This window comes from Coffea arabica, chromosome 3c (assembly GCF_036785885.1).
Source record: "Coffea arabica cultivar ET-39 chromosome 3c, Coffea Arabica ET-39 HiFi, whole genome shotgun sequence".
In the NCBI taxonomy this organism is placed as follows: Eukaryota; Viridiplantae; Streptophyta; class Magnoliopsida; order Gentianales; family Rubiaceae; genus Coffea; species Coffea arabica.
This window is the reverse complement of record NC_092314.1, coordinates 6,879,872-6,935,809: the sequence shown is the minus strand read 5'-3', so window position 1 is coordinate 6,935,809 and position 55,938 is coordinate 6,879,872. Positions and strand designations below refer to the sequence as shown.

General features: G+C 35.4%; 9 protein-coding genes and 1 pseudogene across 10 annotated transcripts in view; 7 read left to right on the top strand and 3 right to left on the bottom strand.

Annotated features, from left to right (window-relative positions):
- The window catches only part of LOC113734914 (F-box/kelch-repeat protein At3g23880-like), a 2,826-nt gene extending 1,072 nt beyond the window's left edge, over positions 1 to 1,754 (top strand). The window contains exons 1-2 of one of the 2 annotated variants that reach the window (XM_072082118.1): positions 1 to 304; positions 1,505 to 1,754. The exon at positions 1 to 304 is cut by the window's left edge and continues 1,072 nt beyond it. In XM_072082118.1, coding sequence (XP_071938219.1) covers positions 1 to 290 — 290 coding nt within the window. In that variant the 3' untranslated portion in view covers positions 291 to 304; positions 1,505 to 1,754. Of the gene's footprint in view, positions 305 to 405; positions 537 to 1,504 lie in introns of those variants that run through there. The other variant, XM_072082119.1, reaches the window with a different exon arrangement.
- Positions 1,755 to 1,862: 108 nt separating this feature from the next.
- Positions 1,863 to 5,623, top strand: LOC113734431 (F-box/kelch-repeat protein At3g06240-like). Its single transcript, XM_027260976.2, has one exon. It carries the CDS (start codon positions 4,259 to 4,261, stop codon positions 5,366 to 5,368), a length of 1,110 nt encoding a protein of 369 aa, XP_027116777.1. The 5' UTR covers positions 1,863 to 4,258; the 3' UTR covers positions 5,369 to 5,623.
- A 1,028-nt stretch (positions 5,624 to 6,651) lies between these two features.
- On the bottom strand, positions 6,652 to 6,740 carry LOC113736164 (U6 spliceosomal RNA; annotated as a pseudogene).
- Positions 6,741 to 7,408: 668 nt separating this feature from the next.
- Positions 7,409 to 8,644, bottom strand: LOC113734430 (F-box/kelch-repeat protein At3g06240-like). Its single transcript, XM_027260975.2, has one exon. The coding sequence runs from the start codon at positions 8,642 to 8,644 to the stop codon at positions 7,409 to 7,411; it is 1,236 nt and encodes a 411-aa protein (XP_027116776.1).
- A 2,350-nt stretch (positions 8,645 to 10,994) lies between these two features.
- Positions 10,995 to 12,937, top strand: LOC113734530 (protein LATERAL BRANCHING OXIDOREDUCTASE 1). Its single transcript, XM_027261118.2, has 4 exons — positions 10,995 to 11,081; positions 11,175 to 11,776; positions 12,116 to 12,443; positions 12,529 to 12,937. Exons 1-4 carry the CDS (start codon positions 11,010 to 11,012, stop codon positions 12,787 to 12,789), a joined length of 1,263 nt encoding a protein of 420 aa, XP_027116919.2. The 5' UTR covers positions 10,995 to 11,009; the 3' UTR covers positions 12,790 to 12,937.
- Positions 12,938 to 19,562: 6,625 nt separating this feature from the next.
- LOC113734429 (F-box protein PP2-B11-like) lies at positions 19,563 to 21,664 on the top strand. The gene is made up of 3 exons (XM_072082117.1): positions 19,563 to 20,110; positions 20,905 to 21,023; positions 21,111 to 21,664. The coding sequence occupies exons 1-3, from the start codon at positions 19,847 to 19,849 to the stop codon at positions 21,532 to 21,534; spliced, it is 807 nt and encodes a 268-aa protein (XP_071938218.1). The 5' UTR covers positions 19,563 to 19,846; the 3' UTR covers positions 21,535 to 21,664.
- An 11,852-nt stretch (positions 21,665 to 33,516) lies between these two features.
- LOC113734427 (F-box/kelch-repeat protein At3g23880-like) lies at positions 33,517 to 37,113 on the top strand. Its single transcript, XM_027260971.2, has 2 exons — positions 33,517 to 35,096; positions 36,741 to 37,113. The coding sequence occupies exon 1, from the start codon at positions 33,719 to 33,721 to the stop codon at positions 34,982 to 34,984; it is 1,266 nt and encodes a 421-aa protein (XP_027116772.1). The 5' UTR covers positions 33,517 to 33,718; the 3' UTR covers positions 34,985 to 35,096; positions 36,741 to 37,113.
- Positions 37,114 to 39,441: 2,328 nt separating this feature from the next.
- On the bottom strand, positions 39,442 to 41,701 carry LOC113734428 (F-box/kelch-repeat protein At3g06240-like). The gene is made up of 2 exons (XM_027260972.2): positions 40,429 to 41,701; positions 39,442 to 39,846 (listed from the first exon to the last, which is right to left on the bottom strand). Exons 1-2 carry the CDS (start codon positions 41,428 to 41,430, stop codon positions 39,793 to 39,795), a joined length of 1,056 nt encoding a protein of 351 aa, XP_027116773.1. The 5' UTR covers positions 41,431 to 41,701; the 3' UTR covers positions 39,442 to 39,792.
- A 1,647-nt stretch (positions 41,702 to 43,348) lies between these two features.
- On the top strand, positions 43,349 to 45,362 carry LOC113735478 (putative F-box protein PP2-B12). The gene is made up of 3 exons (XM_027262482.2): positions 43,349 to 43,766; positions 44,563 to 44,681; positions 44,769 to 45,362. The coding sequence occupies exons 1-3, from the start codon at positions 43,500 to 43,502 to the stop codon at positions 45,187 to 45,189; spliced, it is 807 nt and encodes a 268-aa protein (XP_027118283.2). The 5' UTR covers positions 43,349 to 43,499; the 3' UTR covers positions 45,190 to 45,362.
- A 5,584-nt stretch (positions 45,363 to 50,946) lies between these two features.
- LOC113736294 (putative F-box protein PP2-B12) lies at positions 50,947 to 53,209 on the top strand. Its single transcript, XM_027263195.2, has 3 exons — positions 50,947 to 51,373; positions 52,128 to 52,246; positions 52,391 to 53,209. Exons 1-3 carry the CDS (start codon positions 51,089 to 51,091, stop codon positions 52,908 to 52,910), a joined length of 924 nt encoding a protein of 307 aa, XP_027118996.2. The 5' UTR covers positions 50,947 to 51,088; the 3' UTR covers positions 52,911 to 53,209.
- The last annotated feature ends 2,729 nt before the right edge of the window (positions 53,210 to 55,938 follow it).

The following is a 55,938-nucleotide window of genomic DNA, read 5'->3' as shown; positions in this document are numbered from 1 at the left end:
CCAATACTGTGGATTTGTGGGTGATGAAGGAGTATGGAGTGATGGAATCTTGGACCAAAATTCTTACTTTTCCAAGTTTTGGAATTCGCGGTCCTGTGCCACTGTGCATTTCAAGGAATGATGAAGTTTCAATCCAATTTGGATCTACTTTCAGGCTGTACAGTTTGCAGGATGATTCCATGGGAAATCCTAAGACTATCAACATGGATGGATGCCGTGATGCAACCATCTATGTTGAGAGCCTGGTTTCTGCAAGTGCTACAGAAAAAGAAGAAAGGCGATATGGATAACAAAGGCAAACAATGTAAACATCGCGCACCCGTACTTTTCTTTTGTAATTCTCTTGTCATGTAGTTGGCTGTTCCGTTCTTGATAAGAAATGTGCATGCACTTTGTATTCTGCAGGAAGGGACATGGTAGGAACAACTTTTATGCTTTACGTTTAACGCCCTAAGAGATGATTCCTCTGAGAATTAAAAGAATCCTATGCCTCTGTATTAGTAAATAGTCAATTCTAGCAATCCCTTTGATCTCAATGGAGTTCATGTTTGGCCACTATCCTTGGCACTCGGTTATCTAGATCACCTTGTCGTGTTCCAGTTTAGGGAGTAACAAATGCAGTACTTGGCATTTTCTGCAATTTTGTAGATAAAGCTGAGTTTGAGGAGTTAGGGGAGCATGGGCAAGTACAGTTGTCATATGATGCTGCTGTGTTCGATTAGTGTATTTGTAATTACAATATTTGGTATACGCTCATATAAATTATGCGTAGTATTATATTTTTACACAGCATCAAATAAAACAATTAAAATGACGAGTACAACAACATAATGTAAGTGTATATAAACCAATACATGTAAAAATTACAATAATAGCAGTATAAACCTGTTTAAAGCAGAACCTCCTCGACTTCCTTAGCAAGGGGCTTTTTTTTTTTTTTTTGCGTATCGACATATCTAGTCTAGCTTAATTTGCTCTTAGAGGGGAGGGAAGCCTACTCTATGGGGTGACCCAACCGAGTACATCTAATCTAGTTTAGCCTACTTCTAAGGGGGGGGAGGGGAGCCTATTCTATGGGATGGCCTAACTGAGTCAGGAAACCTGACGAGGATTGAATTACCATCAGACCAAACGGGTGCACCGCACATCCGTATGGATTTAAAACAAACTTCATATAGAGGCGCACATTGATGGAAGATAAGGTTTGAACTCTTGACCTCCCACCCCACAATTAATGTGGCCGGCTGCCTTAAACCTTTCGTTCCTTTCATACTTTTATCAGCCAATAAAGTTTGAGCCATCTAAAATACTGTCTGAAGCAAACACTTAATGCCATTTTGTTTTGAAATTTGATCCTATCCTCCACCTAATTCACAAGGGCACTTTATCTAAACAAATGTGTAGTAGAACAGGCTCATTTCTAATATGCAAAACACATAGTTTGGTGCGAAAATTGAAGAGAATTGATTTATTTGACAGATTGTCTTGATTTTGTTTGATGCAGCTGTTTCATTTCGTGATTTCCAAGACATACTTGTCAGACCCTTGATCGAAAGCCTTGTAGAAGGCATTACTATTCAGTATTCTGGTGAGAAAGATTTAGTAGCAGTTGGTAATATAGTAGTTGACACATCTCATATGTACAAGGATGGATCAACAAATTTTCTTCTCGTGTGAGGACTGCATCCAACCTCTTTGTTTTATTCCTTTCTGCAATAACTTGCAGTTCAATCATAGAAATTTAATGTGGAAAATCTAGATTATGCTTATTTATATCTGATAATTTTAAAGAGTACTCGAAAAGATAACGTCTGAGTTTTTGCAGTAGTTTTACGTTTTCCTCATGGAATTCTTGGGGGGATGGGGTTGGAAAGCAAGAAGTGTTCTGCTTCTGGATATAATTTGCTGCTAAAAGTGTCTATAAATCTTGTCTAAAGCTTAATTATTAGTACAATTAGATATTGCACTTCAATATCTGCAGGATTGAAAGGGAAGAAAATAAGTATGGTTGATTAAGACTTCTTATTTATGAAATTTGAGAAAAAAGATGTAAGGATGTTAACCTTGATATCCTAGTTGATCTTGTATTGTCACCATGGTCATGATATGGACAAGTCTTAGTTTAAACTGTTAAAAATATCACATTACGAAATGATGGGCATTGTCTGTAACATCTTCTTCTATCATAATTTGACATTGTGAGTCTTTGTGACGACTTTCACATGAAGTCTGCAGTAGATTTTTAATCAATACTTCAAAGAAACAATGAAAGTCTTGTCTGATTGTTTCTACTCTTGCGTAGGCTTGACACCCCACTGCTGCACCACTAGCCTAACAAAGTTACAGTCAATCATAAATTTTTTGGGATAAATTACATATAATTCCCTTGTGATTTCATCTATTGCTATATGACCGCTCTAACATTTCAAAATATCGACTTCATCCGCTATGATTTTGTGTAAAGTGGAAACTTGACGTAAGATAACCTATGTAACGCCTTTAATTGAAATACAAATAGTGTCTATACTTATATGCTAAATTAATTGAGAGTTTAACTACCTTCGATAAAAAAGTATAAGGGGATTACGTAGATAAACACAAAAATTATAGGAGGTAAAGTGAATATTTATACAAGCCATAAGGGAATTATATGGAGATCAAGATTTTATCACACACTTTTTTAGAATGTGTTTGATATAAATGTCATAATTGATTGCGTATTTCGTCCATTTTTCACTTTACATAAAATCATAGGAAGGTTATATGGTTATTTTGAAATCTTAAGGAAATCATCTGACATTATGTAAAATCATAGGGAGATTATAAGTAATTTACCCGAAATTTTATCAATCATAAGAATAAGCAAAAATCTAAAATGAGGTCTAATTAGATCTAAAAATCTCAAAGATTTGATTAATTATTGTATCACCCACTCAATGGCTAGTCAGATAGGGGGGGAAAAATGTCAAAGCAACACAATAAGTGCTTTAAAATGATTTGAAAGCATGGCTTGTACATTGAGACTGGTCTAACCCTCTCTCGTATGAACGAAACTTTAAGAAGTAGTGAAATTTTGCCATATCGCTAGTTGAAGATATGATATTCAACAGAAGGGTGCTACTTTGATCTGACCAAATCCATAAGAAGGAGAAAGTCCCTACTCAAATTTGTTATTTTAATGAATGTGAAATTGAGATTACCATTCTGTACTCCGTTACCGTGCTTCTGTTTGTGAACCAAGTGTAAGGCAGGTCACAGGGATGCATGAATACTGAAGTTTTTATGGTGTGTGAATTGTGAAGGAATTTTGGACTAACACTAGATACGACTTCCAAGGAAAAGTTTGCAAGCTAATGATGGTTCGAGGATTCTGCATAGCAGCCTCAGATTTCAATACTCAAGATAGTTTGATCAGATTTGCAAGACTCGTACAAAAAAGTTCTTGGCTTAGAAGTTCCTGTTTTTATTAAGACGCTATTGATACTTTCTAAAGAAGGGGTTGCTCAAGATTTTGCCTCGACTCTTCGGCGGATCAATGCTTTGTCTGATCTCCTTTAGAAATGAAATGCAGACCACTGGAAGCACTTGGGGTCGTCGAATCTGCAGCATTATTGGTGATTGCCAAGTACATAGTGGGTGATAAGTCAAATTGGCAAATTGCTTGAAAGTCAGCCTTAACAGATTAGAAGAATCAACCAGAGCGAGAGGAGAGTGAAAGCTGAAAATAGATCCTTTGCGTGAAAGAACACTGAACATTGACTTTCTTGGTGAAAGTAGGTGCCCAGTAGAGCAAAGGGATGGAAATAATTAAGGTCATCGATTACGGTATTAAATCGCACTAGGATAATTGAGGATAATAGCATAACTTGACGAAGTCAAACAGGAGCACTTGCAATAAATAATTTGCTCGAGTACAAGTTGCCAGACGGAGACAGATGCCGACACAGTTTTGATAGTATCATACAAATGTCCCAAGAATGGATATAAATTTCGTAGCTCATCTCTTCCAAAGTGCAAGTGAAAAATGCATTTAAAAAATGACTAGGTTGATTCGAGAAAGGCCAACGGGCTCTACAGTCTTGTTCCCAGATTCTTCTTGTATGAAACAACCACTTGATTGGCTTTGGATTCATCTCCTACTGTTGGACGAATATTAGAGATTAAAGCAGCATTGGATCAAGAATCTGCTTTCAGCTAACTGATATGCAAGCCCATCAAAGGCCAGAATATTAATATTCTGCAAGAAGATCCAAGGACAATGCCAGATCTTCCCCAAGAACTCATAGTTGACATACTCACAAGGTTACCAGTCAAGTCCATTTTGAGATTCAGGTGTGTTTCAAAATCATGGCTTTGTTTAATCGCAAGTCCTCATTTCATCAAATCCCATCTCACAATATCAACAAAAGTCAACAATCATGCCCGTCATGGCCTTCTTTTAGCTCCCATTGATGCTCCTACTGAGCTTTACACCTGTTCTCTTTATTCTGTTTTGTATCAAAGATCTCCTGTTAGTGCTGAAAAGGTTCAACTCCCCTTGCAAAGTAAATATCCTAGATTATCCTTTGTGGGATGTTGCAATGGGCTGGTTTGTTTATCTGAAGGGTCTCATGATCTCATTTTGTTCAATCCATCCACAAGAAAATCCAATGTTTTACCGAATTCAGGCATTGATGTGGGTAAATTTAAGCATATGACATATGGTTTTGGTTATGATGAAGTACATGATGATTATAAAGTAGTAGCAATAGGCTATTCTTGCCCCTATGGGATGAATTGCCAGACTATAGTCAATGTCTACAGTTTAAGGACCAACTCTTGGAGAAATATTCAAGGCTATGAAGGTGGATTCATTTCTTCTTGTTCAGGTGTGTTTGTTAACGGAGCTCTTCATTGGCTAGTGGTTTCTGAGGATGGTTCTATTTCCTCTTGGCGAATTGTTTCTCTGAATCTGGCAACAGAGACCTATGGAGAGATATTGCAGCCTAACTATGAAAAGGGCAATGTTGCTTTTATGCCCGGGGTTTTAGAAGGAAATCTTTGTGTCTTTTACAACCACTATGAAGTGAAATTCGATGTATGGGTGATGAAGGAATATGGGCTGAAGGAATCTTGGACTAAGTTGGCTTGTATCCCTTACTCTGTGAATTTCAATGGTCGTGCTTCACCATTGTTTGTCTCAGAAGCTGGGGAGATCTTATTGAAGCATGATTACTCTTTGATGCTCTACAATGGGAAAGATGATATTTTTACAAACCGGGATCTGCAAATGCAAGGTGCTAACTATCCAGGAGCAGCTGCTGTCTACATTGAGAGCTTGGTATCCCCTCACATTGATGAGGTTGGGCACAAAACTTGTGCACAGTGAAAGAAAGGTGAAATTGTTCAAGGATAACCTTTTCCAACCTAGAATATTACTTCTGTTAGACATTGCTTTGAAATATTCTAGTTTGCGGAAGACTCCCCCAATGATGGACTAGGCAACCTCACAAAAGTCCTAGCCGCTAAATGGCACAGATCAGAAGATGCTATGATTTTTGGTGTACAACAGTGCTTTTTCTTGAATCTGTATGATAACCTATTTTCTTTGATGCTCTTCTCAGTCTTATTGGCGTTTTACCTATTTGCACATTTTCTTCAATGCTTTTTCAGTTTCAAGTTGAGAAACGTACCTCTTTTAGCTGATATCCCTCAGAATTGCAAACTCATAACTAAACTGGATTCTAATTGCTGATAACTCGCAGCAAATACGATGAGAACTCACTCCTGATAAACCACCAAATGTGCTGCCAAATGATGGTCATAAGGTGCTTAACAAGTTCTGAATCCACTTCTACTTGAACCACAATAATCATTATCTGTAATATCTATATATTTCCTTCATTGTATCAACACTTGAGATCATCTTCTAGGTCCAAGACTCCCAGGTAGTTAATTACCTCTTGACATTCAGATCCACCTAAAATGGTCATCAATATGCCTCCTTACTCTGCATACATATAGATACAAGGTGTCAATCTGTTTCTTCGTGCTTCTTTCTCATTAAGCTTGATTCTGGTTGCTTGTCTGAACAGAGCCAATGGTGCTTGCGTAATGAGAATGAGATGAAGATTGTACAATGAGCCTATCGCGCTTGTATTCCTTCTTGTTAGTGGATTTATTGAGAGAGGCTTTTGGCGAATTATGGGTGAGAGATAAGGGGTTGTCGCGAATTAATATTGGGCTAGAGGCTAACCGAAGTAATGATTCCACAAGACAAGTGAATCTCAGGAAGGATTTTAGTCGAAGCCTGTGTAGAGTTTCAATGATCTAATCATGGGCAATTTATATGATTGGAATATGTTTGTTTACTTCAATTCCCATTGATTTTCCATCATAAAGTTTAGTGTGTTTTGCTTGTCAGAGTTAACTGCTTATAAGGGAGAACTATAAGTGCTGCAGAATGCAAAGCAGGATCCACAAAGAAGCATATAAAGAGGATCTGCCTACCTAACTGAAGTGAAAATTTGTGAACACAATTACGAAGCAAAGAGAATTAAATCATTGGTCATAGAGTTGATGCATCGGAGAAACCAGTTTTTTGAGGTTTATAAGCATCTCATGGATCAGTTCAGAGAATCATTGAACACTTCAGAAGCAGCTTATGCTTGCAGAAACCATGAAGCTGTATCATCCTTGCGCAGGGGCCATGCTAATCTTCTCTGTATCGTTCCAATTTTATCGGATGTCCCCGAAGGGACCTGTATCTAGTCAAATCTATAACAAAATACTAAGTAGAATTTGATCATTTCTTTGACATCATAAGAAACTATATTAGAGCACAGTTCTGATATACTATAACGGATGTTCTGTTACGATAATCGTCAAGTTATTCTATGGCTCTTCGAAGTTCTTAGGTTTCTGCCTTACTAAGCATTACGAGCAAGGAGAGGCTATCAAACAGATCCAAGGTGGCAGCTTAAGTTTCTATTAAGATGAAAACAAGCAAAAGAAACCAAGGTTTTATTTCATATCGACCGATGAAAAGTGACAACAAATTATCTCAAATTTGGTCAGAAATGAAAATCACTGATCTTCATTGTAAATGTTGAGGCATAATTGCTGAACTCAAGAACAACACTCTGGAATAAAATGGTCGCCCTATCTTGCTGTGGAAAACATTAAGTTTCAAGTTCTTAACATTATGTAACATCAAAGTAACAAGCCCAAATTCATCAATAATTGGATTGGAATGGAACGGAGAAATCTCAATGCAAAGTTATTCTAACTACTCAACATAATTAGAAGCACAAAATGGAAAATTGAGCAGTCTTAGGACAAAAAAAAAAGGGGGGCCTTGATTCACTGCAGAAAGGATGACAAAAGAATTTTACTAAACTTTAGAGAGCATGATGAGAATTTACTATCTTTAGTGCTGTACTTGTTGCTCCTGATTCAGTGAAACCAGGCTTTCTACATAAACGCAGGCATCAGACAATGTGAACTGGAGATCCGCAGATGAACTACTCAATCCAACCTTATAACTCCTAAAAGAACCATCTTTTGCATTGTACAATACCAAATCTGGCCCATTTATAAGCAAAATTTTCTCATCTTCTGATGTGCACAGTAGTTTATAACTGGGATACGCCCAGGATTCATGGTGGGGGATGCTAAGCACTTTCATCCAAGATTCTCTAATCCCATATTCCTTCATAATCCACACGTCAGTGTGAGTGTATTCATTACCATGCCTACAAAGCATACATAGACTCCCTTGGAAAATATCTAAATCTGAGTCATTATAATCGTCAAAATTTGGTAGCCCCATCTCTCTATATGTTTCTGATGGTAAATCAACACAACAAATGGACAGATAATCTTCTTTTTTTAAGGGCCAATGGAGATTCCCATTCAGAACTATACCACACTGCTCTTGAGCAATATAACCGCCCTGAAAATTCCCAAGGCTCTTCCAAGATTCATTTCTCATGCTGTAAACGTTAACGTCTCGCCGCCCAGAAGATAGCACAGCACAATCGTCAAAAGTGCAGATAATCTCAACTACTTTATAGTCATCATTGACCTCATCATAACCAAAGCCGAAAATAATGTAATATTGGTCAGAATATTCCGGTACTTCAACGTCTAAATCAGGCAATTCCTTGGATTTTCCAGTAGATGGGTTCCACAGAAATAAACCACTTACATTAGCATCAATGCAAACCAACCCATTATAACTACCAACTATTACGATGGTCCGAGAGGGGACTTCCCAGTTGAGATTATCAAACATGACAACATCAGTAGATATTTCATCACACATTAAGCAGTTGAGAGAACATTGTTTTACGCAATCATCAACGTCAACATACCCCTTGATGAGAATCCTTTGGCTGTCTCTGGAAGTATTGAATTTGAGATGGGCTTTGATGAATTCTGGGCTTGATATTAAGGACAGCCATGATCTCGAAACGCATTTGAATCTCACGAGGGACTTCACCGGGAGTCTTAATAGGATTGCATTTATGACTTCATCCGGAAGGATTGGCAGTGAGGCCGAAGGGATTGCTAAATCTTGGGTGGGAGCTGACGGGAAATCTTGATGTGGGGTGTGTTCAATTTTTGTTGATCGGCCACCAGTAGTTCCACTTGTTCTGTCCATGAGAGGTTTGCTTCTGAGCTGTGCACGAAATTTAGTGGTAACTTTAGGCCACCCGGTGATACCGAGAGCTCATCAAGGGTCAGAAAGAAAAAGAAATAAATGGCAATAGAGTTGGATGCTTTTTTCTTTTTTTGGGTCTTCTTCTTCTTATTCTTGTTCAACTGTTGTAACCTAACATACAGACATAGTGGATAAGACAAGGATGACAGATGAGTGTAAGGACACCAATGGTTCAGCACTAGCGGACGGGCCCCACAATTGGAGATAAATTTGAGTCGAATCGAGCTGTACTGCTCGAGATAAGATAATTGAGTTCGAACTCGTCAAACTTTTGGAAGTCAAACTCAAGTTCGAACTCAACTTCCGATTATCTTACTCAATCTCAAACTCGAATTTGAGTTTAATTAAATCTAGTTGAGTTAAATTAAATTCAATCGAGCCTATTTGAGTTTAACTGAACCTATTTGACTCTAATTAAACTCACGTATTACAAATTAATATTTTATATATAATTTAAATAAAAGATATTATTGATATTTCACAATAATAAATATAAAAACATTAAATATATATATATATTATAAAAATTCGATTAGGCTTGTCGAGCTTTCGAGTACAAAATATTGAAACTCAACCTTGACTCGTGAGCTCAAATAAGTAGCTCGAACTCAAGATTAAACTCGATCAAAATGAGTTCGAGTCGAATTATTTGGTTCAATATCATCCCTACTCACAAGTGCCTTCGATGTAACAAAAATTAAATTGAATGACTATTTAACCGTGAAATGGAATAAAATGAAACTTGTGAAGCCTCAGATTTGTACAAAAAAAAAACCCCAGGTGCCAACTAAAGTTTCTAGGAAGAAGAAAACAAGGAACAAGTGACAGAAAACCAGAATTTATTTTAGTCTATATTTACAAAGTCAAGCAAACACAACAGTTTCATTTGGCTGGAAATCAACTTTCTGATTATACTGCAGAAATATCTATTATGTTGATGCTTACGTACTTGTTCAATAACAATACGTCCACCATTTCAAGGTAGATCAGAAAAGCAATACAGATGTGATAACTAAATGTGCAAAACTTTTTAACTCATTTTTCTCTTGGATTCAACTCAATCTGCATCTAATAGCAAAGTATCCAATATATTTGAAATCATGCACGTCCTCCAAATTCTTTAATTTCAGAAAATCACATCAGAGTAAAAGCAAAGATAAAACGTAACCAAAGTCGTAGAAACTACTAGGCTACGAGATCTTCTATATTCTTCTTTTCCCACATTTGGGTACCTGAGGAATGGGCCATGCTTCAATAGCAACCTTTGTTCTCTAACAGCTCAACTTTTGAACAAGTTTCCAATTATTCAGGAAGAAATCCAAAGCATGAGATATATGCAAAACCTAAGAACACTGGAGAATTGTTAAGACGGGCATCAGATATATCTGAGATCATGCTTTTTTTGGAACTGAAAGCAGGATCCAAATTCTTTGCCAGCCTAAGAAAAGTAAGACGGGGATGACAAGCAAGTCTACCTATTCTGTATTTCAAACTTCTAAACCCTTTCTCTCATTTTTTTTTTTTTCAAATCTTTTTACACTAGGGGTGAAAAAACATTACAACATAAGAGTTTCACCGGATGAATGACAAAAAAAGGGGAAAGAACGAATGTCAGGAAAGCATAACCATGAAGCAACTCAAATTGAGCACTTATATTGTAGTTTACAAACGTTAATCTGTGGACCATAATATTGTACATTTGGCAGATTTATTAGAGGCAGAGAGACCAAATTAAGAAGATCTGAGCATGTAATCTGAATTGCAACTATAGCTGATTACATGTGGAGCCTGTTTTTATAGGGCATATGCCAAGGTGTGATGTGGGATGGTACTTATCTTATCATAGGTGAGTTCTACTGTATTTTCTGGTATCATCCTAATGAGTATCAATTCATCGTTGGATCTGTACAAAAGAAATATTAGTTTTTAGATGATTTTATAAATTTAAATAATTGAATGATGTAACAAAATTCTGACCCTGCCATCTAGATTAGGACAGGTTAAATTATAGAGGTATTATCGTTGCTGTTAAAAAAAAAAAAAAGGAAATCTGACTCTTAGGTTTAGGTCGTACGATGATGTAAAATCTGACTCTTAGCTTGGAATTCCTCGTACTGAGAGTGCTGGCAAGGGTCACCTTCATTTCAATTTGGTGTGAAAGTTTTGAGAATTAATAATGAATCAAGATTTTAGGGATTTCTATATTTGTACCTATACTTAATAATGCCGTGATTTTTAATTGATTTTTGTAGGCGCACTCTTGTTAAATTTTTGTTTCAAGGTGCTTCTCTTTTGTTAAATTTATATGGATATGAGCATACTTATGCAAAAGTCCTCAATCATTTGCACCTTAAAAAGATCCGATGATGATTCCAAGGTTTGTTTGTTTCAATATTTGTCAATTCTCTCCATTGCACTAATTACCAAATCTTGCAGTATAAAATTCAAACCTGTTTGTTCATCCACGTAGTTGCCAGGTTCATTGATGGTAACAAAGTCGGTCCAGGTTCAATGTATTATAAATCATTGGAGTCAAAATACAATAGAGCTACCTAGCACAGGCATAAGTCACCAATTTTACCAAATTTCATCCATGGGAGAAGTAGCAATACACCCAGTTTTCATCCAAGATCTTGAACATAGGCCTAAAATCATAAGAACCGAAGTTGAAGGCATCCCATTAATTGATCTTTCTGTTCTGAACTCTCCAGACAGCTCTGTTTCTGATGATAATTTGGCTCGCCTGGTTTCTGAGATAGCTGATGCATCCCAAAAATGGGGTTTCTTCCAAGTTATCAATCATGGGGTTCAATCTGAATATCGCGAAAAATTCTTTTTGGCATCAAGAAAATTCTTTGCCTTGCCTAAAGAGGAGAAGCTCAAGGTTAAGAGAGATGAAGTGAATCCCTTTGGATATTATGATACAGAGCTTACTAAGAATGTTAGAGACTGGAAAGAGGTCTTTGATATCAGTGTGGATGATCCCACTTTTGTTCCTGCTTCCCATCAACCTGATGATAAGGAGCTCAGGCAATTGACTAATCAATGGCCTCAATATTTTCCAGAACTAAGGTATGCACGAACAATTTTGCATTCTTGTGCAGCTTGCATTCATGATGACAAATTTCTTGTACGTTTACTAGCGATTCTGGCTTGATCTAATCTGTGATGTCAAAAGTAGTAGTGTTCTTAACAAGTATATATGCTTATAGAATATCTAATATCGTAGTTTGTGCATAATTTTAAGGAGAAAAAGAAGGGTACTTGCAAAGATGGAGTAGCAGAATGGGAAGGAAAATTAGACTTGCAAGTGACCTATATTACCTAGGGTGTTTTAATAAGAAAAGGTCCCTTGTGCTGTACATATTGTTAGATAAAGTTTTTTGGTTTTTTTTTTCCTTCCTTTTTCAGGGAGGCATATGAATTATATGCTGAAGAAATACTGAAACTGGCATTCAAGTTATTGGAGCTAATAGCTCTGAGTTTGGGGCTGCCAAAGACTAGGTTGAATGGCTTCTTTAAGGATCACACCAGCAGAATTAGGCTCAATCACTATCCACCCTGTCCCACCCCAGACTTAGCACTAGGTGTTGGTAGGCACAAGGATGGTGGTGCCTTGACAATTCTGGCTCAAGATGATGTTGGGGGACTTGAAGTCAGGAGGAAAACAGATGGAGAATGGATTCTTGTCAAACCAACTCCCGATGCCTATATCATCAACGTCGGCGACATTGTCCAGGTGACCACAAATATCATGGTTCGAGGGATTTCTTTAGAGGCAAATGAACCATAAGTAAACCTGATTATGTGTAAAAATCTGGCAGGTATGGAGCAATGACAAATATGAGAGTGTAGAGCACAGGGTGATGGTGAATTCTGAGAAGGAAAGGTTTTCGATTCCACTTTTCTTCAATCCAGCATATTATACTTGGGTTGAACCTCTGGAGGAGCTGATCAATGAGCAAAATCCTCCTCCCAAGTATAAGGCGTATAACTGGGGGAAGTTCTTCTCATCCAGAAGGCGCAGTAATTTCAAGAAACTTGAAGTCGAGAATCTGCAAATTTATCATTTCAGGATTAACTGATGATGCTGGAAGTTGCTTTACCTTTTGCAAGTATATGTTGCTTTCAGCTTTTGGGCTTGCCACTGGAAGGTTGTAAGTAAATAAGGAAATATGTAATAAGAAGAGAACAAAGGATCATAGCTAGCTTTGCTATGCTATGATATTTGAAGGGCCCTGTTCTATTAATAGCTTTGTTTGGAAAGCAATTTTCTAAAGAAAAATTGCTACGTTTTCCGTAAACACATTTTCCCATCACCTTTTTACCTCAAATGTATTAAATCATTACAGTAATTTTTCTAAAAAAAAAAAAAATCCAGAAAAATGCAATCCAAACAAAGCCACCAAGAGGACTTCTAGGATGCAAATATATTTGCAGAGTAAAGTTTAAGGGCATTGTCAATCTATCTGATCCATCACCAAGATATTACAGCGTCTACCTGAGATAGTGGACTACCAAGTACCAATACATATATTTTTAACCTGGTAGAAATGGAAATCAGCCAAGAAAAAGTGAATAGAGGTGGCTTCAGAGAACAGATGCTGTAAGTTGGTGATTATCAAATTTGACTGTGAGATCCTTTGTGTCATTGCAAAGTGATGATCAGTGAGGCCATGATAAATGAGATTCTGTGACATGGAATTGATTGCAAAGTTTGCTCTGCATCCTTTATCAAATTACATTTTTCAACTCGTGCTATGGAACCTTAAGAAGCAAGTCTATTTTCAGCTCTCACCCAATGCAACAGGTCTGTTCAAGAAACAACAAAATAAAATAAAATAAAAATACAACTTTTTCTGTCACATTACTTTGAAAAGACATTTGAAACATGGTCATGCACGAAAATCTCCTCTACAGCCTATGCTAAGGGCCGATACTGTTCCACGTACAGGCTTGTGTGCATGTTCCCCAACTATCCTAAAATATAATAAGACTAATCTACTCCCTAGAGATGTGATAAGGTGCTTTTTAGTAGAATATTTTGGGCATTATTGTATAATTATTTGGTTAAATATTTTATTAATTTGGTGAATTTTTCTCAGATATGATTTTGGTACCTGCAGAGGCCCTGTCCTGGGTCTAGACACGTGGCAGCCCAGGTAGGGCCGAAGCTGGGCCTCGGCCCCAGGCCCCTGCCAGCCATCCTGGGCCGCGCTGATGTTAGGGCTCCAGGAAAACCTGGGAGGCCATCCCGCAGAGGTTGGGGGGAATCCCCCTGAGTGCGGGATATGGACTATTCTGGACAGGTCTCGGAACGTACGGAGGCCGGACTCCCTCAGCAGGTATGAAAGGTAACTCACACCGTGGGAAAAAGAGGTACGCTCACTATTGGCAAACGGCTCTCGACTGCTTACTCTCGTGAACTGGACTCACCGGAAAATTAACTTGACCGTCGGAGTGCCCTCGGGGACAATCCTCGGGCCCCCCATTGCTAGTTCATTCTCATCTGTTTTGCAGGCTTAGAACCAGTTCTTCCATCAGCACGCCGAGTTAGTCGGGTCAGCTCGATCCGGGGAAGTTCAGCGCTTCTTCAGTACCAATTGCAAGATTTGATGCTAAAAAATGCTTAAAATCGAAATTCAGAAGATTCATTGTACGGGAGCATTTCAAGCAGTGGAGTCCGTTTGAGAAGTTGACGAAACTAAATTATAATAGACTTTATTTTATTTCACTTTAGGGAGTCTTGTTTTTATTTTTGAATACCAAAACAACAAGCCCCAATGGCTTAGGTTTCTTCGTCTGGCTTAGGTTTCTTTTCGTTCTTTGTAGCTTTTGAATGGGGTGGCCCGTAGCTCTGTAAAAGAATCAGGGGACACAAGCCCCAATTGTTGACTTGGCAAATTGCTTTTCCAATTGTATTGATCGAATTGAGAAATCAAGCAAAAGCCTTTCTCGTATGTTTGTGAGCAATTAGGAAGCCAGCCGCCATTGTGGACCTTTGGCTTTGCTTTTTCACTCGATTTTGACCGCAATTGGAAGATAACATCAGTGATCAGACCATCTTATTCGTATGCTTTGGAGAACAATTGGAAGCAATCAAATGTCTTGCGTTTCTCTCCTGTTTTTGACTGAAATCGGGAGAATTGATTTGAAAACTTCTCCCAACTCCACATGCGCGGCTTGTTTTCTAAATATGGGGAACTAAACCCCTAAATTTAGTCGTGGGACAACCGACGAATTGGTTCAATAATTACTGTGAGATCTAAACCGTTTTTAATTATTTTTTTCATCTATTAATATTTATATGTTCCCTGCTTTTAATTGCTATAGCCTTGTGTATGATTGGTTAGTGCGTAATAATTAATTATTCATATAGGCTATTTTGCTAAATAGGGATAATTGAATCCATAATTGTTCGTTATCTCTATCTTAGTAGCAACTGGCGTAATTGGATTTATGTCAGGGGAACATATGATCTAACTTAAATAAACCCTCGTAGCGTGTTTATTAGTTAGGGTTGAACCTTTCTAATTATTAATGCAATCTAGAAATTAAATTCTACGGTCGTACCTAGGGTTGTTTCTAGGTTAAAAAAATAGTTAACGGTCGTACCTTAACTATCAAGAAATTAAGGAGAGGTTGGTTGTTTATCGCGTGCATGACAATTATAACTAATCTATCAATGAATGTTGGAATTATCTGTGAATCGATGATCAGTGCATGAACCATTTCTAAAGTGTATCCTTGGCTAGAGCTCTCCTAATTATTTTTTTAATTAATTATTTCTGCATTTAATTTATTTAGTTGGCATTTAATTCTAAAACCCCCTATTTGTCTTGACTTGAAAAGAAACAAATTTCTTGCTAGTCCTTGAAGAGACGACCCTGCTTGCCACTGTCTACTAGTTAGTGAATTCAGTTAAATAATTAATTCAAGTATATCGAATTAAACAAACTCTTCGAGAACAGAATGAATCAAATAACCCATTGCACACCTAGAGTCCCTGCTCCAGTACTAGAATTGATTATTGACTGCTTCAGGTGGTAGTTAGGTTTTATTTATTATTATTGCACAGGTTCGACACCTGTCAAGATGAATTCTACTTCAATGAAATGTCAACATTTATTGTTTTAGTATCTACATCTATTACGTTAACATGTATAATGCACCGTTCAACGGATACTAGAATCTTCTTATCCCTACATTGACAGTAATAATAAGTTTGGCTAGCATTAGCTAGTTATTAATTGGGAAGATTTTGCAGTCTCTTTTGGGTATCATACTCAAAAGTGAAATTTATCGTTAGATAGTAAAAGAAGTGTTATTAACCTTTAGATTAAACATTCTTAAATATTTAAAATTTAAATTTATTATCTCAAGTCAGATACAAGTAGAGGGAATGTACAAATGAAATTCATTGTGGAATGGTGAAAGAAGTGTTATTGAATCTTAAATTAAACATCATTAAAATTAAAAATTAAAAATTTAAATTATTATCCCCAGAGGGATACAAGTAAAGAGAATGGCACTTAAATGGACCATAGAATTTTCCTATTAGTTGTGGGGCGTAGCTTTCTCCATGCTTTTGGGAACTATCATTATGTGTGTACTTATATTTCTTTTAGGTGTACACGTCTATTTTATAGCAGCTGAATTAACAGTCCGGTGTTCTTAATAATTTTTAGCTTTTACTATCAAAAGCATATGGCAAAAATTTAAAAGCCCAAGAGTATTATGTAGAAATGTAAAAAAAAAAAAATGAATTTATTAATAAAGGATTCTAAGAACTAACTCAAACATAACTTTAGTTATTTATAATATTGAACCATTTTTATCATTCTTTCTTTTGTTTCTTTTTTTTTTTGTTTCCATGGACTGTCAAAACATGTTTTGGGTTTTATGCAATGTTCTTGGTACATTGATGCTTATTATGATGTTCGATAGGGAGCATAGGCTGCTTTAGGCTGTAGGACAAGAAAAACAAAACTAATTATTTTCTTTTTTCCTTCTGAAGAGTTGTGGAATTGCAAATAATTGGCAAAAAGAAAGATATGATTTGATGTTTTTTTGGAAATTGTGTGAACAATTATCATGTGAGAAGCTATGGTGGTTTTCATTAGTGAATGGGTCCATATGGAGGAATTCTTTGACAAGGCAGAATTAACAAGAATATTATATGTGAAGTACAAGTTTAATCTACTCTCATTGGTGAAGGCGAAGACGGTGAGTAATCAAAAGTTGGAGTTATACGTGTGAAATTTGTGACAGGTATCAAACTTGTGTAATAATAATAAATAAAACCTAACTACCACCTGAAGCAGTCAATAATCAATTCTAGTACTTCGAGCAGGGATTTTAGGTGTGTAATGGGTTACTTGATTCACCCTGTTCTCGAAGAGTTTGTTTAATCCGATATACCTGAATTAATTATTTAACTGAATTCACTAACTAGTAGACAGTGGTAAGCAGGGTCGTCTCCTCAGGGATTGGAGAAAAATTTGTTTCCTTTCGAATCAAGACAAATGGGGGTTTTCACGATTAAATGCTAACTAAATAAATTAACTGTAGAAAATAATTACTTAAGAGAAATAATTAAGAGAACTCTAGTTAAGGGTACACTTCAGAAATGGTTCATGCACTGATCATCGATTCACAGATAATTCCACATTTATTAATAGATTGGTTATAGTTGTCATACACGCGATAAACAACCAACCTTTCCTTAATTTCTCGATAGTTAAGGTACGACCGTTAACTATTTCTCTAACCCAAAAATAACTCTAGGTATGACCGTGGGATTTAATTTCTAGATTGCATTAATAATTAGAAATGTCCAATCCTAACTAACAAACACACTACGAGGGTTTGTTTAAATTAGATTGTATATTCTCCTAACATAAATTTAATTACGCCAGTTGCTACTGAGATAGAGATAACGAATAATTACGGATTTAATTACCCTATTCAGCAAAATAGCCTATATGAATAATTAATTATTACGCACTAACCAATCATACACAAGGACTATAACAATTAAAAGCAGGGAATATATAAATATCAATAAATAAAGAAAATAATTAAAAATGATTTAAATCTCACAGTAATTATTGAATCAATTCGTTAGTCATCCTCTGACTAGAATAAGGAGTTTAGTTTCCCATAATTAGAGAACAAGCCGCGCGTGTGGAGTTGGAAACGTTTTCAAATCACCTCTCCCAGTTTCGGTCAACAACAAGAGAAAAACGCAAGAAATTTGATTGCTTCCGATTGTTCTCAAAAGCATACGAATAAGATGATATGATGTTGTCTTCCAATTTCGGTCAAGATCAAGTGAAAAGCAAAGTCAAAGGGTCCACATCCACAATGGCGGCTCTCGTTTGCTTCTCCTAGTTGCTAAGCAAAACGTACGAGAAAAAAAAAAAAAGGGTTTTTGCTTGCTTTCTCAATTCCGTCAATACCCAATGGAAAAAAAAACATTCACAAGGTCAACACCGGTGGCTTTTGTCTCCTCATTGTTTTCAAAGCCACGGCCCACGAAATTCAAAAGCAAAACGAAAAAAGAAACCTCAGCCAAACGAAAATCTCCCCAAAAACAAGCAGTTCCCTGGGAATCCTTGTTTGGATTGCTCCTTTCCGTCGAAAAATATTGTCGTTTTCCGTGATCACATTTCCCTATCACCTTTTTCCCTCACATATATCAAATCGCTACAGTAATTTTTCCATGAAAAATGACGAAAAATGCAATCCAAACACAAACCCTTTTGTTTTGGTAGCCCCAAAATTCAAGGAAAAGGCCTCCTCTTACCGGAAATTGGCATTCAAAATAAACAAGATTCTCTAAATGAAATAAAATAAAATTTATTACAATTTAATTTCTTCAACTTCTCAAGCGGATCCCACTGTTTGAAGTGCTCCACGTACGACGAATCTTCTAAATTTTGATTTTAAGCACCTTTTAGTCTTAGTTCCTGCAATTAGCACCAAAATCATATCTGAGTAGAATTCACTCAATTAATGAAATATTTAATCAAACAATTATACAATAATGTCCAAAATATTCCACTAAAATGCACCATATCAATTTGTTTACTACTACTTAAATCTTTTTTAGAAAAGAAAAAGATTGCAACCATGCATGTGAAAGATTGACCAGAAAAGTTTAAGTTAAAAATAAGCTGGCCGGTGAAAGAACAGGAGGACAGTCAAAAGATTGAGAGCTAAGCTTGGCAGCTAGCTTTGCTAAACAGAGAGACTAGGATTCCAATTCCGTCCTCATCAAGCTATTGACATTTGACAAAAACAAAACAGTTTTATTACTTCCAAGGAATCGGATGGCTAAAAACAATAGCCAGTTTGATGACAGCTGGATGCAAAAGCGATGGCATATCATGTTTAGTGACACTTGAATACGAGAATTTTTGCGCCATTGAAAGCAACACTTAACCAAAAACCAGACCTGTCACTGCAAACACAGATTGGCATTGATGCAGAGATGCCAGAAAGATTGGTCCGCGGGATCATGCGCCAATTACTACGTGGGATGGGACAGGGATCAGTATTCAGTAGTAGTGTCATATATATAGTCCATAGATGTGGATGTACACATCTTTATTTCTTTGTTTGTGGCCTTCCATTTTCTAAGGACGTGCCGTGCATGATGATGCAACAACAACCTCTTTGAAATGAACAACAACCTCAGTAGTAGTGTCATATATATAGTCCATAGATGTGGATGTACACATCTTTATTTCTTTGTTTGTGGCCTTCCATTTTCTAAGGACGTGCCGTGCATGATGATGCAACAACAACCTCTTTGAAATGAATTTGTTGTCCCAAAGAGTAGAGTTGTTCCTTGTGAAAGGCCAAATTTGAAGCTATGAGTGGAGAATTGTCATCATCAGAACAAAGAAGGTTAAGGTTTATTAATCAATCGTTAGTAAAGGACAGGACGTGTATATATTTTGTAACCAATAGAGGACGTGAAAAATAAAAATTATTACAGATTATTGAATCAAAACTGCTAAGACTCTATTCTCTATTCCTTTGCTATTTTCTATAAGAATTTGCCTCTGTTCAGTCGGCTAGTCATCACTTCCACGTTAAGCAAGAAGAACAGTGGAATAGCAGCTGTCCTATGAGATGGAAGGCCCTTTTGCCAGATTGCCAGAAGGCTTCATATCTGAGATTCTATCACTCACTTCACCTGTGGATGTGATCAGAGCATCAGTTGTCTCAAAAGGGTTCAAGCCTGCTGCTGATTCTGATACTATTTGGGAGAAATTTCTACCATCTGATTATCAAGATATCATTTCAAGATCAGATTCTGCTGTTGATTGCTCAACCAAAAAGGCCCTCTACTTTTCTCTCTGTGATTCTCCTCTTCTCCTTGATGGAGGCAGAATGGTACCCCTTATCCGTTTCTGTTATCGGATTTTGTAGTTAATAAATTGTTCTCTATGATTTGATTTTGGCTGACTAGTAGGTAAAGTTATGGCAACAGTCCCCGGTATTCTTTGGAAGTATGAATTTGCTCAGAAAATTACAATTTGTGACAATTCAATACATATAGCAAAGTTGTTGGGGTAAGCTTTTAAGGTGAAATGTTAAAAATAAAGCTTAGAGATACCATATTAACTGTTTATTGAGTTCTTATTTTCTTGATTTCTTTGATACTTAAAACTTATTTGCATTGACATTGAAGTAATATCTTGCTCTCAAACTTGACAAGAGTAATCATTGTGTCTAATGTGATGCATTTTTTTTTTTATTTATATGTTTGTACTCTTTCTTGTGCTTGAAACCTTGATCAAATGTTTGTGCTGTTATAGCTAAGACAGAAGTAAAATTAGCCTGATCCAAGTAGGAATTAAGAAAGGCATCCTCCGGTTGTATGAAGAAGTGTTAAAATGAAAGGAGAACCATAGAGGATTCGTCTCTTCCGTAATGCACGCTGCTATTAAGAATATTTAAGGCAACATAAAACAATGTGGTCCGGACTCAAAATTTGTGATCAAATTGCCTCCTGTTCAGAACTCTGCAATTTAATCACACTCATCCAACTTCTATCAGTTCTCTTAGATCCCACAAACCTTACATGCACGGTTAACGCCCCTTTCTGTTACATTTCCGGCTATAACTTGTAATTCTGTGGTTTTCCATTTTCCCTTGGCGACCATTTGGTTTGAACTTTTGAACAGGGCTTTTCAGTTGATAAAAGGAGTGGAAAGAAATGTTATATGGTTGGGGCTAGAGAACTCATCATTGCCTGGGCAAGAGATCCATGGTACTGGCATTGGATATCTCGTCCTGACTCAAGGTTCTTCCTCATCATATCTCCAATCACCCCCACACCCAAACCCCTTTGCTAGTGTGATTATAATGTGCCAATCTTTTGCATTCGCAGATTCAGAGAGGTTGCCAAGCTTAAGGCTGTTTGTTGGCTGGATATCAGAGGCAGGATAGAAAGTCAAATGTTGTCTACTGGTACCACTTATGCAGCTTTCCTAGTGTTCAAGATAGCAGAGGAGTATTATGGGATTGAAAAAGCAACAAGTTTAATCAGATTTGTAAACCATGAGAGTGACGGTGAGGCCAAAAGAAGAGCTGCACCTGTCCATCTTGTATCAAGGGAAGGTATGAATCATCCAGCAGAATTTGGTGGAAAGTTTCCCAAAATGAGAACAGATGGCTGGATGGAATTAGAACTGGGGAAGTTTTATACTGATAGAGGAGATGATGGTCAGGTGGAGGCTCGACTGATAGAGATTATTAGCCTTCATGGGAAGTCGGGCCTTATTGTCGAAGGCATTGAATTTCGCCCCGTGTGACACAGCAAGACTATTTTACTGTTTTGTAGGTGTACTACGTTTTTTCACATAGTTTGTGTTTGGATTGAGATAGATTGAAAAAAAATAATTTGCTTCATAAATTTCAATCACATTTTTATCTTTCCAATCACTTTTTTATCTCACATATATCATATCACAACAAATGCTACAGTAATTATCTCAAATAAATCATCCAAATAAACTTTTATCCAAACAAACATTAATTAATGTATTCAATCCTACGTGATATGAAGATACAACAAATTTACTCGTACATTTCCGATTAAAAAGAAAATATCACAAAACTTTCTCCCACGAGTTCCAATGGCAATTGAAATTTAACCACTCCCCCGATATAAAAATGACTAATGAATAAGTCACTAAAAGCTATGACGGAGATGGTATGGTTATGATACAGTACTTTCTCAATTTTTTTTTTTTTTAACTTCGAGTATAATAATAAATTTTTTTATAAAAACTCTTAAAAGTAACTATCAAATGAGACTTTTATTTCATCATTGTCCAAAATTCGGTTGGAGCGACCTAATTGGAATGACCTAATTTCTCAGAATATACCAAAAAAAAAAATTCGATAAAATGTATGTCTGACAAGGGTTATGCACAAAACTAATAGCGACTGAAAATTTTTTTTATAAAACCATCAATCCAATCGCTACCATGCTGACTGCGCACGATAGCGGCCGACAATTAAAATAAGTTGTCAGTCGCTACCGTGCAGATTTAGAATTTGCACCATAGCGACTGACTTAGAATCCGCAATTTTAGACCAAGGGCTTGCACATGGAATGGACCACTTAGCAATGTGCCCTGCCTTTCCCTGGCAACTGGTGGTGGACATCTCCAGCATATGCTCAACTCAACTTTGCCAAACTAGGACAGATGAATTGGATCGGACAAAAATGCATGCCCTATGACTACTGCAAAGATACCAAGCGATTTTTACACAGCCTCTTTCGGCCTCCGCAATTCTTTCAGCCCTCTCCTCCACTTTTAAGTCATTTTATTATTAGAGGTGGCAAATCAATCCACTTAACTAGATTTACCCATACCCATCCATGAATAGATGGGTATGGGTATCTTAAATTTTTGTATATAGGTATAAATGGGTTACCCAATAATACCCATTTAATAAATGGGTATTATTGGATAACCCATCAAACCCAATTAACATATTTAAAATTCTCTTCCCCCCAAGTCTCTTCTTTTCCCCTACCCTTTTTTTTTTCAAATTTTTCATTTTGTCATGATGTTAACATTATTATTATTATTATTATTATTATTATTATTATTTGTTGGTTTTATCTTATTATTTTATTTTTTCTTAGTTTGTTAACTTGTTCATTTTTTAACATTACCAATTTATGATAAATTTTAGCCTATTTTCTTATCTTTATAAAATAAAATTTTAAATTTATATATGAAAAAAATGTTAGGGGTTCAAAATTTTTGGATTAAGTTTTTATATTAATTTTTATAGTACTTAATTCAAATTTTTATATTCATATTATTCAATTATTAAATAATAGGTAATTTTGTGACATAGAGTATAAATGAAAAAAAATTGGTAATTAAGTTTATTGAGCATTATAAATAAATATTTAAAACTAATGATGGGTACAAAGAGTGGTATAAATTGATAACTTAGTTTGCAAAAATGAATTTAAATGAGTTTGCAAAAAATTAAAATAAATGAGCTATAAATGGGTAATTGGGTTACCCAATTCATTTTTTGACTTACCCATTTATACCCATCTAATTAAATGGGTATAAATGAATTGACTCACTTATATCCATTACCCATTTTACCCAACCCCAATCCGTCCAAGTCACCCATTTTGACACCTCTACATTTTATGAACAGTAGTCCAAACCCAAGACGGCCAGCATTGATTTTTTTTTTTAATACGATAAATTCTATTATACAACTATCTTTTATCTAATACTCTCTCCCTCCCATTTTGATAGTCCTGTATTTCTTTTTCATCTGTCCCAAATTATAGTCCACTTTTCAATTGAAGAATATAGCTGTATTTTAATTTTCCTAAAATACTCTTATTCAATGTAAGTAGTTGTTACTATAAATCTATCCCATTTAATGAGAGTTGATTCTTTTGTTACCATCAATTCAAGTTCCCATAAAGTTGTACCATATTTTATATGAGGATATTTTAGAAAAATAGCAATCTAAATTTATTTTTTCAACAAAATTAACTATTTTTTCTTAAACTGTGTGAAAAAAGAAACAGAACTATTAAAGTGGGACGGAGGTAGTACTGTGTTGTTGGAATCCAAAGAGGTTAAGAGAGGAATCGGGTGACTTAATCACTTTTCTGAAAAGTCTGAATTTTGAATGCAGGTCCAAATAAAGCGTTGAGACTCTATTGATAATGATCGCCACTATTTTAATTGTCGTTGGTTGGTCAGCATTGATTAGTGGTACTAAAGTGGTTGTATTGATATATAGTTTCTGTCAAGTGTGAGAAGACGCCCTACGTTAGTTGCGCGCACACACTTTGGATACTTTGCGGCATGGGTTAATGTGAGGAGTTATTTAAAAAGTTAAAAAAGAACTCCCAAATGACTATGAATTACTCTCAATGTGACTATGGATACATAATTAAAAGCTACAAATTACTTTCAATCTATCAATGTTCAATCTAGAAACTAGTAGAGCCTGCAAAAATCTAAAATTTTATAAGTTTGTTTCATATTTAAAAAAAAAAATATTACACTTACGTTTTAGTAACAAAATTACACCTATCTCTCTTGATTTGATAGTTTTAATAACAAAATCTTAAAATAATATTGACTTGGTCAAATTTTTAAATGAATACCCAAAAGTGCCTTTGTGTAATCAGTTTTAATTTATTTTCTTATACAATTATAAGATTATCGTGTATAATTTTAAGGAAAATGTGCCAAATTTTTCATGTCCATACCAACTATTTAATAAAAAAATAATAATAATAATTTTATCACCATGGTAGGATACTTTTGATGATATTTTATTACGGATTTAGATTTAGAAGATGGAAAATAAAATGTTGAAATAATTTATTTAGAGTTTATGAATTTTTCGAGTAGTGAAATTTTCATAATTTAGTAGTAGTTTTGGGCCATTTCTTTTTTATTATTATTAATTTTAATACCAAAAAAAATAGAAAACAAAGATCAGCAAAAATATTAGATTACATATAATTTAACTCATCAAAAAAATCACTAGTTCGATATTTAGATATAATAGAAACTAGAGATAATAGTGATAGCTCTATTGTTTTATTGGCAAAAAAATTTTTTTAAAAAAAATAATAAGAAGGAAAAAGAATGAAAAAATAATTTTAAAAGTCATTATACTTAGTATAAGCATAACAAACAAGGGAATTTTATTAAAATATTTAAGAGCAGTATTATTATTTTAAATGACAAGGAAAGTACGTGTAATTTTTAAAATGTTAAAGGAGCTAAAGGAAATTATTAAAAACCTCAAGGGAGGTTTCTAAAAACCTCATGTGACATAAGTAGTAGAAATTTGGCACCCAGTAGTCTAACTAACTTTAGCCCCCAACAGGGAGCTCGGTTGGTGACCACATGCGGTAGTATCTCGTAAGTCACTAGTTCGAACTTTGCTGCACGAAATTGCTGTACATTCTTGGGCGGGACTCTGTACAGCCCAGGGGATTAGTCCGGCAATGACTCGATACTAGGGATGGCAATGGGGGCGGGTGCCCGCGCGGGGGCTCACGGGGCGGGGGGGGGGAATTTTTTCCCCCCGCTTAGAAACGGGGCGGGGGAGTATACCCCCGCCCCGTCACCCGCAAAACAAAAAATATATATATGTATATAAATATATATAATATGTAAGTTAATTAGTTATAAACTTATAATAATGATATTATTAGTTAGATGTATTATATAATGTATATTAGTTTATGTAATATAATTGATATATGAATAATTATAGATGTCTACTAATAGAATTTATTAATTAGTTGTACTAAATTTACTAATACATTTATACTAAATTTCTAATTACGCTTAATAGAATAACACTTTTTTCTCAAAAAAAAGTACAAACACAATAATGAATTAGTGATTGCATTTGTACTAAAAGTGAAAACTTGATTATTTTAGTTATATTTATTTCATCATATTGGATAGTATTCAAATATCTTCTGTTTGATTATTTTTATGAGTTTCAATTGTAAAATTACAATGAATAATAATTTGGTGATGTGTTGATATTTTAGTACTTGGTTATTTATTAAAATTTAATTATAATAAAATTATATTAACCCCGCGGGAGAAGCGGGGCAAGGCGGGGTGGGGGCGGGGGGAGGCGGGGGACGGGGGGAACTAATAGGCAACGGGGCGGGGGGCGGGGGAGAGGTCCCCCGCCCCAACCCCGCCTCTCCCCAGCCCCAACCCCGCCCCGTTGCCATCTCTACTCGATACCCCTGTGTTGATAACCCAAACATCTGTACGACCATCATTAGCAAGATAAAGTAAACAAAGGAGTTCTTGGAAAACATCCAAGGTTGGCTTAAACAAAGATTTAGAATCTTCATCACAGCCAATTTTTAGGTTTCTCTATCCGTCCATACATCTCTGTTGCTAAATCAAGAGAATCAATAATATATCCACCAGCATCTCCTTCCAGTGACCAATGCAACTTCCCATTCACAAACTTACCACAGTACCCCACCGGAGGGCAACCACCTTGAAAATACTCTATAGTCTTCCAGGTTCCATCCTTGGAACTATAGACCTTAAACTTAACGCCTTCGGGATCCATGTACACCACTAGTACCAATGACGGAGCCAAGGGGGCTGAGGAAGGCTATGGCCCTAAGTTTTGAAAATTTTAATTCATAATATGTAAATATATGTATAAGACAAAGTTGGCCTTCTCTAATTTTTTACGATTTTAGTTTATATTCCGATAGAGTTTATATATATGTGTGTGTGTGTGTATGAATCAGCCATCTTTGATTTAATTTTTTCTTCAAAAAAAGTTATTTATTTTTATTGTGCTAATTATTTAACATTCAAAAAATAAAATATATAATTTGATAATCCATAGTAAATTGACCCAATTTGATATATTATAATAAAAGACTCAATTCATAATTATCAATGAGCTAAAACAAAAATAATTATTTTATTGGTCCATATACAAATATACAACTTAGCCTAATTGATAAAAAATTTAAAATTAGTGATCTATACTCTTGTTGACCCATATACAAATATACAAATAATTACTTGAAGGCTTGGTGAAGACAAGAAATTGAGTGATCTATCCTGTTGTTGACAATTATTTGTTCTCACTCTTCCTATGTCAACTGCAACTATAGAATGGACATTTTCAATTATGAATATAATCAAAACAAAGCTCCAAAACAAGATAAAAGATAATTTCTTGAATGATTGCCTAACAATGTACATAAAAAAAGGAAGTTGTTCAAAAATTTAGCATTGATTCAATTATACATGAATTTAGTTCTATAAAAGAATGTAAATCTCAATTTACTTTTAATAAAAGAGGATGAAATTTCAAGGTATATTAACATAACTTTTATCTTTTTTAAATTGAAAATAGTTATATTTATATTGCATCGTTATATTTTTGTTTTTGCGCAAGTGACATATTGGAACGTCTTTTCATAATGTGCAACTTAGGTGATTTGTGATGTTATAAGATATTTAATCAAATGTTATTTCTTGTCTTAATTTAGTTATGACTATGTTACATATTTATGAAATAGACATACCTTTATACATAAAATTAATGTTTGATATTTTAAGATGTTACATATTTAAATAAATAAAAATTATTTTGAACATAACATATTAAGATAATTTTGTTCGAAAAAATTTTGGCCTCCCAAGTAAAAACTCCTGGCTCCATCACTACCCATTTTACCTTAAAGTTGGCAAGTGAACGAGATTGACACCAATTAAAGGGTCCACCTGTTGCAAAATGTATGCTGATTTAGCTTCAATTTGTGATCATGGAAGTAGCTTCACCATCTCATGCTTTCTTGTATAGATGCTGATACTTTATTTCATGGTTGTACAGGGAATTTGATGGTTAGGCATTCCCCTTATCTGGTGTATGTGATTTTGCCTATACAGAGATAACATAAAATAAACAAGAAAATGAATAAACACACAAAAAATAATTATGGGAAGTTATTTGAAATATTTATTTGAGATGAATCCTGTAACACTTTTTGTGATTTTTTGTGATGTGATACATGTAAAATACAAAGGTGGTTGAAAATTGTGTGTGTGATGCAAGCAAAACAAAATTAAATTTTTTTTTTAAAAAATCTTGTAATCCAAACGCTTTTTTTAATGCAATTTTGAGCTGCTGACTCTTAACATCATCAGTTATCAAATGTGTTAAAAAGAAAGAAAATGCTGCAACAATGAAAATGTGCTATATGTAGTCGAGTGTCACAAAATGCAGAATTATGCTTTGTAGATAACAAGAATTGCATTAGTTGGAAAAGGAGGACAAACCTTTTTTTTTCTATCAAGATGGTAGCTTGATGGTATTCTTTTTTGTCTAGCCAAGCAGCTTGATGGTAGCTTGATGGTATTCATTCGTCTCATATCTGTTTCTTTTGGGGAAAATCGTCCAAAACGTCCCTCACATTTTGTAAAATGACTTTTTTCATCCCTTACTTTTAAAAGTGCAATTTTATGTCCCTTACATATTCACATCGGTCAAATTTAGTCCCTAACTAGGTTTCCGATCATTTTTTGGCCGGAATCCATCACGTGCCTTGCACGTGATCATTTTTGAAGGGTAAATTTGTCAAATTATATTTTACATAATCTGATCTATAGTCATCCACATTTTATAAAACAAATTTTTTCATCCCTCACATTTTATAAAATGATTTTTTCATCCCTCATATTTCACAAAATGAATTTCTCCATCTCTCACATTTCAAAAAATGAATATTTTCATCCCTCACTAATTATGTATGTGAGGGAAACCCTAAAAAAAATGTGTGTGAATACATTTTGTTTAAACACAAGTATATGTCTATTTGATTTTGCTTAATAATCCGAATAGTATAAATATATGTATGTGTCTATTTGATTTCACTTAACAATACGAATACCATATATTATACGTGATCATTTGATTTCATCTGGTATTAGCTAATAAATAATCTTGCATTCATTGTCAAATTAGCCAATAAAGCTATTTTCGGTCAAAATACAATAAGAATATGCAAATTAAGATTCTATTGGTAAATATTAGTCATAATCATACAAAAAAAAAGAAAATAGCCCACAAGTTGAGCCGAATTACATACATGTGTTTATACTATTATTATTAAGCAAAATCAAATAGACATATATGTGTGTTTAAAAAAATGTATTCACACACATAATTAGTGAGAAATGAAAAATTCATTTTGTGAAATGTGAGAGATGAAGAAATTCATTTTGTGAAATGTGAGGGATGAAAAAAATCATTTTATAAAATGTGAGGGACGAAAAAATTTATTTTATAAAATGTGGAGGACTATAGATGAGATTATGTAAAATATAATTTACTCTTCAAAAATGATCATGTGCCTTGCACATGATGGATTCCGGCCAAAAAATGATCGGAAACCTAGTTAGGGACTAAATTTGTCCGATGTGAATATGTAAGGGATATAAAATTACACTTTTAAAAGTGAGGGACGAAAAAAGTTATTTTACAAAATGTGAAGGACGTTTTGGACGATTTTCCCTTTCTTTTGCCCCCTCTTTTGTCTCATGGCCTCCTTCTCCTCCTCAGAGTAAGGCGAAACTAGGCTTTGTGTACAAGGAAAGGCATGATAACCTTTTATGTTTTGATCTTGAAATGGAATATTATTTGGATAGAGTATTATTTGAAATGATTACTGTAACATTTTTTACATTACGGGGACCAACTTTGTCTTATACATATATTTACATATTATGAATTAAAATTTTCACAACTTAGCCCCCCTCAGCCCCCTTGGCTCCGTCATTGAAAATGGGAATACAACGACACAAGAATTAGGGGGACTAATCTCTCTTCTGGCTTCATGTTCACTTTTGTGCGATGTTAAAATTGCATACATTCGAGTGGTTATTCTTTGACAGTTAATTCATGATGCAAAAGTGTAATTTAGCTCCAAATCACTGTAACTTTTGTTGATACTATGACGTCCATAGTAGAAAAAAGAACTTTGTACCAGGAGAACGCCAGTAATTCCCTAGTACTGCTATCTTATTAGGCCTTGAACAATTTGTAGTTCAAGAAAACAGGTAAACTTGTCCAAACTAGAACAAGAAAACAGAGGTACAAAGCCCGTTGAAGCTCAAAGCTCTTTGCCTGGTTGCTGCGAACTCCAGCCAAAGCAGACCTCACCATGGCGAGAGAAAGAACTTCAACCTGCTGTAATCAAACAAACCCAACTTAAGGCACAAATGCCAGACTCTGAGTTTCCTCCACTCCCACCCAAAATCTGAACATTTCCCAGTTTCAGAGCTTCCCTGTAAACTCATCGCTTAAATGCTCTAAAGACTCCCAAGTAAAGTCTCTCTCAAAATTGGAGTGCGCCTAAAAAACTTCGGCGATGTTTCTGATAAACCAATTTTGTCTTTCAAATCTATAGTCATAACTCTAAACAACACAACATCTCAAAATACTACCCACCACCACCCATCTCCCTCCACCGTCGCCGCCGCCACCGCCACCGCCACCTCCCTCCTTCTCCCTCCTCCTCGCTCTCCTTCTCCTTCCTCCTCAAAATTTCCCTAGATAAGCATGATTAGAGCCATCTTAAGCTCATGTTTAGCAATTGCTGACCAATTGTTTGTTTCAAGGACGGTACTTTTCAATCTTTACCAACTGCACCAATCACCAATGTAATTGACATTGACACCCAATGAAACAAATTTCTCGTGTTTTTGCTTTGAGTTGATGTATATATTCAGGATAGGGATGATTTATCTCTCTGGGACCCGTGATTTTAGAAAATTTAAGCAGTCGACCAGGTCTGGTTTTCCAGTTTAGCCTAATTAGGAGTATACTTTTCGATTTATTTATGATGAGTCCGGCGATGATTATGAAGTCTTACGGGGGTTTACAAGAGCTCTGGGTTCGTTTGGACTGCTCAGGCATGTTGTTGCACACGGGAAGGTTTATTGGCTGCTTTGATTTGGCCTTCTGTACATTGATTTCGGGAAGCTACCTAATTATGAAAGGAGGATGGTGGTTGTGGTTTAGCATAAGGAGTTTGGGAGGCATTCTTTGTCTGCTTTAGGACGGTAATGCAAGTAGTGCAGGCAGCATATGGTTGATGAATGAGTATAGGATGAAAGACTATGGAATGAAGCACTTGTTCTGCCTCTATGAAATGGTTCTGGTGTTGAATGCTTGATCACCAGCATTCTGCCTATTAGAGAAGGGCGAAACATTTTGTTGCTTTCTGGATCAGTTTTTTCCCTATAATCCAGATGATGCATCATTCAGGTTTCACGAGATCACAAATTATGACATGTTGAAGGGCCGATTAAAGCACAACGCAAGTACACCATGGATTTCTGGTCAGTAAGTGGTGAGGTTGGCAAGACTAAAAAGCACTCCACAAGAAAATCACGAGAGAAAACAAGAACATAGCCTTCCCCTGGGTTGAAATTGATTGCTGATCTATTATTTCCAAAATTGTTTCCATGATCGCTTGGGCAAAACTAAACATATAATTTGAATCTCAACACAAAAGGGTGGATGCTTGGTGCGACAAAATGAGGTTTTGTATTCAAGCGCTGGAATTGAACACAAGCACTTTATCATAAAAAAACCTTAAGAAAATGTTCTGCTGGCCGCCGTTGTTCCCAAATGGAAAGAAATTTTGCTTCTTGATGTTTGTTGTGCAATGAGCAGGAAGTGTGTGTGTGTGTCCAGTCAGCACTCACCAAATTGCCTCTTAGTCTGCAACATTAAAGACTGAGACGGGAAGATCAGGAAAAAAAAAATCCTGGTTAGGATAGAGACTATATAATTGCTGTAATGGCATATAAATATAGAGAGAACAAAATAATGCAGACTGTGTTCCTTTCCAATTTTATTCATGGAATGAAAAGAATGACTTGGCTCAGGAATCTATTCATGATGGAGGATATATGACAAACAAACTTTAATTATTACAGCCTACAGGTTTCACATCTCATTACTAGAGTATTTTATGTGGTAATCAATCTCCTCTATTGGCTGAATCTACATATAAAATCAAGAACTTATTCCTCATTAGTTTTCTACACTCATTAACCTTAGATATATGAGCTAGTTCAACTGGCTAAGTTTACATAGTTAGATAAAAAACAGTATTCTTGTAATCAGATCTACATGTAGGATTTACTCATACATCGTCAGTGAAAGAAAGATTTACTCTATGAGTGTGTCTAGATTGTCAATTATTTCACTTTATTTATACCTTATTTACACACACTGATTTGCTTATATTATCAACACATTTTCGAATCACCTTTTTATCCCACATACATCATATCAAAAAGTACTACAGTATTTTTTCACAAAATTATCTCAAATAATTTACAATCGAACACACTCATATTAGAGGAATCCAAAGAGGTTAAGAGAGGACGCGGGGTGACTTAATCACTTACTGAAAAGTCTGAATTTGAATGTAGGCCCAAATAGAGCGTTAAGATACTATTGATCACAACTATTTTAAGTGTAGTTGTTTGGTTAGCATTGATTAGTAGTACATACGTACTTGTAGTTGTATATTGTTTCTGTAAGGTAAGAGCAGACGCCGAGACCGGCCTAGATTACGTACACACACTTTGGGTACTTTGCGGGATGGGTTAATGTGAGGAGTTATTTAAAAAGTCAAAAAAGGAACTCCCAAGAAAATGACAGAGATCGTTTACAAATGACTGTGAATTACTATAATTACTCTTAATGTGACAATGGATACATAATTAAAAGCTACAAATTACTCTCAATCTATCAATGTTCAATCTAGAAATTACTAGAGCCTGCGAAAATCTAAATTTTATAAGCGTATTTCATATTTTTAAAAAAAATATTACACTTACGTTTTAGTAACAAAATTACACCTATCTCCTTTGATTGGATAGTTATAATAACAAAATCTTAAAATAATATTGACTTGATCAAATTTTTGAATGAATACCGAAAAATACCTTTGTATAATGAGTTTTAATTTATTTCCTTATACAATTATAAGATTATCTAGTATAATTTTAAGGAAAATGTGCCAAATTTTTTCATGTCCATACCAATTATTTAATAAATAATTATATTAATAAATTTATCACTATGATAGGTCTTTTTGATGATATTTTATTGTGGATTTAGATTTAGAAGATAGAAAATAAAATGTTGAAATAATTTATTTTGAATTTATGAATTTTTCGAGTAGTGAAATTATCATAATTTAGTAGTAGTTTTGGGTCATTTCTTTTTTATTTTTTTATTAATTTTAATACCAAAAAAATAGAAAACAAAGATCAGCAAAAATATTAAATTACATATAAGTTAACTCATCAAAAAAATCACTAGTTCGATATTTGGATACAATAGAAACTAGAGGTAATAGTGGTAGCTCTATAGTTTTAATGGCAAAAAAATTAAAAAAAAAAAAGGAATAAGAAGGAAAAAGAATGAAAAAATAATTTTAAAAGTCATGTATACTTAGTATAAGCATAACAAACAAGGGAATTTCATTAAAATATTTAAGGACAGTGTTATTATTTGAAATGATAAGGGAGGTATGTGTAATTTTTAAAATTTTAAAGGAGCTAAATGAAATTATTAAAAATCTCAAGAAGGTTTCTGAAATTATCCCTTTTTATATTTATACCAACTGTCATATTATTTAAGTTTGCACGTGTTGTTCATTTTAAATTTTCTTGACATCATGTGACATAAGTAGTCGTAAGGACACTGAATTTGGCACTCCCAGTCTCAGTAGTCCAACTGACTTGCCCGGCGGCCTTCAACCCGCTCGGAGTCTTTGCCGGTACCGGGAAAGTCAACAGGTCATATGCATCCTCTGAAACACTAGCCCAGCTATTTCTTCCTTTCTTGGCAGCAAAAAGATCCTCCAACCGAAAAGCAAATCACTTAAAACAGATGGGAAACATACTTGCATTCCCGAAGCGATCCCCTCCTTCCCTTTTCGAGAAGCGATCCCCTCCTGAGAACCTTTTCGACCTTCCCTTTGACGTCCAGTGTAAGATCCTCTCCGGGCTGCCATTGAAATACCTCGTGCAATTCAGTTGCGCTTCAAAGCAAGCGAGGGAATTAATTGACGACCCGATATTCATCAGAGCCCATCTAAAATTGATCAATAGCTTAACAGACAGCCGAAGGGTGCTTATTTTGTGGTGGGATCCTAACTTATGCCGTCTCAAACAGTGTTCTCTTAGCTCGTTATTGTGTGCACCAACTACTGAAACTGTTGACATTAATTATCCACCATTTAAAAATCCCTTTACTGGTGTCAGAGTTGTGGGCTGCTGTAATGGATTAGTTTGTATTGTCTTTGACGGAACTAAAATAATTTTGTGGAACCCATCTACTCGAAAATCAAAGATCGTACCGGATTTAGGCATTAGGGTAGAGGAAGATAAAGGTTTACCGGTTGTGACGTACTTAATATTTTCATGGGGTTTTGGATATGACAAGATTGAGGATGATCACAAAGTAGTAGCGGTGGCGTACGAGGCTGACCAAGGCGCTGCTACGGCCATGGATGGCGAAGTCCCTAAGGTTAAGGTTAAGGTTAAGGTCTACAGCACCAAGAAAGGAATTTGGAAGCGTATAGGGGATTTTCAAGGTGGTTATCCTCCGCTGGGGGTAGATGGTACATTTGTGAATGGGAAGTTGCATTGGTCACTGGAGGCAGAAGCTGGTGGAGATATTGTTTCCCTTGATTTAACAACAGAGACGTATGGACGGATAGAGAAACCTGAACAGATGAAGAAACCTGAAATTAAATGTGATGAAGATTCTGAATCTTTGTTTGAGCCAGTCTTGGAGGTTTACCAAGAAAAGCTTTGTTTACTTTGTTCTGTGGATAATGGTCATACAGATGTTTGGATGATGGAGATATATGGGGTTACAGAATCGTGGAAAATGCAGTTCGCTATCCTGATTAATAATCCTGGCGGGATTTCTAGACCATTGTGCCGGTCAGAGGACGGTGAAGTTTTAGTGTCAACTGGCACCAAGTCGGTACGCTACAACCCAGATAATGCTGCATATGTTGATATTCCATTTCGAGATCAAAACATAGAAGTTTATCATGCCTTTCCTTATACACAAAGCCTAGTTTTGCCTTACTCTAAGGAGGAGAAGGATGCTATAGAACAAAGAAGGAGGAGAAGGATGCTATAGAACAAAGAAGGAGGAGAAGGATGCTATAGAACAAAGAAGGAGGTGTAAGAAACCGAGATGAGACAATTGAATACCATCAAGCTACCATCTTGATTAAAAAAGAAAAAAAACGGTTTGTCCTCCTTTTCCAACTGATGCAATTCTTGTTATCTACACAGCTTAATTCTGCATTTGTGGCACTCGACTATATATAGCACATTTTCATTCTTGCAGCATTTTCTTTCTTTAACACATTTGATAACTGATGATGTTAGAGTCGGCAGCTCAAAATTGCATTATTTTTTGTGTGTTTATTTATCTTCTTATTTATTTTATGTAATCTCTATATCTTTATCGATAGCAAAATCACATACACCAGATAAGGGGAATGCCTAACCATCAACTTCTCTGTACAAGCATGAAATAAAGTAAAGGAGTATCTATACAAGAAAGCATGAGATAGTGAAGCTACTTCCATGATCACAAATTGAAGATAAATCAGTATACATTTAGCAACAGGTGGACCCTGTAATTGGTTTCAATCTCGTCGCTTGCCAACTTTAAGGTAAAATGGGAATACAACAACAGAAGAATTAGGGACTAATCTCTCTTCTGGCTTCATGTTCACTTTTGTACGATGTTAAAATTGCATACATTCGAGTGGTTCTTCTTTGACAGTTTATTCATGATGCAAAAGTGTAATTTAGCTCCAAATCACTGTGACTTTTGTTGATACTATGACGTCCATAGTAGAAAAAAGGACTTTCTACCAGGAGAACGCCAGTAATTCTCTAGTACTGCTAGCTTATTAGGCCTTGAACAATTTGTAGTTCAAGAAAACAGGTAAATTTGTCCAAACTAGAACAAGAAAACAGAGGCACAAAGCCCGTTGAAGCTCAAAGCTCTTTGCCTGGTTGCTGCAAACTCCAGCCAAAGCAGCCCTCGCCCTGGCAAGAAAAAGAACTTCAACCTGCTGTAATCAAACAAACCCAACTTAAGACACAAATGCCAGACTCTTGAGTTTCCTCCACTCCCCCCCCCCCCCCCCCAAATTTGAACATTTCCTAGTTTCAGAGCTTCCCTGTAAACTCATCGCTTAGATTCCATTCATGAAATCCAGTATTTGTCTTGCATAAAATCAAGTATTCCCTGTTAGTCCATTCAAATTTTCAAATTTGGACTTGTTGGTGAAGCAATTTGGAATTATTTATCAAGCGATTTGGGATTTCTGGACTTCTAAGTGCTCAGTGTTATCTCATTCCTTCCTCCAACTAGTATTTTTTTTGCTCTCATTTTGCACTTAATGTAAAGTCTCTCTTGCTACTGTTTAGTTTAGAAAATAAAATCTAGTGTCTCAGTTGCTAGATAGATTTTGCCAACCTAGTATGTAGCTATATGCTATACTTTTCATGCCATCTTGTCACTGATCAATTAGTTTTTCTTTCTTAGTTTTGGGCAAATTGGGAGGTCTAATAAGATCTGGATTTTTTTTATTGTTCTTTGTGAGAACCAAGATTAAGGTTAGCGCTTTGGTTTGGCATACTAGTAAATAAACAGCTTGGAATTGTCTTGCTTGTCCTCAGCTAAAGAAGCCATAAAGTACTCATCAACCTTCTGATGGGGATTTTTAAATAGGAAAAACTGCATTTCATATTAATTTATGGCCCTGAGGTGATTATCTGTTGCTATATGACATGAAGTGCAGTGAATCCTATGCTGTTTCATCCCTTGTACAATGTGTTTCATAGTACTAATATCAATTGCTCTTTGAGAACAGTTTAAATGTGTTGCGGCTCTGCGCTCCCCAAGACTATGTCTCTTGTGTTCCAAACATGAAATGTCTCATGTCCATGGATGGAAGACTGTTGAAGACTGATTCTATACCTGCAGATTGTTAGAAACAATTATGCTTGACCTCCTACTCCTTATATCAGCCTTGGTGTCTATAGTAGTCATTATTTTGGCTGTCCTGCACACTTGTTATGCAGCTTCTTTGAACTTCTCTAAAGGTTTTGGTCCTTCCAAACCTGTCTCTTGAACTTGGAATATTTCTTGGAATATTGATCTTTGGCTTCTTATTGTAAAACAAGAGAATGACTCCTTATTTTCGTGGACGAATTCCAGAATCTCTCCATTTGTGCTTGTGTATATACACCTGGTAGCCTTTGGCTTTATAATCTCTGCAGGTTTGAGAATCCACGTGGTCATTTATGAAAAAGAATTTCATGAGCTGGTTTCTCATGAACAAACTCAGCCATTGCACTTTTCTTGTGAAAAAGAATTACATGAGCTGGTGCCTTTTGACGTAATATTAGTCAGAAGACATCATCCACCAACTATTCTTACATGATCCGCAACGATCCTTAATGTAAAATAAAGGAACATGTGTCACTCTATTACGCAGTGTAAAGAAGTATAACATTAAAAATGTGACAAAATATGTAAATTCCCAAAATACTAATGTATACTTATTTTATGGAATGAAAAATGTAGTATCTGATGAGCAATAAAGAATACATATATGTAACTATACACATATATCTAATTGGTATAGGAAGCTACCATTACGAATTTTCTTTTTCCTTCTGTCTTGCTTTCTTTGTATTTCCTATGTTTACTTTACTAATCAATACCTCCATCCCCAATATTTGTCATTTTTCGGCGACTCAAAATAATAAAGTTCTAAATTTAAAGCCTTGATATGATTAGATAGATGACATTTCAATGCACGCATTAGGAATTTGGCTTGCTATCTATTGTTATCTTTGTGTAATTGATTATTGAGTAGATATGAGTGTGGAGTTTTTTTTAAGTATATATAAAAACCTAAGGTCTTGTGTTGGATTGCTGTTTTCCGTCGAAAAATTACGTTGTTTTTCGTAATCACATTTTCCTATTACCTTTTTCCCTCACATACATCAAATCGCTACAGTAATGTTTCTATGAAAAATGCAATCCAAACATAACCTATGTATTTTGTCCTCTTCTCACCCAAATATGCCTAAAATTCCCAAGTACATAAAAAAGTATCTTCATGTTACAAGAAATGGTATAACAAAAAAAAAAAAAAGGTAACCAAAACATTTAAATAGATTATAAATGAATAATTGATTTTTATTTAATTCATTAAGTGGATTGAATAAATTTCATCCATCATTCATTAAATCAAAACTAATTCTGAACCATTTATCTATATTACCGCGTCTCGTTAGAAAGCAGATGAAGGTGAGTGTTTCATGTGATTTGCCGACGCACACAACTTTGCTTCCTCCAAGAATAGCTAAATTCAATACGATTACGAACGTTTGCACTACTATCATTCCAAAAACTCTCAGCATAAGAATTCTGTAGTCAGGAAGTTTTTTTTTTTTTTTTTTTTTTTCTCAAACGCTGTAGTCAGGAAGTTGATTGGCTGGAATCTGGAATTACATCATCTGATTAGGCATAATTGTATCTAAACTACTATTTTGTTTTCGGGCTCTAAAATATCCAGCAAGAGTTTTCCGTGTAGGAGTTAGTTCATTGTGTTTTGCCCCCATATATTCAGGTGATTTCTCATCTTTTCTTCCCCAGATATCAAGTTCGTGTCACCAATGGTCTGCCTAATAACACCATTCCCTTAATCATTCTTTGCCAATCTTATGAGCTTGAATATCATAACCGAGCTGTAAATGAAGAATTCCAATGGGACTTTCGCCTTAACTTCTGTGGGACGACATTTTTTCTGCCATTTTTGGCGGGCTGGGAAAGATAAAAGCCATTAGACGTTTTCAACAAAGCTTTGGCTGAAGATGTGTGTTGTAAAGATTGCCCTTGGATGGTGAAAGAACTCGAAGGTCTTTACCTCGATTTTTGTTTGAAGGAAGCTTCAATTGGATGCTTGGTGATGTTGAAATTGATTTGAATTTCCTAAATGTAGACTGGAGTGGGTAGCTTTAGGAAAATGAATGATAATCTTTATATGCAGATCACGGATGATAGAGGCCATGCAGTTAGAAAGAAAGCTGGTACAATACCCTACTAGGCATAGGCAGAGGAGGAGAACCAGGCCAGGGATGGATGTAAAATTAAGATTTGAAAAGGATATGATAATAATAATAATAATGTATTTCAACAAGATGGCTTTGTTGGCAATATATATTACATAACATCAAGGATTAAATTTGACAAAATGTCAATACACATAGCCATTAAAAAAAAACAATAAAGTATGAAAAGTACGAACTTGAAGAACAGGAAGGTGTCTAGCAGAGCATTTAAATTAAAGAGTGTGTGGAGTAAAACAAGCAAGATGTCCTCTTTAATCGTAAACCATATTTTGAAACACAAGAAGGTGCCAATTAAAGCACAACGCAAGTAGCAACTGCTTTCTGGCTCGAGTACACCATGGATTTCTGGTCAGTAAGTGGTGAGGTTGACAAGACTAAAAGGCACTCCACAAGAAAATCACGAGAGAAAACAAGAACATAGCCTTCCCCTGGATTGAAATTGATTGCTGATCTATTATTTCCAAAATTGTTTCCATGATCGCTTGGGCAAAACTAAACTATTCATGTAAGTCACAGCTTTCACTTTGTTAAACAATGAGGTTATACATGTCTAAACTTCTGCTGAAACATAATTTGAATCTCAACACAAAAAAGGGTGAATGCTTGGTGCGACAAAATGAGGTTTTGTATTCAAGCTCTGGACTTGAACACAAGCACTTTATCATAAAAAAACCTAAAGAAAATGTTCTGCTGGCCGCCGTTGTTCCCAAATAGAAAGAAATTTTGCTTCTTGATGTTTGTTGTGCAATGAGCAGGAAGTGTGTGTGTGTGTGTGTCCAGTCAGCACTCACCACAGCAGGAAGAGAATTGCCTCTTAGTCTGCAACATTAAAGACTGAGACGGGAAGATCAGAAAAAAAAAATACTGGTTAGGATAGAGACTATATACTTGCTGTAATGGCATATAAATATAGAGAGAACAAAATAATGCAGATTGTGTTCCTTTCCAATTTTATTCATGGAATGAAAAGAATGACTTGGCTCAGGAATCTATTCATGATGGAGGATATATGACAAACAAACATTAATTATTACAGCCTACAGGTTTCACATCTCATTACTAGAGTATTTTATGTGGTAATCAATCTCCTCTATTGGCTGAATCTACATATAAAATCAAGAACTTATTCCTCATTAGTTTTCTACACTCATTAACCTTAGATATATGAGCTAGTTCAACTGGCTAAGTTTACATAGTTAGATAAAAAACAGTATTCTTGTAATCAGATCTACATGTAGGATTTCTATCTTAATCAATAAGCGCCGTCTTTAAAACACAAAAATTCAGTACTACTGAGTAAGAAGATTTGCAACTTATTACTTTTTGATTCAGATAAACTGAACAAAAGTTAACAAACACCAAACAAGATGAAACAAGCAGTTGATCAAACAAATGATAAGGCAGCAAGAAACCAACCTCTTTCATGTCTTCAATTGCTGACGTCCACTCCTCAACCTTGTCCCCATAATCACACGGATGAACTAAACTTTCTGTGTATACCACAGTATTCTTGAAACTGCAGATATGAACATCTGGATTCTCATTCTTGAATACTTGTTGAAATGCCTTCTTTTTCATGTCATATATGAAAAGTTCCCTTTCAGGCTTCGTCCTAACCACAAAATGTCCATTTCGCATCATGCAAATTGGTTCCAGGCCCACCAGTGTTTCCGAACACAGAATAGATATAATCTTAGTCCAATAGCTGCTATTTCCATCATCCATCAATGTCCACACCACAAAATCGTGGTTGGCAGAAGTCCTCCATTGCAGACTAAGCCGTCCTGCCAAAACCTTCAAGATTGGGACAGCTCCCACAACCTCACAAGGAGGAGGCAACATCTCAACAAATCTTTCTTCAGCCAAACTGACAGACAAAACTTTATACTTCTTTCCTTCTTTTTGCACGATAAAGTAGGCGGAATCATTAACACAGACAATAACAGCACGTTTTTCAGCCCCAGTGTAAGCATCATTCAAAACCTGATCGATGTTGCAAGTCCCATAACCATTCAGAACCCGATCATTTAATTTTCTCCAGGTATTTTCTTTCAACGAAAACAACCAACAATCATAGGTACCATTGTCGTAACAAACTCTAAGAATTTTGTAATCATCATGCAGTGAATCATATCCAAACCCATATAACAGATCAAAATGTGATGATGATGACTTCAGTGTTGGAATCCTTCTCAATTTTCCCGTGGAGGGGTTCCACACGAACAAAACCCTTTCATTATCCAAAGCAATAAAGAGCAAACCATTACAAGCACAAACAATTGTAGATAGAAGAATACAACGCCTTCCTACGGGAATTTCAACTTTTTGAGCTCTGGGATTTTCACTACCAGCTAAACTCGATGTGTCCAAGATGTAAAAATCAGGATCATTATAAGCAGAGCAAAATTGAGTTGGCATAAAGATTTTCTCACCGTCACACTTGTGCTGGTGAATCTGAAGGTGCAACTTCACAAATTCACGACTCTGGATTACAGAATGCCATGATTTCGATACGCATTTGAATCGACAGACGGGCCTTGACTGGCAGAAATTTTAGAATGTCACCAAGCAAATCACGGGGCAAGTGGGAAATCATAGCCATGGATGATTCAATCAATTGGGATTCTGCCACTCTCAGTAGGGTTTAAGACGGAGGAGGAGACAACAAATTACGAATCAACATATTCATCGAGGAAAAGAGGTACGGCCGATCGGCAACTCTTAGGAGTTAGGAGTGCCGGTAAAACGGGCCTGCGGGCTTTATTTACCAATGTTTTAAAAATCGGACCCTTAATTGAATCGATGACGTGAAAGGGTCGAGATTCAGCCGATCGGACCGGTTCAACCTCGATTCAATGAATTTTTTAAAAAATAATTTATATAAATATTTATGTACAAAATAAGACATGTAATGGACTAATTTAATACATTATATGATGAAAAGTTTACTATTTTTGAATAACTTGATTTTTTAAAAATAAAAATTTTAAATTATAAGTTAAAATAAATAAATTTCATTTCAATTTCAATTATATCTACCAAAAAAATCTTAGATCTAACCAAAAAATATCATAATATTTTAAAATTATACAAAATTCATGTCTATGAGAATTTAGATTTTGTGAACTTAAATTTTAATTTACGTTTTGGGATTTAGAGATTGCAATTTAAAAAAGGAATTTTGGAGTTCGAAAGAAATCAAGAGAATCGAAAATAGAAATGCAAACTTGATAAGAAATAAAAAAATGAGATAAAAGTGAGTAGTTGTGGCATTAAATAATTTGGGTTAAAGAAAAATAATTCTTTTTTAACCTTTTTCAATTTAATGGACAAAAATAAAATTAAAAGATGGAAGAAAACATCAATAAATTAAAAATAAAGTGGTTTGATTAAAAAAAGAGTGACAAAAAAAAAAAGAGGAGAGAGTGAGAGTGTGTGTGTGTGTGTGTGTTGAAGATTAAAAAGAAAGAGCCATGAGAGAATTAGATTTTGTAAAAAAAATGACAAAAAGAAATATGCGTTTTTGTTTTATATAAATAAGTTATCAAAAAAAATTGATAAGATGTGATGGTGCAATGGTTACTATATTGGTCTTTTATTACAAAGGTCTTGAGTTCGAATCTTGATAGCTGCATTTTGCAAAACGTTAAAAAAAAAAAAAAAAAAAAACTCAAAAATCGGAAACCGCCGGTTCAATCTGGTCCGGCGGTTTTCACGGTTTAACTGGTTTTTGACCGATTTTCTAACCTGGTCAATTATAGCATAGAACCGGACCGGAGCCATGACCGGTTCGCAGCCCAACAGGTCGAACCGGCTGGTCCGGTCCGGTTTTCAAAACACTGTTATTTACTTTAGTTTCTTGCGGTAGCCTCAAGCCTCATGGTCTGTCTTTGTTTTTTTTTTTAGGGCAGGCTTTGAATGGTACAAAAATACAAAAGAAGAAATTTAACATGTGAATACTAACAATCACAATTATTGTGCCCTACAATTAGACACAGTCTTTTTTCCAAAAAGGAAAAAAAAAAAAAGTAACATAGATTCCACAAGTGCTTAATGCGCAATTGAACATTCATTACTTAAATTCAAAAGAAAAAAAAAAAAGGAAAATCAATGTACATTGTACGTTTTAAATGACGTAAAATGTCTCTCAAATAATTGAAATGATTATCTATTATTGAAAAATGTATTTCTCCAAGGCGTGATTTGCTGAATGCATCAAACTATACGTCCAGTCAAAGGCGCTATATTGTATCCCACCATAGGCCGCGCTTTCTCAGGACATGGCCAGTGCTTTTGACGATGGTGGACTGATTTACAGATTATTCGAATCAAAAACAGCGACGCTCCTTAATTGCTAAGACTCCATTCTCTGTTCCTTTGTTTTCAATAGTACTCTATTTTCTATAAGAATTTGCCTCTGTTGAGTCCTCTAGCCATCACTTCCACGTTAAGCAAGAAGAACAGTGGAATAGCTGCTGTCCTATGAGATGGAAGGCCCTTTTTTTGCCAGATTGCCAGAAGGCTTCATGTCTGAGATTCTATCACTCACTTCACCTGTGGATGTGATCAGAGCATCAGTTGTCTCAAAAGGGTTCAAGCCTGCTGCTGATTCTGATACTATTTGGGAGAAATTTCTACCATCTGATTATCAAGATATCATTTCAAGATCAGATTCTGCTGTTGATTGCTCAACCAAAAAGGCCCTCTACTTTTCTCTCTGTGATTCTCCTCTTCTCCTTGATGGAGGCAGAATGGTACCCCTTATCCGTTTCTGTTATCGGATTTTGTAGTTAATAAATTGTTCTCTATGATTTGATTTTGGCTGACTAGTAGGTAAAGTTATGGCAATAGTCCCCGGTATTCTTTGGAAGTATGAATTTGCTCAGAAAATTACAATTTGTGACAATTCAATACATATGGCAAAGTTGTTGGGGTAAGCTTTTAAGGTGAAATGTTGAAAATAAAGCTTAGAGATACCATATTAACTGTTTATTGAGTTCTTATTTTCTTGATTTCTTTGATACTTAAAACTTATTTGCATTGACATTGAAGTAATATCTTGCTCTCAAACTTGACAAGAGTAATCATTGTGTCTAATGTGATGCATTTTTTTTTTATTTATATGTTTGTACTCTTTCTTGTGCTTGAAACCTTGATCAAATGTTTGTGCTGTTATAGCTAAGACAGAAGTAAAATTAGCCTGATCCGAGTAGGAATTAAGAAAGGCATCCTCCGGTTGTATGAAGAAGTGTTAAAATGAAAGGAGAACCATAGAGGATTCATCTCTTCCGTAATGCACGCTGCTAATAAGAATATTTAAGGCAACATAAAACAATGTGGTCAGGACTCAAAATTTGTGATCAAATTGCCTCCTGTTCAGAACTCTGCAATTATCTCACACTCATCCAACTTCTATCAGTTCTCTTAGATCCCACAAACCTTACATGCACGGTTAACGCCGCCCCTTTCTGTTACATTTCCGGCTATAACTTGTAATTCTGTGGTTTTCCATTTTCCCTTGGCGACCATTTGGGTTGAACTTTTGAACAGAGCTTTTCCGTTGATAAAAGGAGTGGAAAGAAATGTTATATGGTTGGGGCTAGAGAACGCATCATTGCCTGGGCAAGAGAACCATGGCGCTGGCATTGGATATCTCGTCCTGACTCAAGGTTCTTCCTCATCATATCTCCAATCACCCCCACACCCAAACTCCTTTGCTAGTGTGATTATAATGTGCCAATCTTTTGCATTTGCAGATTCAGAGAGGTTGCCAAGCTTAAGGCTGTTTGTTGGCTGGATATCAGAGGCAGGATAGAAAGTCAAATGTTGTCTACTGGTACTACTTATGCAGCTTTCCTAGTGTTCAAGATAGCAGAGGAGCATTATGGGATTGAAAAAGCAACAAGTTTAATCAGATTTGTAAACCATGAGAGTGACGGTGAGGCCAAAAGAAGAGCTGCACCTGTCCATCTTGTATCAAGGGAAGGTATGAATCATCCAGCAGAATTTGGTGGAAAGTTTCCCAAAATGAGAACAGATGGCTGGATGGAAGTAGAACTGGGGAACTTTTATATTGGTACAGGAGATGAGGGTCAGGTGGAGGCTCGACTGACAGAGATTATCCATGATGGGAAGTCAGGTCTTACTATCGAAGGCATTGAATTTCGCCCTGAGTGACACAAGAAGACTATTTTTCTGTTTTGTAGATGTATTACGTTTTTTCACATAATGTATCCAATCCTACGTGACATTAAGATACATTTTTGCAAAGAACCATTTATTTACTTCTTTTTGTAGATCATTTACTGGATTTTTTGAAAGTTTAAGGAAAAACAGATATTTCAGACCAATCTTTTTCACTTGCCATTCCCTAGTTTTCCTGGAAGTTTTTCAATTGACCATTAGTTGTAAATGAGCTACCTGCATGTTAAGACTGCAGAAACCAAATTGACAATTGCGCCAGTGAAGCTTCAGGTAATACACAGAAAACTTCTTTTCAACATTGTATGCTGCTGAACATGAACATGTGACCACAAATTCAATCTACCATAGCTGAAAAGCTGAGTGCTCTGCCTGTTTTCTGTATCTTTAGGCAATGAACTTTAGAATGTGGTCTAAGGGTCAAAGGCAGGGTGTTTGAGCTTTGAACCGTCTATCTTCAACCAGAAGTACATGTCTTACCTGGCCTGGAACAGCTGAAATGGATCCTGCTAATGATCTTATAGGTGAAACTGGGCATTTTCACTTACATTTCCTCAATTTAGAAATTGCATACAGCTACATATAACCACGTAAACAATTTTGATACAATGTAACATGTCAAATTTTTGTGCCTAGGCGTGTAGGGATGACTGAGAGCACTACTCTATCTGCAGTTTTCGGAATACTAAATCAACATCCATGAAGGGGAAACTATTACAACTGGAAATTGTGCACACCAATCAAGGGAAAGATAGCTCCAACCAAATGGAGCCTTGGAGTAAATACCAACCAAAAGACTTGAGTTTGTGTTTCCTAAATATGAAATTCACTATCTGGTCTTCAAGTGATTTGACACCGTACAAAAGAATTGCTTGAAAAAAAAAAGAGAAAAAAATTGCCTTTGAATATCTCGTGCATCTCCTTTTTTTTTTTTTTTTTTTTTTTTTTTGAAGAGAGAGGCCTCCAGGACGTCTTGTAAAAGAAAGGCTAATGCATTGGTTAAAACCAGAGTGGATCTCATGGTTAATCATTGCTTCAACCGCCCCAGATGTTTCAATAACCAAGGAGGTGGGAACTTTCCAAAGATGATGATGATTAGTGTTTGGAATAAACACCTTGTCCTTTCCAACCAGCGTGATTCCCAAGTTCCAATTTTCCACTAACTTAATACCTGTACTTTTCACTTCTTCCATCAAACAAATTTGTCACATCATCGTAATAGATCAGTTCACTGTATAATTCTCTCAATGCATTGAAAACAAGAAAAATGGATGAGAATCATAATGGGGTATCGTCCCTTTTCTCAATTCTTGCCTGAAGATTGCATGCATTTCAAACATCATCTCTTTGACATCTCCTAAACATGCATCCAGGCATCTGTCATTTCAGTTGGCTTCTAGTCTGCTTCAGAACCTGACACTGTATGGGATAAATTTCTTCCTTCAGATTATAAAGAGATCATATCAAATTCGGCTAGTCCAATGAACCATGCAGCCAAGAAAGAGCTCTACTTTCATCTTTGTCACTCCCCAATCCTGATCAACAATGGCACACAGGTAAGTACCTCAACCCCTCTTTATCTTTTTTCTATATTTATTTTTTTTTGGGGATAATTTGCATTCAAAAAGAAAAGACTGTTAAATCTCTTATCTCAGGTAAGGAGCTCGTTTTGCCTGACGTATAATGCTGTTGCAAATCGAATTTATGCTGTCGAAGGTTCAATACAGCAATTCATGAAGTTTCTTTAGTGTAGACATGCTAAAAATTTGGGTATGTTTGATTTGTTTACTTGTCTTTGTGACAATGGACTTCAAATGAAGAATGCAGGAAACATGTTACATTTTCGGTATGCTATGTGAACTTTATTCTTGTAGGGGGTGACTGCTAAATTCTCTATGCTAATTCAAGATTGGTTTTTCATCAGGTTAACTTTCTTTAATCCTGGATAAACAATCCAGGCCATGTTGTTTGTATCATTTCCAAGTAACGGATTCCACCTTGCAATGTTAGGTTCTTCTCATGATTTTCAGCTTTGTTTTCAACGGTGTTTCTCTTTTCTTGATAATGCATCAGTCGTGTTGATACCCATGCATTAGAAACTGGGATGGTGTTGAAGTAGAAAGCTTTCATGCAAATCTTCCTGCATAAATGAGCTGAAAATCTCTCCTTGGTGATTCTCCGATTCTCCCTGATGAAGAAAAAAGAAGACGTAATACATCTCTTAGCAGTCTACAATCTTGACGTTGATAGGTTGAAATTAGGGGTGGCAAAATAAAAACTGGATCATTAATGGTCCCATGTTAATGGTTCATGGATCAAATTGATTCAATCCACTGAGATCCATTTAGTAAATGGCTGTAAATAGACTGGGCCTAAAATGGATAATGGTTGTCCAAATTTCCAGTAACAATCCATTTAAGTTAACACATTTCTGTTCCTTTATTTTTCTCTTATGTTGTTCTTTTCTTCTTCTTTTTTTTCAGATGAAACGGCATCGCCGGCCACCTAACTCCGCTGCTCCTGGCGTCTCTCCCTCCACAAAAAGTGACGAAACCCATGTAATACCACCCAACTAGGAAGAGTCGAGCAGCTTGCGAGTGGCTCGAGTCAAAACTCGAATCGATTTCAAATTGATCAAGTCGAATTCGATCTCAAAAATACTTAACTCGTTAGCTCGCGAGCCGACTTGATTTTTTTTTCATTTTAATAGTGAAATTATATATTTGTATATATTCCTAACATTTTATCATTTGTTAAAAAAATAAATTTTTTATTTTTTATTTTTTTAAACTCGTGCTCTGCGTTGAGAGTTCGTCAAGTTCGAACTCGAGCTCGAATTTAATAAAATTAAATAGAAACTCGACTCGATAAGATTAAAACTCGACTTAACTCGGTTTATTTGCAACCCTACACTCAGCTAAGCTATGTGATTTTAATTGAGCACCATTATTATTCAATAAATATTTTTTGGTCGGTCCAAAACCATTTAAGGGAAGTGAATGCGAATGGTTAGGTAAAACTCCATGAAAATTGTCACCTCCGGTTGGAATGGAATTACCGTTCCATCATCTGTTATATCTAACTCTACCTCTATATATATCTACTGTCTTAAAGAGAAAACAGTCACAGGATAGCCAAGAAGTAAGATCAAGAACACCATACCAAATCTTTTACTACGTGATTGTGAGCAAGTCGGCAAATTCCACCATTATGCAAATTTATGGAATCTAGTCCCAAGAAGACAAAAGAGAAAACAAAAGTAGTAAAGAAAATCGAGGAAGATAGCAAGATGTGACATTTTTCCTAACAAGTCGTATGCATAGCTTCCCCAATGGCAACATGCCTCGTGCCTTTCAATTGGTAGGGTCAAGATGAAGTGATATTATTGTTTCTTTTGCCTTTCTAAATAGAGCCGTGCCTTTATTTTTCTGGTTGAGATTAAATTTTTTTTTTCCATTTGTTTTTATCGACTTCCGAGCCATGACCCTACCAAACCGTGACCACATCGTTGCGTATTGTAATTGGAAAAGTTATGCATGTGATAGCTCATAGCTGCCACATTCTTTTTTTTTTTTTTTTAATGGCCGCTATAAATTTTATGTTACACCTACTCTTACTCTATAATTAATGAAGGAAATTTAAAAAAAAAAAGTTAAGAGGAATCCGGTGAATTGCCATCAATCCAAACAAGTGTCTACGCATCCGCTGACAAAATATTCTCAAAAAAGCTTGAATATTAGAAGGTAGATTAAGGGATTTGATGCTTCACCTATATTTAAATAATGGGTAAAAAACAAAAAAACCCCCTATGATAAATCTAGTACATAAAAAAACCTCTCATGATTTCAAAATATACAACACGATCCCTCATGTTTTGAATTAAATCGTAAAGGTGACCGAATCCGTTAAACTTAACGGAAATGGACGAAATGACAAAAATGTCTTGATATAATTAAGCAAAAGACAGCTCAAAAAATCATTTGTTTTATTCTCTAAATAGAGAGAATTGAGGATTAAGGGGTAGAATAGGTATATTTGATAAAAATTAGGTATAAATTTTTTTTTTACCTAATTTTTATCAAATATACCTATTCTACCCCTTAATACCTAAAATGAGGTATCGTGTTGTATATTTTGAAATCATAGGGAGTTTTTCTGTATATTAAACTTATCACAGGGGACTTTTTTGTTTTTTACCCTTCAATAGTAGAAGTTAAAACTCTCAAATTGTAGTTAGTTGGGTCATAGCTCCCACATTCAAATGATTGAATTTGAGCTAGGGCAGTAGTGTCATTCTCCTCTACTTTTGTTGGGTAAACTATCTATATGCCCTTACAAGTGTCTCAATTGTCTCAAATTTACCCATTATATATTTAATGTGTCAAATTGGGCCATCGATGATGGAGTGTCTCAGATTTTTGCACTTCAGTCTATTTCCATCGTTAGATCGATCCGATTTTACCCTTGGATCCGTGAGTTTTAATGGTGGAAGTCCTGTGGAGAATCAATTTTGACATTTTTCTAACTGTTGACGGGCCAATTTCAGAATTACAATAGATAAGCGGCCATTATTAGATGATTACAATAGCTTAAGTACACTCTGATTAGCTTACAAATATTTTTGAAAAAAAAATTGCAACACCTATCCTATCATACTTTAAAAAAAAAAAAAAGGAAAATTTGCCAATTTGGTCATTTACATTTTCAAAAAAAACTTTTCTAATCCCTCACATTTAAAATCAAACATAAAAATGTCCGTCTATTTAGTCTCAACGCTCATTTCTCCAGCCAAAAAACTCACGCCTCCCTCACTTGCCAATAACTTGAAGGGCAAAAAAAGAATTTTACTTTATGTCTCAGAAATGGATTCTTGTAGGAAATTGGCACTTTCTAGGTTCTTTGATTTGCAGGAAAATGGGCCTTGTTTGGTAGATAAATTTTTTTGCCAAGTTTGTCTGCTACAAATTTTTACAATAAATTATAGTAAAATTTTAGATAAATACCTAAAAAATTCACTTGACAAATAGGGTCATGGATTCTTGCAGGAAATTCGCTATTCTTCCGGCAAGAAAACTCATTTAATCTCTAACTTTGATTTGGGACTCTTGAGAGAAATATTTGGCTGTTAGGCTATTCATAGACATTATTGAGAGAAAAATAGGGAACTTTTTTTTTTTTTTTGTTGCCCTTTTATTCAACACAAAGTTGTCTTTCTTGATTCACTTTATGGTAAAGCCAAGCTCTAAAGTTTCAGTCAACCGCAAATTGCAACACTTTCCGGTGACTCGTCCCAACAAAACGTCTTTTAACCGATTCATCAACTGAAAAAAAAAAAAAAGAAAAAGCAATCACTAGTCAACGGTGCTACTGGTTCCAATAATAAAAGAAAATTTATATTTTAAATTTAAATTATGTATCATACATTCAATAATAAAAATGTATATATTATAAGTGTAAGTGTATAGAAGATTAATCCATAGTTCGTACACTTCTACGTGCTCTTTAACCGATATCAACATTCAACGGTGCTACTGGTTCCAGAATAAATCTGTGGGCAGCCAATCTTAACAATTAAGCAAGTTTATCGTTTTTTTCAATGACAAGAAAAAAATAATTGACTCCAAAATTTGCGTGTATCTTAATTGTTAAGCATCGATTCAATCGCTACCCCGTCAGAGTTTGTAGGAAAATTGGGAAGCTTCCAAAGAGGATGATTAGAGTTTGGGATCTATACATCTCTTCACCTTGTCCTATTCACCTTTGCTTAGTTACCATGTCCCAGACTTCCACTGACTTAATACTGGGCACTTTCTTTCTTCCAATACAATAATAATACAAAATCCCAAATCCCAGCTTCAGTCAAGAAACAAGAAAAATGGATGAAATTCATAATGGGAAGTCATCTCCTTTCCAATTCTTGCCTGAAGATTGCGTGTCAAACATCATCTCTTTGACATCTCCTCAAGATGCATGCGGTGCATCAGTCATTTCTGTGGGCTTCAAGTCTGCTTCTGAGTCTGATACTGTTTGGGAAAAATTTCTTCCTTCTGATTATAAAGAGATCATCTCAAATTCACTTAGCCCCCTGAATTATGCAACCAAGAAACACCTCTACTTTCATCTCTGTCACTCCCCAATCCTGATCAACAATGGTAAACTGGTAATCTCACACCTCCTCTTCTTCCCTTTTCTTTTTTTTTTTTTTTTTTGTTTGGTTCTAATGCGGAGAAAATTTTTTATTTTTATTTTTTTAATTTTGTTTCTTCCTTTTACTTATTTTCATTTTTTTTTCTTTTCTGGACAATTTGGATTCAGTATATAGTGGCCGTGTGTCTCGTGTTAGAAAGAGAGTTATCTTTTGTCTGACCAATTCTTCCTCCCCTTTCTGTCCCTTTCTGGTCTAGTCTTCCCCCCCCTTTCTGTCCCCTTCTGTTTTAATGGAAATATGATGTTGTGAAAGATTAAAGACTTGGCAAATTACTGTTGATGTAACAAAAATCATGGAGCTGGTTAAAATCATATGAATGTTATTGTGCCAAGTTTGAGTCCCTTTGCCTATAAATGGGCTGGAAATTGAATCCATACTGTTGAAGATTTAATTTGAGAACTCATGGAGGATTTTTGGCCTGGATATATTGAATTGTGGGCATGGTTAATTTTTCAAATTGTCTTTGAGTGGTGGTGGACTTTGGATGAAGAAATACATCTTTGGTATGCTAAGTGAATCTTATAGTAATAGCAAAGACTGGAGATTGACTACTACTATTTTCATTCCGCTTTTCTAGTTCAAGAACATTTATTTACCTTAATGCTGGCCTGACAATTCAAACCACTTTGTTAAAATCCATCAAATTTTCCGCTTTGATCTCAAGCATATTGGTTAACATGAAAGAGATGTGTCTGCTGTTGGACAGAGCTTCTGGATAAGTAAATCAACCGGGAAAAAATGTTATATGCTGCCTGCAAGGGAGCTCTGTATTGCCTGGAAGGATACTCCAAGGTACTGGAGTTGGACATCGCTGCCTGAATCAAGGTGTGCATAAAGGCTAATACGCTCTCTCTACCTGATATTTCCGTCTAATCCTGGCCAATCTGAGTGACAGCTCTTTTTTTTTTTTTTTTCTCTTTATGTTTCTTTGCTGATTGATTAATCTAGAAAAATAAATGGTATATTCAGGTTTCCTGAGGTGGCTGAGCTGGTGGATGTTTGTTGGCTTGATATACGTGGAAATATGCCGACTCGATTGCTGTCCCTGAAGACTAATTATGCTGCTTACCTTGTGTTCAAAACTACAGAAAACTCCTATGGACTTGAAGCCGTAGCCAAGGCCTCGGTTAGCTTTGCTGCTGCTACAACTGGCACCAGTAGTAGCAGTGCAGAAACTAGTGATGTCTTTGAGCCAGAAGGCGACTCTGTCTACTTAAAAACACCTGCATGCGCCCACGATGTAAGATATGGACGGCGGTGGCGGCATATGCTGCCACGGCGCATTAGGAGGCCTCGGACTGAGGATGAGATTGATGGCCGCGTTCCACGTCAGAGAAACGATGGATGGCAGGAGCTTTTGTTGGGAGAATTTCTCAACGATGAAGGCGATGGGGACATCGACATAAAGGTTTCAGAAACTAAGATTCTCAACTGGAAAAGAGGCCTCATTCTTGAGGGAATTGAGCTTCGACCCAAGGAAGAAGTGTGATATTCTGAGTCAGCAGTAAAACTTTCTGACCAATGAATGATGTTACTGGGGAATATGTGTAAAATGAGACTGCAACAACTGCTTGAATGAAAGTGAGTACAGAATATAGTAGTGGGGTATTGTGTTTACATCTTCTTCAGCTTCTTCTTTATCATAATGCAACAAAAGCATGATCTGAAGGATTTTGTTCTATTACCATTTGGTTTCTTTGTCAAATCTGAGCATTCACTTTGGCTGAATGATAAAGAAGTTGTGACAGCCACTGAAGTTTGTAATAAACGCCGAAAGTTTTTGTCTGAGCCCATCTAGTGTACTAGAAATGAAACACGTCTTAGCTTTCTCCAGGACCTATCCACCTTGGCCACCAAGACAAGTGTACTAGAATTTGATACAACGAATATAGACAATAAGCTAATCAGGAGCATCCAGGGCTACCACATAAAATGTGGACTCGTGTAATGTAACTACTGATATAACAAATGCAAACACTAAACTGATCAGTGTAGATACGCGTCAACATGCAAAAGCACAATAATTTTTGTTACTATCACTTGTTGAAATTTGTGCCTACAAATTTAACCCCAACCATTCAATTTTAAAATACTTCGTTAATTTTTTTTTTCTATCGTCACCGTCTACGCATACTTCTACTATTACTCTTATTCTTACTCTAACTTATACTAAGAGGATGCTCAACAGGGTCATGGGGAACCGATGAAGATTGAATGAATCATCATCGGATCATACGAGTGCAATAAGCACTCATATAGATTTAAGAGAAACCATATTAATATTCCGTTTGGTTATGTTAGATAAAATTGAATTTGAATTCTGAAATATGAATATTAAAATAATTAATTTACTGAATTTTAAACACTGAAAAGAAATATATGAATGTTTTTTGAATTTTAATGCTGAAACTATTTATATTATTTGATAAATATTTATAATTAAATGCTTAATAAGTTAAATTGTTCAATTTTGCCCTTATATCTTTTCATCCAAAAAAGAAATATAACCTATAATTCAATTAGTTTAAAATTATTGGATATGAAAATGACAATATTTATTTTAAATCAAATTAATATAAAATATGAAATATATTATATGAGGAGTGTGGAGAACATATGAAAGAGATTAAAAATGAAGAAAAGAGAAGCAGAAAACCATTAGATAGAGAATATCAAATTATTTAATTACATAATAATTTTGAATAGAGAATATCAGGTTATTTTATTAGGTAAAAAATTTGAATATAATTAACAAATGAAGGTAGATTTGGTAAATAAGATAAGATAGTTAAAATAATTCTATTGATTCTTATAGAATTAAGCATTCAGTTAAGATTCTTATATTGAAAAAAAATATATACAAGCTCAGCACCGCGTAATAAATTCAGCAGATGAATTTTAATTTATCAAACACTCCAAACGCTTGAATGATTGGAAAATATCAGTTTCAACACTTTTTTATATTATTAAACAAATCCAAAGTGACACTTTTGATGGAAAGTAAAATTTGAACCATTGATCTCCCACTCCACAAAGACAAGTGGTGGCAACTAGGTTATAAATTAATTTACAACAACGGATACTACAAACATTTGATCTTAGCCAAAAGGGTATTAGTGATCATTGAGGAGTCTATCACCATGAGCTATCACCATGATTATTGATAAGACGTCGATCACCATGAGCTGATCCATTCAACTGTGATCATTCAGGAGTCCTGATCTCTAATGTACTAGTAATGAAACTCAGTAGTAAGTACAGTGTTTTGATTGGAATGATTTGAGAAAAAAATAATTTGCAATATAAAATTTAATATTTTTTATATTATTAATTATTTTTTATTTTATATATATCACATCACAAAAATTATTACAATAATTATTTTAAATAAAATTTTATCCAAAACTAAATTATCTTCTGATATTTTCCTCTTATCATAATCATGATACGTTTTATTATTTTCAAACCAATGACAGTATTCAAAACCAATATATATATATATATATAAAAGAAATATTAGAAAAAACATCCAATTAAGTTGTGATATAGAGAATAAAAGTTAAATTCATACAACTCCATTTTTCTCATAATTTAACATTTGTTTTGGCAGTGCCATGTTATTGTAAAACACTGCTTCGACAATGTCATATTACTGTAAACTACTTCTTCGAGAAGCGTAATTAATTACTCTATGCTTGGATAATGATGGGGTTGAAATCCTCTCGCCTCCGTCTTTAAATCCATACTTTGTACAACATTTAATATGATATTATTATAAATTATCAATACAATTCATGAATACATTTGGAGTTTTGAACATATTAGTATTATTTATCCCCCGTTAAAGATGTGGTGGCTGATCCCTTAAATAATTTGTCCCATCGTGCTGTCAAACTCAAAATTCAAGTCTCTTTCAGAGATTGATTGCGTGTTATTGTGAAGTGAACTCTCAACTCAAAATCGACCTTAGTGACAAAATTCATGCCTTTTCTTGGGTTCTGAAGATTGGACAATTGGGTCTAATCCAAGGAAGCTGACATCTGGGGGTCTCATAATCCCTAACACGTGGAATGGAATTAGACAACGACAAAAGCAAACAAAGGATAGATGTAGGCTGCACACTGGTTTGTCTCACGATGTATGAAGAGAATTAGGCCAGCAGAGCAATGCATGAAGACAAAAATTTGCTTAATTTATAGGGATAATTTCAGAAACCTCCCCTGAGGTTTCTGACACTTTCACTGACATCCCCTGAGGTTCTCAAAATTTCACTTACCTCCCTTGCTTTTGATTTTGTGGTAACAATCCAGTCCAAATCAGATTAAAATATTATTTTCATGTGTGAGAAGGTATTTTTATTCCATAGCTACCCTTTGCAGAAGTTGTATTAGTAGAAGATTCAAAGAAGAATAAATGATTTGGACTAATTAGTAAAGTTGAGGGGGGGTAAGTGCAATACAAAAAATTGCATGCACCAGATGTGCCATGCAACAGTTATTTGGCAGATTTTGCAACGG

Excerpts from the sequence above, each read along its gene's own strand:
- LOC113736294 (XM_027263195.2), top strand. The coding sequence starts at position 51,089 with ATGGATGAAATTCATAATGGGAAGTCATCTCCTTTCCAATTCTTGCCT. Across the intron at positions 51,374-52,127 it reads TGATCAACAATGGTAAACTG|AGCTTCTGGATAAGTAAATC; the intron begins GTAATCTCACAC and ends GCTGTTGGACAG. Across the intron at positions 52,247-52,390 it reads ACATCGCTGCCTGAATCAAG|GTTTCCTGAGGTGGCTGAGC; the intron begins GTGTGCATAAAG and ends TGGTATATTCAG.
- LOC113734530 (XM_027261118.2), top strand. The coding sequence starts at position 11,010 with ATGGATATGAGCATACTTATGCAAAAGTCCTCAATCATTTGCACCTTA. Across the intron at positions 11,777-12,115 it reads CAATATTTTCCAGAACTAAG|GGAGGCATATGAATTATATG; the intron begins GTATGCACGAAC and ends TTCCTTTTTCAG. Across the intron at positions 12,444-12,528 it reads ACGTCGGCGACATTGTCCAG|GTATGGAGCAATGACAAATA; the intron begins GTGACCACAAAT and ends AAAATCTGGCAG.
- LOC113734428 (XM_027260972.2), bottom strand. The coding sequence starts at position 41,430 with ATGCCAACTCAATTTTGCTCTGCTTATAATGATCCTGATTTTTACATC. Across the intron at positions 39,847-40,428 it reads CAATTGAAGACATGAAAGAG|TCTTTAATGTTGCAGACTAA; the intron begins GTTGGTTTCTTG and ends TTCCCGTCTCAG.
- LOC113735478 (XM_027262482.2), top strand. The coding sequence starts at position 43,500 with ATGGAAGGCCCTTTTTTTGCCAGATTGCCAGAAGGCTTCATGTCTGAG. Across the intron at positions 43,767-44,562 it reads TCCTTGATGGAGGCAGAATG|AGCTTTTCCGTTGATAAAAG; the intron begins GTACCCCTTATC and ends ACTTTTGAACAG. Across the intron at positions 44,682-44,768 it reads ATATCTCGTCCTGACTCAAG|ATTCAGAGAGGTTGCCAAGC; the intron begins GTTCTTCCTCAT and ends TTGCATTTGCAG.
- LOC113734429 (XM_072082117.1), top strand. The coding sequence starts at position 19,847 with ATGGAAGGCCCTTTTGCCAGATTGCCAGAAGGCTTCATATCTGAGATT. Across the intron at positions 20,111-20,904 it reads TCCTTGATGGAGGCAGAATG|GGCTTTTCAGTTGATAAAAG; the intron begins GTACCCCTTATC and ends ACTTTTGAACAG. Across the intron at positions 21,024-21,110 it reads ATATCTCGTCCTGACTCAAG|ATTCAGAGAGGTTGCCAAGC; the intron begins GTTCTTCCTCAT and ends TTGCATTCGCAG.
- LOC113734431 (XM_027260976.2), top strand. The coding sequence starts at position 4,259 with ATGCCAGATCTTCCCCAAGAACTCATAGTTGACATACTCACAAGGTTA.
- LOC113734427 (XM_027260971.2), top strand. The coding sequence starts at position 33,719 with ATGGGAAACATACTTGCATTCCCGAAGCGATCCCCTCCTTCCCTTTTC.
- LOC113734430 (XM_027260975.2), bottom strand. The coding sequence starts at position 8,644 with ATGGACAGAACAAGTGGAACTACTGGTGGCCGATCAACAAAAATTGAA.